The sequence below is a fragment of the Silene latifolia genome, chromosome 3, assembly GCF_048544455.1.
Source record: "Silene latifolia isolate original U9 population chromosome 3, ASM4854445v1, whole genome shotgun sequence".
In the NCBI taxonomy this organism is placed as follows: Eukaryota; Viridiplantae; Streptophyta; class Magnoliopsida; order Caryophyllales; family Caryophyllaceae; genus Silene; species Silene latifolia.
The window spans coordinates 13,812,256-13,884,344 of record NC_133528.1 but is presented as its reverse complement, the minus strand read 5'-3'; the positions used below and the strand labels follow the sequence as shown (position 1 = coordinate 13,884,344).

The following is a 72,089-nucleotide window of genomic DNA, read 5'->3' as shown; positions in this document are numbered from 1 at the left end:
ATTTCACCACTAATACGTCTATCATATATTCATAAAATAATTTTAATATATAAAAAAAATATTATTAATAGTAGAAAAAAAAGAGTTTTTATGGAGTTCAAACTTGTGTTTAGTTTGGCCTATAAAAGAGGCTACATAATATAGCCAATCCCATCTATCTAATTTCATCTAATTCCTCCGTTTTTTTACATGGATCTACTCTTTGTTTATTTGATTGATGTATATAATATATATTATGATTAGTTAATTGCTATGCTAATATTGTGTTTGTTTATTAGTTATTACGCTATATCATTTTCTTTGCTATTATTAACAGTGTAATTTGGTTCGAAACTGCAGGTATAATCGGGCGAGTCTTCTAAGCCCAAGGTTGACGACCTACAACCCTCAAGTGTGTGAATAGCTTGGTTGTTTAATTCATGGAGCAAATCTCCAAATAATTCTTGCGGCATATGACATCACGGTTTTACTACGACAAAGTATATTACTCCGTACAACACACATACTCCATTATAGTAAGGTTGTAAAAGTTGGATTTTAAAATCGAAATAATTTTGTGATAGTAATGTCGAATGGGTATCATTGAGTTTTATTCAATCTATAAAATTAGAAAATTAGAATAAGTCTCCTGAGAGATGCTAGAGTGTATATGGACATGATTCACTTGAAATACGGAGCGAAAATTGTTAGTCATGCCAACACATACACTCCCATGATGATAAAAATACGAGTTTTTTGTCTAACACCACCTTATAAAAAACGTTTTTGCGGAACACCACCTTTAATAAATTTTCTGGCATTTTTGTACCTTTAAAAAAAACAAATTGTAAGACACCACTCAATGGCCGGAAACTGGGTATTATTGTAAGAACTCCGGCAATTTCCCTCCATTTTCCCCCTTATATTCCCACCATAGTTTTTCCCTCCATTTCCTCTTCATTATCTTCTGTCTTCTCTTCCTCTCTCCTCTCTTCTCTTTGTCGCCTCACTTTTCACTTAACATACTCATTAATAATTAAATGTCGATGTGAGTATTCCAACACATTTGAAGCCATCATTAAAAGAAGCAAAATACGGGAAGAAGTTATATGCCGAATGACGGAGATGAGAAACAATGAAGAGGGAACTGAAACTTCATCTTATAACAAATACTTAATCAAGCAATTGAAAGCGCATATGCTCTCCACCGGAAAAGGAAAGTACATATGCTCAATCACCAAGCACATATCCTTAATCACTCCCAGTTTCTGGCCGGAATTAATACACATATGGAGTATTTATTTTCCAGTGGGACTTTTCACACTTAATTTCTTTGAGGATGTGTTAAATTGCTTGAATGTAAATGCATCGAAAGCACATATGCGCAAGCAGCCATAATCTAAGTTTCATTAAGAAGACTTGTTAATAAAGCATGAGCTAGATGACGAATGATGGAGATGATAGAGTGAAGAGGGAAAGAGTGCGATGAAGGAGATGAAGAAAATAAGATGGAAGAAGGGAGATTAGCAGTGTGGTGTTGAGGAAGTTTGGGTTTTGATTTAAAATTGTTACAAATGACGCCTGGGAATGTTAATAAGACAAAGTCAACGCCGGATTTTTTTCAATTTGGTCAAACTCCGTCAGTTTGGTTGTGTTTTACAATTTGTTTTTTTTTAAAGGTACCAAAATGCCAGAAAATTTATTAAAGGTGGTGTTTCGCAAAAACCTTTTTTATAAGGTGGTGTTAGACAAAAAACTCTAAAAATACCTCATAATTACTACTGTATACATACTCGGTACTTTTCTTTTTCATTCCTTTAAAGTAGTCTTAGTTGACCTGGAATGCATATAGATTTTATATGTGGTCTTTACGTTTTATTTTTTGATTAGTTTGTGGCATAAATTTAAGCTGTGTGAGAAATTTAATAAAATCAATTATGGTCATGGTTTACGCCTAATCCGCCCCCAATTAACTCATGAAGATGTTGTATAAACTAGAATGCAATAGTACGAGCATTTGAGGTGTACTAATGATATTTATTCAGCACTTTTTAGGTGAAATCATTCGTTATAAGACATTAAAATATACAACTCAACTCATAATTGGAAATTTACTCCCTCCGCCTCGGTCAATTGTTGTCCTTTGGTTTTGGCACAAAAATCAAGAAAAGGGAAGATGTCCATTTACTCAAATTCATCTTCAAATTCATTCTTAACATAGAAAGGACAACAAATGATTGAAACACCCAAAAATGGAAAAGGACAACAAATGACCGAAACAGATCGAGAGTATCTCACAATTATTATCCCTTTCTAATTTTAGTAAAGAAAAATTGTAAACCCCTACTATTGCCCTAAATAATTTAACTACCAATATCTTCATCCTAATAATAGCTAAATATTATTCTCAATCCCTTCATTCAAAAGATAAATTAGTAATTTCACCCTATTTCTTAAATCTTTTCCTTAGAAAAAGTAGGTAAGTTAAAGATAAGACAAGGATCCGAACTTTACAATTTTTTCCAATGAAATTCCCAAACGTCTAAATTTTACAGTTAATATCAACATTAAAATAAATTCTGACAACCAATACCCATTAATCTTACATCAACGGTGGCCAAAAGAAAAAAAATTCTAACTAATATACTCCAACACATAGCATAAAGTCATAAATACCATCTGAGTTTACCATAATCAATTTACAATATTTCACAACACCTAATCACACGGAGTAGGGTGATGTATTAGTTTAACTATTCAAAGAAAATATCGAATTAAATAATAAGTTGAAAATTAAATACTAAATCAACTGCTAAAACAAAGAAGAAAAAGGCATATATAATATACTAGATTTTGTGCCCGTGCGTTGCACGGGTACTAAAATTTGTTATATCTGAAAATAGTTACACATTATATGGTAGTTTAATTTGGTATGACTAAAAATAGTTGCACTACGTTGTTAATTTTTTTTTTTTTTTTTTTTTTTTGATGACGAGGAGGTTGGATCCTCCCCGAATACAGGACCCCACCCTGCTAGGCGCCTGTACCATGTGAGTTCTTTCCCGCGAGGATTATTCCCTCTCCGGGCGTCAGGTCCCCAGGAAAGTGTTCATCTAGGGAATCGAACCCAGGACCTCGCAATTCCTCCTTAGGAGGCTTTGAGGTTACCCTGGAATTCCACTAGACTCACACATCTTGGGTCACTACGTTGTTAAATTATCCTACCTATTAGAACATTGTCCATACCTACACCAAAAACTACCCCACTGGTTATAGATTATGTATATGCAAACTTAATGCATATACAAACAGTAAAGCTAACTACAAACTTAATGCATATGCAAATATATATTAAGTTTTTGAATGTGAGAAGGGTAAATTCATTTATTTTTAACTGAAGTTGTAAAATAAGTAAGTTCTTGAATGTGAGAAGGGTAAAATCGTTATCGTAAAGTAAATAATGACTTTGAAAATAAGTTTAGTATCCTGCATATACTTACATATAGTTTGAGGCATTATCAATTTCTACTATTCTAAATTCGTATTAACTTTTAAAGGCAATACAATATTTGTTCTTATCTTATCTCATTTATTACTATATTATTCTCACAATTAGTTTCTTGTAAGACTTGTAATAATGGCTGAACAAATAGTCCCTCTTAAACCGAAATATTCGCCTTAACAATAAAACGGGTTAACTTTAAAAGATAAAAGAATTCCCTAAATAGTAAAGTTATTATGTTGTAAATTATAATGAGATAACTTGATCAATAATAAAGAGAGATTTTCAAAGTGATGTGATAGTATCCGACTATTCTAAACACTACTAATCTTTAGGGTTTATCTATTTTACTTGATGTCTCACAGTATTGATGTCGTTTGAGTTGGTGACTATCACTCTAGCACGGTCGCAGGATGGTTCCACGATTTTGCAGCTCTTAATGGGGCTCCTTTTCAGCACTACGTCGCAGTACTGGTCTCCGTGATCGTAGCTCACTACGATCGTGAATTTTCCTTCCTTGTTTGTTACCGTCTCGTTTCTGAATACTATATTCGCGTGTGTTTCGTCCATGCATTTTAGCTCTACTACCGCACCTGTAATTAGTAGCCGTGTCAGGATTTGAAATTAGAAGCAACAACAAAACATAGATCATGTAAAATACTAAATTATTCATCACTGTTGCATCGTGCACAATAACTTGATCTCAATAAGCAAAAATTAGTTAGCTTAATTCACACTGTACTATAAATAATCTGTGTGTGTGAAAAGTAAATACATATTGTCAAACAATGAATAGACGATGATCGATAGATGCACAATATGATCTTAGAGTTGATGAAATTGACATATATGCACAACATTCTAATTTAGAAAAAAAAAAATATAAACCTCATGAATACAAAATTTTACGGAGGGAGTGTATCTCGATGAATGTATTTATATTTGAAAGAGGTAGCATTTGTATGAGTTTAGGATTTGTAAATAACATAACAGTATATTATAACTCTAACCATTAAATTAGATATAGTTTTATATTAGAACTCTAACCATTAAATTAGATATAGTTTTATGAATTATGATCATATCGCACAAAAGTACTCCGTAGTGTATTAGTGCATGGGAAAGTCCTATTAATATATTAGTATTAATATATTAGTGTTTGTGTTTATATAAAAAGTTTTGTTTAGGAATTGTTATACGATTGTTTTTTTTTTTAATTTCTTTTTCTATAACTATAATTATATAGCATTATTTATTAGACCGAGGTGTTTTGTCAATGTTGGAGACTCTAATGTCGCTCGAAAAAAGCTTCCTTTATTAATATAGATAGATATTGATTCAATAAAAAGCAAATAAAAACAAGGGTCATAAAACAAAACCACGAACCCGAATAACCTCACTATGAAGTTTACTTTAACCACCTCAAAATTTAGCACTAACTTAATTAAAAATATCCCTCATAGAAAATAAATTAATAAAAGGTAAACAATTGGAATTCACATCGAACTTCTTTGTAGATTGGAGTTGACATTAATAGTAGTTATTTTAATACTTGACGTTCAACGGTAGTTTAAGAGACGGAATATTACAAGTGGCCCGTGCATCGCACGGGCATTAAATCTATCTAGTCTATCTATCTATCTATCTATCTATATTATTAAAGGAAGCTTTTTTCGAGCGATTACAGAGTCTCCAATTTTTACGAACTACCTAACTATATAATAAGATAAGATTCCTAAAGAAATAGATAAATATTCCTATGTACATGTAGGTAAAATATTATATAAAAATAGCAATAAGATAATATTCCTATGTACGTAAGCCATAAGAGTTCATAATAATATCAATATCAATATATAATAATCAATCAATAAAGCACAAATAAGAGTCCCTACTAGATTTGAAGTTTTGAACAACTAAGCAATATAGGAAATACTATCATCGTGTAGGAGTATATGTTTTATGGCAGGAGGATATGCGATGAATCATATGGCAAAACAAAGACTGATCTACAAATATTGTTTTTCTAGAATATAAATATTGCTTTGTAGAAGTTCCGTCCAAGAAAAATTTATCCCAAAAATTATATAAATAGATTATTTTGCCACTTTTGTTGTATTTGAATTCACGGTTTTGTCAATAGCTTTATTTTAATTTGTTATTGTTATTGCTATGTGTTTTGTTCTTAGCCTTCACATAATAATATGTTTGTATAGTTCACCGGATAATTACTTTGATTTGTTTTTATGTTTATTTAACAAGTCATCTTTAATATGTATATGTAGGTGATTGCCGTTACAAAAAGAGTAAATTTGTGTACTCAAGTGCAATGTCCATGCAAGAATCTAATGATCATCTCCTAATCACAATTTGAGAGAAAATAATAGTTATACGGCAACAAGGTAAACAATAAACTTTTGAGGTTATACGGGACGATATATGCAATATACTCCGTATAATTGATAGCACTTAGCCGAATTTTTAAAGGCGATGTTATTGTATCATTGCAAATGAAGTGGCTAACTGATCATGTTTTGTTGTTATAGAGTTATTATGATGACCTGTTAATTAGCAATCGCAAAGATTCAAAAGTCATTTTTTTCCCATCAGAAAGGTATGAACAATAAACTGGTTTTCCTCTGACAAAAAAAAATAAACTGGTTTTCCTTTTATATTAGATATAAGATTCAATTGGTAATTTTTTTTTTTCATATTTTTTTGTATCTAGGGTACAATTTATTTTAAATATATTCATCTATACTATTAGTTATGCAGCGTAGTAGTTTATACTATTCGTATTCTAATGTTACTTTTTGCCAGTGATAACGAAAGTTATAGGCAATAGTGTACATATTAAAAAAAACTTGATTAACATAATTTATTCTTAGGTGCAAGTGTGCAACTATACTAATATTATGATTATTAATTAGTACTTCAAATATATACGCCGGACTGTCGTAGTATTAGCGTATGACATGCATGGTACGTACTCCACAATTCTTAGCATAGATCTTTTACTCTATAAGAGTTTTGATAATTTTTAGTTACACGACGAAAAATTATGCAAGATGTTACAGGTGAATTCGAAAGTGAAAATACTATAACCCCTTTCGGGAACTTCGTTGCACATCACTGAAGATATATACACATGAATTCTATATGAAATTAAATGCATATACTGAAATAATATACAAATATAGATCATGGGGCTTAGATAGTTAGATATATATACATGTATATTTCTAACAGAAACATTTGAGATCGAAGGGAGTGTATGTGTGGAAGGTTATAAGCATTTATCGATTCTGCTCATTATTATTATTATTATATTAATTAATTGTTTCCATTTACGTAATATTACACATATACTAATTTAGCATGTACCTTACTATTTATGACTACACTTGAGGAAAATCTTTGGCCTATAAGCCAACTTCTTTCTCATTTTGTTCACTTTTCATTTTGATAGAAAGACTAATGGCGTGAGAAGAGAATAATTTTAAAAAAAAATTCTATAAGACGATTTACCATTCAATATTAAGTAGTACACAAATTTCAATCCTCCTTTTTTTTTGTGATAGAATCTTTTATCTAATGTCGAACAAATTCTTTTTTTTTTCTTTTTTTTTCAGAAAGTTAAAATCTTTATATTAATATGAGAATGAATAATAATTGATCCTGAGCCATTCGACAAGAATAGCCAGTGTAGCCACCTAAGAAGCTAACCAAAGGAAAAAAAACCAACAACTGAAAACAGAACTAATCAGCTAAAAGATCAAAAGCTTCTAAATTATTTCTTGAACAAATTCTATAATAAAGAAATTAATAGAAAGAGTATTATTTATCCTATGATCTTATGTAATCATCAAGACTCCGTATTCTATGAATGTAATTTCACATTATCATATTAATTATACAGTTATTACTTGACGTTTCTTAAACATAATATGTGGGCATTAAATTGATATTAAATGAAGACCAAGCTAAAACACATAACACAACTTTAAATTATACACGGCAGAACCTTACAATTAGTCCCGGGCATCGCCCGGGCATTAAATCTAGTATATATATAAAAGAGGCTTTTTTCAGGCAATTCTAGAGTCTCCAACTATTCTAAAACACCTAAATAATTTTAAATTAAATTAATAAATTAATTATTTTAAAAGTTAAAAATAAATCTTAAAAGATAGAGAATTTGATAAGATGTCATATTTTAGTGAGATAGAATTTTACCTGAACTTAAATTGACTATATGCATAAGACTAAGGAGTCGTCCCTATTATATAAACACACATGAACATAAAACTGAGAAATCAAGCGGATATACCCTAATAGCGATGCACGGAATTATTACTGTATTAAACAATTCCTAAGAACAAAAACATATTAAACCATCTTGCATATTATTGTTGTAAACACGTATCATCACTATATTAAAGTTATAGTGGTTGTTTGTATTAAGAAACACGTATCATCACTATACTAGAATCTCTTTTTAATTGAAATCTAATAGTCGTCCCTATTAGAGTCGTCCCTAATGCATTATTTTGTTTTTTTGTGTTGATCTTATTAACTGAGTAATATAACTCTATTTGATTATGCATCGGTTTTCGTAGATTCTAAAATTGATTATCTACTCTTATGCAGGTGTAGAGATTCAAGTAGAGGTAGATTGAAGATTTGTCAAATCCTCACCCGTCTCTGTATGTTTTGCTAAAATTAAACCATCTTGCATGCGTTCATCATTTGACATTCATTTGAATTTATGATTTCTAATTACTTTGCTTTCATGTTATATCTGTAGAAAATTAATCATCGAAGAACACAAGGATTTATATAGTTGTCAATTTTAAGAAAATACGAGAGGTATTCGTTTTCTATTATTTGGGTTGTCAGTTTGTATGTTCCCTATTATTATTTCTTATTTATTTCCCGGTTGAACTAACAAGCTTTTTTTGTATTCAGATGTAATGAACTTGATGTAAGCCATGACTGCTAACAAGTATTCAAAGTTTGGTTATTATACATAAATTGAGTCTTAAACCTCTCATCAAACATTTATTATTGTGTGAGGCGGTCTCATATTATAAGACGGTTTAATAATGTAAAAAATAATTTTTTTTGTACAGAATATTACGAATGGTCTTAGTCTATAATTTTTGTTCATCTAATACAAGAATAGAGGACAAGGACGCACAAATATGGTAATACGGAAACCCGGTGTTGGAAAAATGCTAGGGGAGTTGATATCCCGCCAGTTAACTCAACACAAAAGAATCTCATAATTATTGTGGTGATGATTTTGGGTTCCTTCTTGATTTTTACTCCCATACGTAATTATGATATTTGAAGATTGATGTTTAACTCTTCTGCGTTAGTTGTTTGCATGGTATTTAGTGGGAATTAAGTTGGATACAATTTGAAGTGTACCTGAGTTTCCTTTTTTTTTTTTTTTTTTTTTTTTTTTTTTTTTTTTTATACTTTCTGACAAAGAGTTTCCTTCTTTTTTTTTTAATCGCCTTGGTTGAACTAATTGAAGTATATTAACAATGTTGGTTAACATGGTCTCAGGGAGTTGACTATTTCGGAAAGCGTGTTGGTTTTCTCAAGTTCAAAGCTGATATTCTTGATAAGGAAATTGGACGAAAGGTATCACTTCATAATCTGTTGTAACAAATTGAAAATTTAAACCTAGGGCAAAAGGTATCACTTCATAACGTTTTGTGGATAGGAACCCATTATATAAAGGGTACTATACTCTATTACATGTTGATGTAACTCTATCCCTATTAACAAATAAATAAAAGTTATTTAACCTTGTTATTTAATTATCTCTATGTTTAAATATTATCTAAACTAAAAAGTATATCTAAAAAGTATTTAATAGGTAATAGGTATTTAACAAAATTTGATACAAATTAGCTTAATGACACTTATGACAGTTCCATAGCGTACACTTAACCCATTGCTTGAATCAAAGCGTCCAACAACACCAGGTGAAATGTAAAAGCTTTTGTAATAAAAAAAAATTAGAAACATCACTTAAATATAAAATAAGAAATACATAGTATACATTATAATAACTAAAAGATTTAAGAAGGGCAAAAACAGTGTGGCAGCAACATCAGAAGCTTCAGAAGTAATCCGATGAGCAATATCGCTTCCCACAAACACGCCTGCTGAAAAAAACTCGAAACCAATCAACCCAGCAAATAACACTCCATCTTTCTTAATCGCATTAACGAAACCGCTATGGGACAAATTTTTGGACAACGAATAGACGGAGATGGAGCTGAAACCACAACCTTGGAGGATGAATTTCTACTCGGATCGAAGATAGGGTATGCATTTGTTACAAGATCTGGGTAGTAGTTTCCAAGTGAGGCAAAAACTTTATGACCCAAGCCGTCGGAAAGTAGTAAAATAAGAACAGAGATTATACAAAGTGGTGAAATAGAAACGATAATATTAAGTATTCAAAGTTTGGTTATTATATATAAATTGGGTCTTAAACGTCTCTGGTTGATGTTTGAGAAATCTGAATACACTCTTCCTTTCAACATCGTGAAGCCATCACTAGATGTCAATGATAGTGGCATCAGGTTCCTCCAATCCCTTTATTTAAAGAAAATTAATGTAAGTGGAGATATACTTGAATACGTGTTGGCACAATGTCGTTTCTTGGAACGACTGCATATCGAGAGTTCAGACACATTGGTGAGATTAAAGGTTGTAGGTTTATGTCGCAAGTTAGAGCACTTGACAATTTTATATTGCGTTAATATAGAACAAGTAGAGATTGGGGCTGTCAATCTTGTGTATCTTCATATGGGTGGTAAGGATCTTTGGTCAAAGGTCGTGTTCAAGAACATACCGAATCTTGTTGATGCAATGTTTTGGGGGCCTTGTTTTTCTGATGTTGCCCCAATCTTGGGGCAAAACTCACGGCTCGCACAAATCTCCAAGCTTTCCCTTCATATGGCGGTCAGTCGATTAATTTTTTTGGTTACACTTATATATATATATATATATATATATATATATATATATATATATATATATATATAGAGAGAGAGATATTAGATTTGGTAATTTTGGTTAACATGGTGAGTTGTGAGTTGGATGAATCTCATTTAGATTATATTAGAGATGAGTGGCCAAGATCAAATCTTACATGTCATATAAAACCATTGTCATTTACTTATTTTCTCTTTTTTTTTAATGTTACTTTTTTTTTTTACTTTAATTTTTTTTCCTCTTTTTTTTTACCTCGTGTTATTATGCTTTTTTTTACCACTTTGATTTTTGTTTTCTCTTATGTTTTTCTTTAATTTACTCATTATGTTACCTTTTTTTCTTTTTCTTTTTGTACCGGATTTTTTTTTTACTTGAAATTTTTTTTACTCTTATTTTTTTTACCTCGTGTTATTATGCTATTATTGTGCTTTTTTTTACCTGGATTTTTTTTACGACTTTGATTTTTTTCTCTCTTTTTTTTTTATTGTCTTTGTTATTGTTATTCCGTTATTGTGATGTTATTCTGCTTTACTTTGATTTTTTTACGATTTTGATTTTTTTTTTTTTTTTTTTTTACCATATGTTATTGTCTTTGTTATTGTTATTCCTTTATTATTGTGATGTTATTCTCATTTGTTATTGTGAATTTTTTACGACTTTGATTTTTTTTTTTTTTTTACCACGCGTTATTGTTACTTTATTCTCTTTGTTATTCGGTGTTATTGTGATGTTATTCCGGTGTCACTTTGATTTTTTTACTCTTTTTTAACACGTGTTATTGTCTTTGTTATTCCTGGTGTTATTCGATGTTATTAAATGTCACTTTGATTTTTAGTGCTATTTTTATGTTCTTATGTTTATCTTGTTATGTTTATCTTGTTTTCTCATTAAATTATGGGTAACAATATTTGGAGATGAACACATAAACAAAACAAGAAAACAAATATGCGGATGATATCACCTATTATTAGTTTAACCTTGAGGTAACAATATTTGGAGATGAACACATATTTTACGAGCCACAACGTATAAACGAAGTAATGAACAGATTCATCACCACTTGTTGCAACAAGATAGCTCACGATCCTATGGAAGTCGATTGAGCTGATTCTTCCACTACAACATCAATGTTATATACAATAGTGTCATCTATACAATATAAAGCGAAATCACGTGCTTTTGCTATTATATTGCAATGCACCAAAGGAGAATTAAATCATTAATCTAGCATAACTCGAGAGCGCAAGAGGTGCTCCGGTTGCGGCGAGATGTCTCAAACAAAATGCAATTGCAAATTTGCAACTCAGACTTGTACGTGAGTTGAACTAAAGGTGAGGTAACGCACACAAAACCGCTACAAACAAGATGAATCGAGCGCCGATTCACAATGTTCTGAACTTTCGATTAATCAAATACTTGAAATTGCAACAAGAAAAAACCGTAAATTCACTCAAAAAGCTAAATTACTCGAATATTATTGATTGAGAACATTGAAAATCGAAAACATATAAAATAATTGAATCGCATTCCTGCATCAACGCAATATAGTGTTTCTTCGGCAAAATCCAAATGATAATTACTTGATCCGAATTACTGCATCCAACAATTTACATCAAATTTTAAGCACAAACAAAAATCTCAATTAATTTCATCAACATAAAATTAGCAAACCTCTCGGATTCCACCAGCTCCTCGTCGCGAACTCGGAATCGAAACCAAGCCGCCATGGCTGTCCACCATCACTTCATTATACACAAATTAACAACCAAAGCAGCGATCCCGATGCGAGCTCGAATATGAAAACGAATTACAATTAGTATGGAATTGTTCTTGTGTTGATTTAGAGATTTTGATGGAGAATTTTTTTGATCCGATGCATCGAATCAAATTCGTAATAATTGGAATTTATATTGATTTAATTGATAATTAATAAATAATAATGTTGTTAAGAAATTGAAAGGTAAGATTTGATGAGAGTAATTTGTGGATGGAGAGAGGTTGACGAGATGTGTTTAATAAGTGCGTGAGTTGGTTGTGTTTCATACGGAGTATAAGTTTGATCTTAGCGCTCAGTTTCCCATGATCCAATGGTCCAGATTTTCCCAACTCACAACTCACCATAAGACCCCAACTCACGAGATCCCGCCTCTATATATATATATATATATATATATATATATATATATATATATAATAAAATAATGTTATAGTGTTTGGGTTGGTTTCAATTATACATTATTTATATTTATTTTGAGTTTTTTACTCACTAAAACCCATATTAAGTATTTGCATTTTTTTAAAGTAAAATCATTAATATTAACCAACAAGACAATCGGCTATCTCGGGCAACAACTACTATTGGTAAAATATTATATGGATGTTAATTAATATTTATAATTGTGAACACCGCTTAAAATGGTAAAAAAGTTCCACATCAATTAAAAGAGAATCAAATTTGAAACCCGTGCAACGCACGGGCACAAAATCTAGTAAATATATATAATAATAATAATAATGTATAAATATATATAAATGTGGGGTGTGAGTGAGTAGGTGTATGAGTGTTGTTGAATTTTGATTGGTCGAGATTAAGGATAGTTTTACATATGAAAATGTGACGGTCTATAGCTAGACGGAAATTAAGACGGAATTTATTATTATTACTGTCACTATTATTATCTGACCAAAAATACGTATACATATATTATTATATGAATCATGCCTTAAAGATATAATTTAATCGTACGTATTTTTATATAAACGAGCTTTTATATAATACGTTCATAAAAATTGTGTTTGACATAAAATTAATTAAATTGAATAATTCAAAAATATGAAATAAAGTAATCGAACAGTTTAATAAATTTAAAATGTCAAAATGGAAAATTCGCGGGTGTTACAATCACCCCACCTTTTAAAAAGTTTCGCCCTCGAAACTTGAAAGTGGAAATGAAAGGTTATTTACAATAAAACTGGAACTGGACTCAGTAACCGAAACATTTAAAAGGTTACTTATCGTAAGAATTAAAATTCTTTCAAAAGTTTCAGCTAAAATTTTCCGATAGAACCAAGTCGAAAGGTAAATCATTTGTATAAATCAAAATCAAAACACTTTCAAAAACATTAACGGAGAGTTTTCAAAAGTGGAACGAAATTGCTCTTGTCGTGCACACAAGAACGCTTACTTTCCAAGGCAAGGACAAATTTAAAACAAAAATCATTCGCCAACAAGCGTAGAACAAGTTATTAAACGTCTCCAACAACGAGTTCTAACATCCGATCAACGTCAACATCATAAGAAAAGGCAATTCACTCAAACTTTCCTTTGCAAAAGCCAAAATGGAAATAAACGTTTTACTTCAAACTCGAAACGGAGTCAAATTCTTGAAAATATAGTATTAAACTTTGACAAAGGAATCATAAATAGATCAAAGTTAACAGAAATTGGTTAAAAATTTAAAGAAATATCAGGTTTAGCAATTAAATTCATGATAAATAAGTTTATATTCAAAGAACAAATAGAAAACTGAATCAAATTTTCATTTTCAAATCCTTAAGATAGGTAAGGTTTTTCAAAAGTAACATCAACTTTTAACAACGAATCAAAACTGGTAGCTTGAGATGTTTAGAAATTGAACAAAAGTAAGGTAACTTAGATAGCATAAAAAAACAAGGTACGTTAAGAGAGTTCAAACTTAACCAACAAGGAGTGCTATGATGAACTTCATAGGGTAAAAATTGAAGTCAAAACAATAATAATTTCAAGGGTAGAGTTTTTATAGGCCACTAGCATCAAACTTAAGGGAGGAGCAAGATGAAGCAAGGAAAAGAGGTATGAACAGTAACGCTTATGATCAAAGAAGAAGGGAACTGGACAACAAGGAAACGCCAAGTACTCAAACCTCAAACAACAACATCATTCTAAGCTGTTCCGAAAACTTCCTAACAACAAAACTTATAATCACAACATTCCCAAGAATTTCCTCAAATCACTTATGTTACTTCATCCTAAGCAATTCCATGAAACAAGGTACTCCACTATAAGTGTGGTTTCATCACTCCAAATCCTCAAACATCCACAAACAACTTCCACAAGATCAAAGTCAAGGTTTCCGACAAAGCTATACCCATATCCAACTAGTGTCAACCACGGGTTTCTCAAAATGGTAAAATCCCCAATCAAAGATCCGAATACTAAGCCCTAAATTCCAGAAAAGGTTCCTCAAATATTCCACAAGGTTCTCATTTCAATACAAGGTAGTAACATGTCAACCTAAAGTCTGAAAAATCAATAGGATTTCAAGTCCTTCTATCCTTTTACTTATTAGGGATTCCCAAGACACGTCTCACTACACTTACCAAGCCTTACAAACCACAAACATAAACCACAAAGCCAAGGTCTATAACCTTAGTAACAAATGCAACTCACACTTGACACACAAAATCCACCAATCAAATATACTCACTTTATTAAGGATCTAGTTATAAGAACCACCAAGTGTGTCTCATCCACTACCTAAGTATTTCTAACATCACAACCTCTCAAAACCAGGGTTAAGACTCAAACACCACAAACTCCACAAAAGTTCAATTTTCCAACCAAGGTCAACATTACTCCAAAGAAGGAGTAATCTCCAATAGGCGTTAAGGGAGGATAAGCAAGGAACAAAGGACAAGTTAGGAAATACAAGAGTGACTTACAAGGAATAAGAAAAGAGGATTTAGAAAAAGGAATAAGCATTAAGAGATAGGGAATAAGGCAAGATACACAAAGACTGAGAAACATCTTCGAGGAAGTAGAAGCATTCTTCAAAGGTTGAACAATTCTTCAATCCTAAGCAATAGGCATCAAATCCTGATCTTCATGTAGGTAAGCTTACGGTCATGATCCAAGGGCACAACAATTATTAAATGACGATCAACAAACACGTTAGAACCTAACAAAGAGCAAACACACTACAGACTACCACCTTAGGTCCTTAAGTCTACCCATCTCTCATTCATTATTCAAGGTCAAGTTCAAATTTACTTTTGGGGTACACGTGTGTGCGTCGGGAGCAACAAAGGCTCTGATACCAATTGTGACACCCCGCGATAAAGCGGAAAATATAACTAATAAATTAAAGCGGAAATTGTGAGATTTTAAAAACTTTTGAATTACTAGTTAAAGATTAACACGCGGGTGCCAAAAAGAAATGAAATAAATACTACAATAGACAAATTTAGGTTATTACAACCCAAATATAGAAAGCGTGGAAAAGATATCCCACGAATAAACAAATAAAGGATTACTAAACTAGCAAACTAAGGTCCAAGGGTTTAGTTCTCGCTAGCCCACACGTCTTCCCCACGTAAGCATCTTCACAAAACATGAACGCCACAGTCAGTGGGGAGTAACTCAAGGTTCTCCCAGCCACAATATGTCGAAACACAGATAAACAAGAACATATTAGAACATCATAAATATAATTAATTGATGCAAATACTGAGACATGAGACTAACATTCAAACATGCGTAGTAAATCATAGATAAGACATATGATACATCCAACTTTGAAAACAAAACAACATACAATACATGAAATGAGACTACTAACATCACATAATAAGCAGAGCATCCGGCTCAGAGGCTACCTTTAAAGCATGTCCAAGACACAAGTCCTTAAGTACCTTGGCTCAGCGGTTACCTTTAAAACATGTCCAAGGCACGACCTCTAAAGTATCTGGCTCAGCGGTTACCTTTAAAACATGTCCGAATACTACAAACAAGTGCCCGACTCAGAGGTTACCTTTAAAACATGTCCGAGGCACAACACATAAAGTATCCGGCTCGGATTTACCTTTAAAACATGTCCAAATACTACAAACAAGTACCCGACTCAGAGGTTACCTTTAAAACATGTCCGAGGTATAACAAACAAGTATCTGGCTCAGCGGTTACCTTTAAAACATGGCCAAATACAACAAACAAGTGTCCGACTCAGAGGTTACCTTTAAAACATGTCCGAGACACAACAATCAAGTATCTGGCTCAGCGGTTACCTTTAAAACATGGCCAAATACAACAAACAAGTATAACAAACAAGCACAACAAACAAGCACATAGAACGGGATTATTAATGTCACATTTATACTTATGGTTTGCATCTCACCATAAGTACGGATGGGAACATCAATCCCGACGAATCATATCGTAACTAGAGGGCCTCTGGCTCACCTCTAGTATCCGATAGGACCGTGACTCAGGGCCGAGATGATTAATGTCACATTCATACTTATGGCCTGCATCACCATAAGTACAGATGGGAACATCACTCCCGACGTTCATACCGCAATTAGAGGGCCTCAGGCTCACCCCTAGTATTCCGGTAGAACCAAGACTCTCACAACCGAACAATACTAGACATTATCTAGAGTACGACTCACTACAAGTAACTACTTATAATAAATATCTCATACTTGTATTATATCAATAAATATTCCATTTCATAATTTAACATGCTGGTTAAATAAAATATAACAAGTGATAATGAATAATTTACGTTATATGAAATATACGGGATGAAATGTGACCAAGTCCAAGTGACTCATTTATGAGCCCAATAAACAAATTATAAGGAGTCCAACAATTAAATCACATTAAGCCCAACAAACAAGATATGTTAGACCCAACTTAATACTCGTGTAAAATTCAAACATATAATCATGTGAGACCCAACAATTTGATCATGTAAGACCCAAATAAATTGTCATCTGAAGTCCAATAATTAAATCATGTGAAATTCAATGAATGGACTAGGATAAGCCTAATTAAATAAACATGTAAAGCCCAATAAATAAGATGTGTGAAAGAGCGATAATTAACGGATTACTTATATAAAACACGAGACGGGAAATAAATAATATTTTAATTAAACTAAACTAGCGCCCAACAATTTATAACCATGACTCACGAGCTATTATGGCAACCTCAACTCAACCTCACAACAAACCACACGCGGCCTCAACCCGTAACTAGATAGGCCACTGCCAGGCCACTGCCAAGCTATTTTCAGGCCATAGCAGGCCACTACTAAGCTGTTGCTAGGCCACTGCCAAGCTGTTGCTAGGTCACTGCCAAGCTGTTGCTAGGCCTCAGCTAGGCCACAGCCAACACAAGTAGCCAACCACAAAATCGTGTAACAACAATCATAACGAGATCAGCTTAAGACGGATATCGTATACACTAATTATACCACACATATTACCCATTCTATACCCCAAACAACCAACTGAACCGTGGCCACCCTAGTCATCAAAGGCAGCCCAACTCGGTCCGCCCAAACACCCTCACACGGCCACTACACAACCTGCAAAACAGAGCCCCAAAGCAGACCACCCGACCCGCCAAAACAGACCAAAATACAGGTTATTACCGGTTACCCAACAAACACCATCTCGGCCACCCCAAACAGAGCCTAAACAGTCCCCTTTTTTGGTTGCAAACAGAGACTCACAACTATCTATTCGACCCGAATTTATGACGAAAATGAAAGCAAGGTCGAGACGGAAATAAACACGACCAAATGCGTGAATGACCACCAAGACCCATCACCATCATTCTCGACCAAAAACCTGAATGAGGAGCTACATACACCCACCCTTTGGGACAGAAACTCAGCTAAAAACCATTAAAACGAACCTAACCCAAGCCGTGACAGGACTTACGCAACCACTATTCAACAATTCATAATCAGAGGACGATGCCATTGATTTCCAGCATTCATTCGAGACTAATTACCACACCAAAGATAAACAAAGGTAAAGAATTAAAGTTTATTAAACAAGTGTAAGAATACCACAAGTAGGACGAAAATCTCGACATGGTTGTCGAGTAACCTATCACCGTTACCTGTTTATGAGCTCTTAAACGTCCAAGGAACCGTCCAAGGATGACCCTAAACCCTGAATGGAAGAAATTAGCTCTGAAACCGCATCCCTTGTAAGGCGGTCGAACTGAAACAGAGCAAAAGCTTGGCTCTTTCTTACCTACAAAGAAGGAGGACGAGAAGAGAAATCTATTGGTATAAAAATGGTGAAGTTTGGTTGAGAAATGGAGGAGAAAATGGAGGTTGAAGGTGGCGGCTAAAATGGCGTACGGTCACAATGTCATTGTTGTTGCTTCTTTTGTTTGAACGAAGAAGAAGAAAGAAATGAGGGATAAAGGGGTGTGGGGTTTTGCGGGTAAACATCAACAACCACACAACCAAAATATCTAATAAAAATAATATATAATAAATATATATAATAATAATAATAATAATAATAATAATAATAATGTATAATTATATATAAATGTGGAGTGTGGGTGAGTAGGTGTATGAGTGTTGTTGAATTTTGATTGGTCGAGATTAAAGATAGTTTTACATATGAAAATGTGACGGTCTATAGCTAGACGGAATTTATTATTATTACTGTCACTATTATTATCTGACCAAAAATACGTATACATATATTATTATATGAATCATGCCTTAAAGATATAATTTAATCGTACGTATTTTTATATAAACGAGCTTTTATATAATACGTTCATAAAAATTGTGTTTGACATAAAATTAATTAAATTGAATAATTCAAAAATATGAAATAAAGTAATCGAACAGTTTAATAAATTTAAAATGTCAAAATGGAAAATTCGCGGGTGTTACAACTACGCTGAAATATTGGTAACCCGAGGAACAAGATTATACTGATTGATAGTCTCTAAGCCCTGCTGTTATTTTTAGCAACAGTACAAATGGTAATTGTTACATACTTGACTAATTCGACTTGAAAGAAACGTAAACTTAAGCTAAATGGCCCCCAAGAAAATTAGAACGATAGAATATTTATCATACGATCCCCTTGATGATGGTAAATCATGATTGTTAACTTTCAATGTAGAAACCGTTTATCAACTTGATTTCTAATAAAATTGGATGTTTTGGGATGAGAGAGAGGATAATCCTACTTTCGCTTTTTAACCTACATATTGAGTATTTATTTTACTTTCCTTTGCTATGTCCTATTTCTGTTAGTTTAGATGATGTTGACCTATCAAATGATTTTCTAGAATGATAATCTATGTTTGTTGTGCCGAAATCAAATTTTAATGGTAAAATGAAAGTTGGTGTACAGTTTCAAGTTCTTGTAACAATGGCCTCAATTTTCTTGTGTGGTTTTTCTTTTCTCCTTCTATGTTTGCGAGGAAACAAACTTTGTTAGCATTGCTTTTACAGTGAAAAATTGTTTGACTTATGAAACACTTGAGTAGTATTTGATTCTCAAGGATAGTATCTTGATCATGTTATTTACCTATGAAAAAAATGAATGACCTGCATTGTTAGGAGGTACGAGTTTATCTTTAAAATTCCTTCACATCTGTACATGTCTACTATGTAGAAGTGGTTGATTGCCATGTAATGTAACAACAACAACAACTGAAATGGATGACCGCCGGAAGTAATGGTACGGAACATACAACATAAACGGGAAGGAATGACAACACTCTTGATCGGTTCGTGTGACGGAATACGAACATTTTCGGATGGCAAATTCAAGATCGGATTGGGAGTTGAAGGAGGAATTGGGGATCTAAAATAAGATGTGGTTATGTTGTGGGTGTACCGTGTAACAAAACAAAATAAATTGAATAGTTCAAATAATTTATTTTCAATAACATTTCAAATAAAATAATAAACTAATACCGGCATGAAATCGTAGACACTATTCCAATATTACCCGAACAAGATATAGTGCAACTTCTAAAAAACCGTATCATATATACATTAAACCATTTCCAATAAACGGGAAACAATTGACAACCAACCGTGTCTCCTATCGTACCCATACAAAAACACAATATCAAAGTTTTTTGCTCAACCATAGCAAAATCAAACTAAAATTGCCCGTCCAAATTAGACCAACACTATCGCACTTCTCATTTACTCAATTGACTACTCCAATTTCTTTGGCCCGGACAAAGGGAAAATAAAATCGATGAGAACATCTACTATTGTGTGAAATGGTATTATGTGATGCAGAACCGAAAACTACAAATATATTAAACTATATTGGAATAGAGAAATAACAAAACAACCTATACGAGAAAGTTAAATAGCACTCCACTAACGACTCAATACAAGACAAACAGAAGACGAACCCAAACACGAAACTAAAAACAAAGAAACCCGTGATTTTCACGGGTCCCAAAACTAGTTGAGCTTTAAAAAGCTTTTTCACGCAGATGCAATGGTGAGAGGAATCATCAACAAAATCTTATATGCTGTCATTGCATTAGGAAAACAATCACCAACTTTTTTCACTAAGTTAAGAAAACACTTAAATAATTCAAGTTGGCCACAAGAACGACATTCAAGGTTTTAAGCTTTTGGACTCAACTAAATCAACCAGTTTTTGCACAAATTAAGAAAAATATGATCTTAATCAGTGCATAAAAAAACAATTAAGTATTTGAAATAGGGAAATTAAACAAAAAAAATTCACACGCAAAACTTTAATCATATAAATATAAAATGCAATAATCCAACAATAAAACAATTTTAAAGATTAAAAAAAAAAATACGACAAAAAAATACTTCATATACGAAAATTAGTCTCCAAGTTCTTATGCGAAAATTAGTCTCCAAGTTAAGATACTGAGATCAAATTGATTGTTTTTCTATAGAATTGTAAATAGGAGTAATTATTTTAAATAGAGTAAGGATCTTATAAGAGAGATTTAGGGGAAGTAAAACGTTTTTTTTTATTTTTGGGAAGTGTCTAGATAACAGGAATAAATTGAGAATATGAATGATTTTAACTCTTTAATTAGCGTAAGTTATCTTATACTCCTAAATTACGCGCTTGTTTACTCCGCTTGATTATTATTCCGAGTTTTTTTTTTTTACTTTACAATAGCATAGCTTGTTGGATTGGGCCCTAGATTTTTGGGGGCCTTGTGCGGCTGCACGGGTTGCACACCCACAGAGCCGGCCCTGATCTATTCTAACAATATCTGAAAAATATGGCATAATGGGATTCTCAGGCAGATGTTGTCGTGATGAACTTATAAGAATGGGTATATTAAGACAAGACCTTACCGCGAACTACTATAGTAGTATATTGATCGGACTTAAAACTGGCTTAATTTAATAGAAACCAAAAATTAGGCATGTCTAAAATTGATGTTATTGCCAACTGGCCAAGTGACATGGTACATTGTGCTCTACTTATGACTTCCTACACCATAACCAAATACCAAACAATTTTTAAGAATCCAACTTATTCTCATACAAGTATTACATTATGGTTGGTATTTCAAAGACTTGCATTTTTTATGTATAACATTAAGTTTTTCTGATTTAAGCCGAATAGGAGTATAAAAGCAGTAAACTCGCACTTATATTAGTTTTAACAATGCTGCTTGTTTGCATTATCACATTTTGAACTCAATATCTGATTAAGCTAAAAAAACTCTTTATTAGTTGATCTAAGTGTCCACGAGTCAACGTGAAACAACCTTGATCCCTATGTCGAAAACACGGGGACCTTATTTGATCCATACCACCATGGCAAAAGTTTAATAAAAAATTATGTAAGTAACATTAATTAAAATAACCGTTGAAACAAAGTGAGTATATATGACATTTAAATATCACTACCTGATAATTCCTGTGTAACTTTCAAACTTAAATGAATAAAATAGTGGAAATAGTATTTCAATTAAACTAGTTTTGTGACCCGTGAAATTCACGGGTTGTTCTATTTCTAGTGTAATACTTTAGTGATTTAATACAATAACATATTACGATCAATTCAATTTACGGTTTTTATGTTTTAAGGGTTGTATAAATTCAATTAGTCTTTTATACAACATTTTATCAGAAATTAAAATTTCATACATTAGATATACTAAGATACCCCTATCAAAACTAAAGTAACTCAATGCAAGCTAAAATGAATTAATAATATAAGTATTCATATAATCAAATTAAACAAAACTATATTATCAAACAAAGATCCCCAAAGATAGAGCACCCTCACAAATTAGATATCAAAATTTCATCAACAATTCTGAAAATAACATAAAACACACAATTAGAAATGTTATGACAAAACTAACATTTCATACCCCCGTAAAATTGAAGCTAATACAATAATAAATTGCGGAACTAAAAATTTTAAAGCAGCAACAACTTGAACAACAATTGGATCATTATTGCAGAATACTTCACCTACTAAACAATATTATACAAAAAATGCTATGTCATCCCTTCAAATTTTCCACCTTTTAGCCATATATTTCAACAGTAGGTCTCATGAGAGACCGTCTCCCACTAATTTAGTGGAAGACATAATAGGGAAAAAAAGAAATTCAGTAGGTCCCTCACCCCATCATATGGGAGATATCTCAATAACGCTATTAAGAGACCGTCTCTCCGGAGTTTTTGTGATATTTCAAAATATATATAATAAATGCTCAAAAAATTATTAATCATCCACGATTCCACGATGTCACCAATCTTTAGTTAGTACGTAAAATATAGTTGTTTAACCAATCTTAGTATCTATACAATATTATTAAAAGGCTACTTGAAACATCAATTTTAATGCCACATAGACAATGCCACGTAGACACCGATAAATGCCACCTAACTTTTTCATAATGTCCACATCATCTCCTACACATATTGATATACTCTACGCTCTATATTTATGATTGATTATTTTGTTATTTTAGACCTTTTGTTTTTCATTTATATTCCTTGTGAGAGTATTTAAATTAATGTAAAAAAAAAATAGTTGGGACGCAGTGAGTATATAAATCTATGTAATATAGTTAAAAAGCTACTTAAAGCATCAAATTTTATTATATATATACCTATACAATATAGTTAAAAGGCTACCTACTAAAGCATCAAATTTTATTCCATGTGTTATTTTTCCAACTAAACCTGTGGACAGCGGGCCGCCCACGGGGGCGCTTGGTGAAGGTCGAAACAAGCGTTTGCATTTTTGTATGGAGTCGCCACCAATTTTTATGGGAAATTGGAACCGTTCGAATACCTCGTGTCATGTCAAGACACAAAGTAGAGACATGAACACTAAGCAATCGTTACCCTTAGCATTCTATGTCTAGAATGACTCTCGTGGATGCCAATGAACACGGGTGCTCACGGAGATCTGGAGTAAGGGGTGAGGGTACGTATTAGGAAGCTCTTTTGATCGAACACCTAATCCCGCCCGCCTCGATAGCGGCCTCTACTAATGATTAGGGAAGTTATTCGTACTAGATATATCGTCGGCTATATGCATGCAATGCAACATCCAAGTTTTAATCCTAACATGTGAGAATTTAACTAAGTCGGTTGACACGTAATTAGCATACAATTGGGTCGAAGTAGGATTTAATGCTCATTTATATGTGAAAGCATACAAGCAATAAAAGAAATACAATGATTATAAATTACAAGAATGAAAATTACATTAATTACAACGGAATAGGCGATTTATGTCGAAAATACCTTTAAAACGGATAATTTGAGAAAAAGGAATAAAGGAATAGAAGAATGAAGTTAAATAAATTAACGAACACAACAGAAAGTGATATTACTGATAATAGTTAATTAATACGTAGACTAATTATGCTATGTCAAGGCAGAAACGGAGTTCAGGGACAGAAATCATCCTGGAACAAAGCAGTAGCAAGCGAGATCGCCCTGCGGAAGAGGCGCAGATTCTTCTTTGCGTCTGTTCCAAGGGTGAGTTCTGGCTGTGAAGCCGGAACTGCAAATCGTTAATTTGAATTGATGAATTTAATGATGGATCAGAATATTTACTCGGATGAAAGTGATTAATAGATTAATTACATGTGAATGATGGTCATAAAAGCGATAAACATGGATGGGACGAATCGGAAACGGATTAATCATATGAAATAATGACGAAAATATTAATGAGTCCTCTATTGAAATAAGTCAATTAGGCTAAATACTACGGATATACAACGAATATGCGACGAACATGCGAATAAACAGATGAAAACTATATCAATGACGAATTCCAGAAACTCAATATGAACAAATTGAATCTCTAAAATCCGGGTTTGAATTTAATGACGAAAACCCGCAAATATTGGATTATTTAGGATTTAAGTCGGATTTAATGAATTAAAATATGCTAACGATGAACGATTATAATACATGTGGATTATATGATATTGAGACGAAGAATTAACAGACGAAACAAACAAAGGAAAGAATTTGAATACGAATTACAGAGAACAAACGAAGAAGAAAAGAAGCAGGAACTGCGGCAGCCTCACGAAGAGGCGCAGCAGGAACTGCGCTCCTTCGAAGAGGCGCAGCAGTTGCTGCGTCTTTTCTCGACGGGTATCTACTGGAAATCCGCAAAAACAGGTTTTAACAAAGGGTTTTAGAAATCGGTTTTAATGGTATTTTCGACGTAAACCTTACAATTGATGATGCGAAATAAATAAATACAATAAATAAAAGAGAATTATACACCCTCAGACTTACATGTTGACGAAACGAGATGAACTAAGATATCGATTAGTGAATGCTCGACGCGAATGCAAAGAGAGTGCCCTCGTAAGAGGAAAACGATTGATTAATTAAATTGATTGAGTGTAGTTGGTCAAATTGGTCGGTCATGCAACGGAGAGGCTGGTACCCGGAAAGATCCGAGCTTACGTGGTCGAAAGTTCAAGCACGTAGGCGCCAGTAAGTAAGAACAAAGTCTAGAATGTAAAGGGAGAAGAGAAGGGCGGACACTCGCGTGAGAAATATGAGGAGCGAAGGCTCTTATTTATACTAATCACGTGAAGGAATTAGGGTTTCGGAGACTCTTTGGAAGTGAATCTCGGAAAGATATGAAAAAGAAGATACGTAAAACATGCGAGAAAGGGCACTGGGAAGAGGCGCGGCCCACTGCGTCTCTTGGAAGAGGCGCGGCGCTGCTGCGTCCATTCCCGGGAGGTTTCCTCTGCTTTGAAGAAAGATTTCCGCGTTTGAGTTATGGTAGGACGGAAATAATTCGAATATCTTATGAATATTACGGGATATTATTTGCCAAAAGATAAAATTCATGAAATATGGAATAGAAATATTCGAACATTCCAAACATTCGACTCGGGATTTAACGGTTATCAGAAAATGGAGACGGTTTTTGACCCGGACTCCGAATGTACTCTAATTACTGCCAAAACGACCGTATCGGTGCGTAGATGACATCTAAGAGGTAGACATTGATATTTGAGCAATCACTTGATGATAATCTTACGAATTGTCACAAATCGTTCCGCGTATCAAACATGCGGCCCAATCATCACCGGGTGGTTTGCGGGAGGTGCAGAAACGAGGTATCTACAGAGCCCCCACTTTGACTGAGGCTTGGACAAGGCGAAAGTCAAAGTATAGCCATCAGGTCAATCGAAGATTACAACCTGACGACTATGGCGACGCGAGGCGGCTCAAGGGGTCTGAGCCAAGGACCTGTCGTCGGGAACATTTTAGAGTTTGTCGACCATCGGGGAGGGTCGTTTAAAGTCCATTAGACTACGTAAGGAGGCTCGCCAGCCATAAGAAGAGACCATACCTGAGACTTCTTCTCGAGATGCTTCCGGAGTTGCGTAGGAGCTAAGGTTGAGCATGGGAGCTAAGGGTAAGACCTAAAGGATACATGAGGATTGTGCTAGTGTATGGGGCCCTAAAGGAAAGCATTGACGGGAAGGAGGCCTAACAATAAGGTCAACTTATGGGTAGCTAAGGTTTGGGTATAGGAACTTCTGGAGAACGACACCCTGTCGAACTCCGCGGGGAAACACAAAATATAGTGAGGGTAGCAGGACGTCGGTAGAAACTGCTGGGGCATCCGCTTGCGTCGGTCTCAAGCGAACTCTGGCAAAACTTGAGGTTGAATCGGCTTGCGTCGGTCTCAAGCGAACTCTCGTTGGGGAATATATTGACGATTAGGAACATCTTGATCGCCATGGAAGAAATCTTGAGTGAGCAATCTTTGCAAAATATCGTTGCTACTGGGACAAATATTTTGACGACTAGGAACATCTTGATCGTCATGGAAGAAATCTTGAGTGAGCAATACTGCTGCGCTGGGGACAAATGCGAGTGGCAGGACGCGGCTGGGAACTGCTAGAGGGAAAAATCTGCTTAGGTAGATGTCAATCCTCACGTCTTGAGAGAGACAGCGCGTACGCTTACTCTCGCTTGAGACATAATGAAGGTGTGTCAAATTTTTGTAAGTAAGTAAATGCTCGTTGCGACAAGCAAAATGAGCGTTGGAAGGAATGACAATCCGCTACTGGCTTGGAAATGCGAGCCGGAACGAAAGAAAATCGTCGAACGGACCAAAAGAGTAAAATAGCATCGAGGAAGAGGCGCACCAAAGATGGGCCCACAAATAACGAACTTATAACGAATTTTTGAAAATCCATGTGGAGGGAAAAGAAGGAAGAGGCGCAGCAAGAACTGCATCTCTTGGAAGAGGCGCAGCGCCTGCTGCGTCTTTTCCCCAATTTGGCTTTCCTGCGTAAAAACGCGAAAATCAGAGGCATTGTTTCATTATTTCGAAACACAATTCACACGATTTCTCTCTCAAATCTTCACCATTTCCGCCAAGTTTTGGTTCAAAAGCTTGCTTTAAACATGACTAATCGAGGTATGTGTCTTGATCTTGCATTAATCTTCTACATTTGTTGAATTTTGAGCCGCGAAAATTAGGGTTTTCGACCCTTTTGATCGAAAATTTGGGGCTTTTCCCCCAAATGGATTTGCTTTGCCAAATGGACATTAGAAATGGATAGGAGGTAGTGTTAGGAACACAGCCATGCATTCGCTTCGAATTTTCGTCAAGTTTTGAGCCTTTGAGTGAATTTTTGAGACGGTTTTACAGCTGAACCGTAAATTGCTTCGAAAATAGCCTTAGGATTGCCCATTGGCGATGAAATTTGATATTTGGGATCCTTGAATGATGGGTAAACTTCCTACCATCTCGGAATTTTGGTTTGTGACAACTTTTTCAGGACACCTTTCTAGGGCATAATCACCGTTATAGCGAAATGCTGCCGAATTTCCGACTCGAACCCAGAACTAGGCTTCGAATTGGACTTGACTTGACCCAATTTATCGCATGAGCGACCGGGTTGATGGGAACGTGGCCAATGATGGCACGGGAGGAGTAGTTTCAGGGCTTTGAAGGCTTGAAAACCCCTTAACAAAGGCTTGTCGTCGTATGACGCGGCCTGAATTTGCTTTGCAGGTGATGAGGCTTCTACTTCTGGGAGAGCTCCCATGGAGATAGACGCCACTGTTGTTGAGGAGGCTTTAGAGCAGGCCTTCACCGCTGCGGTGATGGCTGCTGGAGACGAGGCTCACGAGGAGGAGGCCGTCGAGGAGGAGGAGGCCCCGAGACGGGCCAACGTCGGGCGAGGAGGTCGTCGGCGAGAGGAGCTCTGCGTGGGCCGAGACACAGGGAGAGTAGACACCTCGTGTGGGCTGCAGAGGGTCACCTGTCCTACAGGACGGTGAAGAGCTTGGTAAATAAGAATTCACTACTCATTATTCATCCTCTTTCATTCTTTTTGTCCAAATTTCTTTCAAATTTCATTCAAAACTAAAGATAGCTTTGTTTCAAATCATAATAGGAGGCCGGGAACATCGGTCGTTCTCGGGTTACACGACAAATGATGGAGCACTACGAGCAGCTGTCGGCGGAGGAGAGGGCCATGATCGAGCGTGGAGCGTTCGGTCCTCCGGTTCAGTCCGGAGGGATATCATGAAGAGGAAGTTGCGGGCTAACCTTAGCCTGGTTCGTGCTTTCTTGGACCGATTCTGGGACACGACTTCCACGTTTCACCTACCTTTTGGTGAGGTGGGAGTCACTCGGAGGATTACGACATGATTTCAGTCCGCCGTGTGGGGCCGAGGAGATGGTGTGGCCGAGACGCCATGAGGGCGGACTCGGCCGAGGCAAGGAGATTGATCGGTGGAACTTGTCGCCGAAGGTCATTGCGATCTTGGGGTTTAGTACCCAGATGCTTACATTCGAGACTACTTTGCGGGAAGACCCCGGCGCCGTGACGATTGATGGGAGGGAGACGGCTCCTCCTCCTGTCTGGTGACCGAGCGGAGGGCTCGCTTTGTGGCTTTGGTGGTTTATGTCTTCGATTTACCTCGGAGATAAGGGCGAGAGGTCATCGACGAAGCTCCTTCCCTTCCTTTCGACCCGAGTTCCCTAGGGCGTTGGGACCGGGTCACTTTCTTGGTTTTGCGGTCCTCATCCGCTTCATGAGGGCCATGGTTCGTTCAGAGTTGATGGAGAAGGGGACTTCTCCGGGCGCTGTCGGGCCTGGGCTACTGTTGGAGGTATGAACCTTCCTTTAGACCAAAGTAAATTCCTTTCTTTATCAAATCACGAAAGATCGTCATTGATTATTCTGTTTTATAGGCGTGGGTGTATTCCTACTTTCCGGGCCTCGCGCCTAAGAGGACGGAGCCGTTGGAGAGGGCCTATCCCGTGGTGAGGGATTGGGTCATGTGCCGGACGAAGAGCAAGCGTTCTTCTCACAATGTCTACCGGCGGGACGTGAACGCTCTTCAAATGAGCGCGTGAGTATCCCATTTGTATTCATTTATTCTTCTTATACTTTGCTTTTAATTGATCATAGGAATGATCTGTGCCTTATCTTGTTACAGTGGGTGCCCAGACCTTGGGCGGAGTACGCTGGAGCACCTCCTTTCGTCGCTGAGGTCCTTCGACCTAGGAGCCCGAGTCGACTGCTGTCGAGGACGTCGATGGGTCCTGTGTGGTACTTGGGCGAGCGGTTGGCTCGTCAGTGCTCTCGGGACGTGTTGACGGTTCCGTCGATCCTCCCAGACGATGTTTAGGAGCCTTCGAGGCCGAGAGGGAGGCGGACTTGGGCGGTGCCGATGGCAACGACCTTCTTCGCGTCAGGCGAGGACTACTCGGCGTTCCTTTACGGGAGGTTGGCGTCGGCGGTAGTGGTGAGTATCTTTCATTTTTTCTTGATTTGATTCCGAGAATTACGACGAAGGATCATCGATTAATGAGAGCTGTTTGTCTTTGCAGGAGGTTGAGGCGGCGGGCATCGAGCCCCCAGAGTACCCCGAGACCCTCGAGTACACTGACGCGATCGGGAGGACGACGATCTCCGAGTTGCGTGACTTTGACGTAGCTGTGACGGATCTTGGCTTAGATGATCGGCAAGATCGATTCGGAGGGTAAGCCTCCAACTTGTATGACTTTTGTGTAAGAACACATTTGATTGAGTTTGCTCAATTTGCTTAGAATTTCTTTTGATAATGCAGGTCGCGCCGTCCCGGTTCGTGGCGCTATGGAGGGTGGCCAACCGGCTGCGAGCTACTGCCATCGAGGCACTCGTCGGTGGTCGAGGTCGTCAGATATGAACCTTATTTGACTTTTGATTTTGATTGATTTTTTTGATTTCCAATTTTGCTTGAATCGATTGACATGAGCCAATTTGTTGCTGTTTACAGGGTGACCGCGAGCTGGAGCGAGAGTTGACCCAGTCTCGGGAGGAGACGGCTCGCTTGCTGAGGGAGCTCGAGGTTCGGGACGCCGAGATCGCCGTTCTGGTGGCGAGAGTTGCCGAGTTGGAGGGCGCCCAGCAGTAGTCTTGTGTAGTTTTGTAGACTTGTACATTTGGACATTTGATTCTGAAACATTTTTGAACTCTGTTTGGGGTGCAAGCCACCAATTTGCTTGTGCTTTTGGACTTCGTTCGGGGCGCAAGCCCCCAGTTTGCTTGTACATTTGCTTTGTTTGGTGTATATACGATGGTCTAAGTTCCTTTGTTGCTGGGTTGTGTTGCTTGTACCTGCAGGTTAGTTCTTGAACAGGTTTGGTAGATAACGGTTTACGCCGTTATGCTGCCGAAATTTACATAGAAGTCACGCAAAACATACATTTTATATACATAAGGCCTTTAATCAGCGCAAAATGAGACGCAAAAGAACACGAGGAAAAGCAAAAAATTTGCCGGAAATGACCGGACGGTAGGGAGGGTTGCCCCCTAAAAAAGAAAAGAAAAAGAAATCTGTAAGTTAGAAATGTGGAAATGAAATTAAGAAAATAAATAGAAAAAATATATACGTGTCGAAATTTGGTAAAATAAATGAATTATGATGGAAATTATGTCCTAAAATGACGAATTGGAATTATTTCTAAAAATGAAAATGAAACGTATTTCCTAAAATGAAAATGAAATGTATTTTCTAAAATGAAAACGTGCACATGTGGTAAAATGGCGAACTGTCGATGTCGTCTCGAAATGCGTGCCCGCGAAATTAGGAAACCTGGAACATGGTAAACTTCTCGTATTTACCAAAATAAAATCCCGTAGGAATAGGAAATTATTCGTTATAGAATTAGGAAAGATCCAAACGCGAAATCACGAAGTGAGTGCTGGGAAGAGGCGCGACATGAGCCGCGTCCCTCGAAGGGCGCGCGCGCGTCTTTGCGCCTGTTCCCAAGCAGGTCCGTTCTGACGGATTTTTGGAAACAGCAATTAGTATAAATAGAAGCGTCGATGGAGCTTTAATTCACACAATTCTTCCGTCTCCTCCCCGTCTATTCACATAAAACTCTCAAAATAAATCTTCAAGAGAAAATTGTCATTATGAATACTTTGGAGATCCGCTTGAAGGAATGGACCAACGAGTTTTCGAATATGGAGAAGCACGACATGGGTGCTTATAACCTTGGGTCTTTGTTGAGTTTGAAACTCATTAAGGTAGTAAAACCGTTCTTGGATGCTTGCCTTGACTATTGGGACCCGAATTATCATGTTTTCGCGTTCCCAGGAGGTGACATTTGCCCATTTCCTGAAGAAATTGCTGCTATTGGTGGGTGGGATCCCGAACATTTACCTGCCATCCCTTCTACTTCACAAGGGTACAAGAGCAAATTCAGAGACTTGCTTGGGCTGACTAGACTTGAGGTGGATCGTCTAGTTACCCCGAAAGGCGTGAGAATGTTGGACTTTATAGACCGATTCATCAACAGGGCCGACCCTACCGTTTCTCATGTTGCTAGGAGGAGGGCATTTGGCTTTTGTTTGCTGCACGTGTACGTCTTCCAGGGACACGTTGACGAAGACTTGAGAAGTGATCCCCGTCTTTTGAGCCTTATTGAGCAAATGGAGTGCGCAGAGCCCGACTTGCTTATGCTTAGGAGAGATCATTTTGGGTTTGGATAATAGGAAATCCAACCGCGATCTGCCGTTCTTGGGGAGTCCCGTCATTTTGCAGGTAAAAGACATCATCTTTATTTTTTTTTTTTTTTTTTTTTTTTTTTTTTTTTTTTTTTTTTTTTTTTTTTTTGTTTTTTGTTTTTCGTTTTTTTTTTTTTCGATGTCTAATACCTGCTCTTGGTAGGTTTGGCTTATGGAACGGCTCCGATTGATCGAGCCCCCAGTTCATGCACTTTCCTATCATGCCCGTTCGATTGCGATGAGGACGCGGTTGTACATGGTGGACTTCACCCGGGTCTGCGATTATTGGAAGAACAAGTCAAGAATGACGATGGTCCGTTGATTAGGTGGGTTGTACCGTGGTGGCACCTCAAGTCTCGTCACTGGAGTGTCTTCTTTGGATCCCACTAGGTCCGTGCGCATTCCTGGATTGGAGTTTATGGTATGCATCTTCCCGGAAAGATTGATGAGGCAAGTTGGGTTGAAACAGACGATCCCTAGGCTTGACACCGTCCCGCAGACTGCTATGGCGCTTACTACCGAGAGCCGGAGGGAGTGGGCCATTAAATGGGCCCAAAGAAACATGTGGTTCTTGAGCTTCTCCGCCAATGCTTTGTGGGTGTCGGACTCTTATCTGAGGTGGAGAAAGGCTGCAACTTCGGAAGAGCGCGAGAGACTGAGGAAACGCGAGCCTGTTGACTACAAGGTGCGCGAGGGAGAGAAAGAGAAGGAGAAGCATCTGACAGAGGGAGAAGAAGAAGCCGGGTTTCAAGTCATTCATCCTTCAAAGAAATCAAAGACTACTCCTGTCGCAGAGGTGGTGGTTGGCAAGAACGGAAGAGTCAAGCCACGAGAAAGACCGTTGGTGATTAGGTCTGAAGTGGTGCAAGAGCGCCCAGCTCGAGGTCGTGACGGGAAATATGACAAGAATGATAAGGGCAAGGGGAAAATGGAGGAATAGCCCAAGTCTCTTTATTATTATTTTATTATTATTATTATTGTTGTAATAAAAAGGAGGGATTTTTAGAATCCTAGCCTATTCTATTTTTATTATTTGTCGTACTATTATTATTAGAAAGTGAATGAAATAAAAAAAGGTTAAATGGTTATGAAACCGTTGTGATTTTCCACTTATTATTCTTGTCGAATTTCAAATGCAATGCAAATGTCCTTCTATTTACATTTTAGATATAATGGGTTGAATCCCGTGAAGGATTGCCTACGTATTCACTTAAAAAGCGAAATCAAACCCTTGCGCGTAGTTCGAGTAAATGTAAAAGAATAATTGTTCGAAGCAAGAGCTTGTAATGAACATAGAAAAATAAGCATGAGCTTTTGCTTACTCTGGAGGTGCGAATTTAGTTTATTTGATGATATGAGGATGACAAATTTGTCAAAATGCAAGAGCACAGTGACATTTAGCTTATTTCAGCTTGGCCAGGGGCCGTTTATTTAGTGCCGCAAGAGCGACACATGGGTTTACGCGAGGCGCGTGTTTGTCCTAATCTAGGCATAGTACCGTTTCAATTGGTCAAGGTTTGTGGGGTTTGAAAATTCATTCCCATCTAGGTCTGTAATTCTAACCGCACCCCCTGGGAGTATGGATTTGACTAGAAATGGTCCGGCCCAGTTAGGTTTGAATTTTCCCCGTGGGTCGACAGGTAAAAGAGCTCTAACCGATTTGAGTACTAAGTCTCCTTCTTTGATGTTTCTTGGCCTAACCCTTTTGTTGAAAGCTCGTTTGATACGTGCTTGGTATGTTTGGACATTATGCAAGGCCCGTAGCCTACGTTCATCCAGGAGGATGAGTTCTTCATACCTATCCCTCTTCCAATCGGCCTCTGGGATTTGACTTTCTAGTAGAATACGCAAGGATGGTATCTCTAGCTCGACTGGTTGTACAGCTTCCATTCCGTAGGTCAAATAGAAAGGAGTAGCCCCAGTGGGCGTCCTAACAGATGTACGGTACCCCCATAAGGCGAAAGGTATCTTGCTTGGCCAATCTCTATAGTTGTCAATCATTTTCTTGAGAATTGTGACAACATTCTTGTTTGCTGCCTCTACCGCGCCGTTAGTCTGTGGTCTATAGGGCGAAGAGTGGTGATGCTTAATCCTGTATTTGGCTAGCAATTGCTCGGTTTCAGCTTGGAAGTGTGGCCCATTATCGCTTATGATCTCATGTGGGCAACCATATCGACAAATGATGTTATTTTGTATGAATTTGGCAACATTTTTGGCCGTAAGACCAGTACAGGAAGCCGCTTCTACCCATTTGGTGAAATAGTCAATCGCCACTAGAATGAAACAGTGACCTCCTGTTCCGGCTGGGGTTATTTTCCCGATTATGTCAATTCCCCATGCAGAGAATGGCCAAGGAGATGTCATCGTGTAGAGCAACGAAGGAGGGACATGTTGTACATTCCCGAAGATTTGACAATTGTGGCAATGTCTTACGTATTTGATGCAATCGGATTCCATTGTGGTCCAATAATATCCCAAACGTGTGATTTTCTTTGCCATCATGGGCCCACTCATGTGAGGACCGCATTCTCCGTCGTGGATTTCTTCCATCACCTTTCGTGCCTGTGAATGATCAAGGCATCGTAGGACTACACCAAGAGGTGTTCTTTTGTATAACTCTCCTTGCATCAGAATGTATTGGGAAGCTAGTAGGCGTATAGCGCGTTGTCCCCTCTTGTCCATATCTGGTGGATAGGTACCATTAAGCTTGAAATTCAGGATTTCTTGGAACCAGGGTTCCTGTGCGATTTCTTCTTCATCGGTGATTTGATGGACATAAGCCGGCTCTGACCGTCGTTCGATACACAAAGGCATTTCTATCATGTGATCTGGCATATTTATCAGAGATGCAAGTTTCGCAAGAGCGTCTGCAAATTGATTTTCCTCCCGAGGTAGGTGTAGGTATGTTACATGATCAAAGAATTGAGCGACTTGGTCTATCCTAGCCTGATAGGGTGCGAGGCTTTCGCTTCGGATTTTCCAAGATCCTGTAACTTGGTTGATGATCAGTGATGAGTCCCCATGTACTCGGAGGTTTTTGATGCCTAAGCTTACTGCCGCTTGTAGTCCAATGAGACAAGCTTCGTATTCTGCAGCGTTGTTTGTCACCTCGAAGTCGAGTTTGACAGCAATCGGTGTATGCTCTCCTTCAGGAGAAATGAGCAACACTCCTATTCCAAACCCTCTTAAGTTTGATGCTCCATCAAAGTATAGGTCCCAGGAGTCTACATCAGTTTGGAGTATGTCCTCGTCGGGAAATGACCAAGTATCTATGGTTTGTGCGTCATCGATAGGATTTTCTGCGAAGAATTCGGCGACGGCGCGACCTTTTATAACTTTCAGTGGCACATATTTGAGGTCAAATTCCGAGAGCATCAGAGTCCATCTTGCCAGACGTCCGTTGAGGACGGTTTTCTCGAAGAGGTATTTGACGGGGTCCATTTTGGAGTATATCTTGACGGAGTAGCTAAGCATATAATGACGTAGCTTCTTCGTTGCCCACACAAGAGCGAGGCATGTCTTTTCGAGTTGTGAGTATTTGCATTCGTACTCCAAGAACTTCTTGCTAAGATAGTAGATAGCTCTCTCTTCACTTCCTACGGTTTGAGCTAGCATGGCACCCATGGCGGTTTCGGTCACTGTGAGATATAAACCAAGAGAATGATCTCGTTGCGGTGGCATGAGCACTGGTGGTTTAGCCAATATCTCCTTAATTCGGTCAAACGCCTTTTGACAATCATCATCCCACATGGTATGGTCTGTTTTCTTGAGTTTCTTGAAGATAGGCTCACAAATCATCGTAAGTTTCGATATGAATCGACTTATGTATTGTACTTTTCCCAGGAATCCTCTGACTTCTTTTTCTGTTTGAGGTTGTGCATTTCAATCAGAGCTTTGATTTTGGAAGGATCTATTTCTATACCCCGTTGGCTAACAACGTATCCTAGGAGTTTGCCAGATGTTACCCCAAATGTACATTTCTGAGGATTGAGTCTCATGTTGTACTTTCGTAGTCTTGCGAAGAACTTGCGAAGGTTCGCAATATGTCCCTTTCTTTCCTTGGATTTGACGATCATGTCATCTACGTATACCTCAACTTCTTTGTGCATCATGTCATGTAGGAGTGTAGTTGCGGTGCGTTGGTATGTAGCTCCGGCGTTGATCAATCCGAACGACATTACCGTATAGCAATAGGTTCCCCATTGGGTGACGAACGCGGTCTTATGCATATCTTCCATGGCCATCTTGATTTGGTTATAACCCGCGTACCCATCCATGAAGGATAGTAATGCGTGGTCTGCAGTATTATCTACCAATATGTCAATGTGAGGTAGAGGGAAGTCATCTTTTGGACTTGTTTTGTTCAAGTCCCTAAAGTCAACACAAACACGGATTCTCCCATCCTTTTTGGGCACAGGTACTATGTTAGCTACCCAGTCAGAATACTCGGAAACTTTGATGAACCCGGCTTTGAATTGCTTGTCAACTTCTTCCTTAATCTTTAGAGCCCATTCTGTTCTCATTCGTCGAAGCTTCATTTTACTGAGTTTTTGAAACCCGGCTTGATCGGAATCCTATGTTCGGCGATATCCCTGTCGATCCCTGGCATGTCTTTGTAGGACCAAGCGAAAACGTCTTTGAATTCATTTAGGAGGTCTATGAAATCGGCCCTTTCGGTAGAGCTCAAGGTAGTCCCTATCCTAAGTTCTTTGGGTTCTAGTTCGGTTCCAACATTGATGGGTTCGGTGTCCTCTATTACTGGTCCCCCTTCCCCTTCCTGTAGTATTTCTTTGGCTACGTAGGGAGGTATTTCGGTCAAGTCTGGGTCTTGGTCATCCTCAGTATCATCGTAAACAGAATTGCACTCAAGATAACGCAAAGAGTAAGCAGAACCTGATTTATTCATATTAAGATTTGAGTAAAGTTGAAACAAAGAAGCCAACTGATCCATGGTCAGTGGCGGCAAAGGGACAGTAATTGGGGCATTTCCCGAACTACTGTGACTACTCGAGGCTAAGCTAGGAGAAACGAAGGGAGTGGGGATGACAACAGGAGTAGATTCTCTAATGACTTCTCTAGACTCCGACTCTGACTCCGACTCCGACTCCGACTCGAACTCGTCGTCTTCTGGTTCTCCTTTGAACATCTCTCCTTCTCCAGTGGTGAGCTTGAAGAGTCTTCCTTGATTGTTGGTCCATTTGATTGATTTTCTCCATCCTTTCTGCTGCTTTGTGTCGGTTTCTGTGATCAACGCGGTGGGGTTGAAGCGATCGTCTTGAAGTATCATAGTAATGATCTCATCCTGCGCGGCCCTAATGAATCGATCTTCTCCAAACAATAGGCTAACAGCTTTTTCGTCTAAGCAAGGTGCTTGACGGGTTTTGACGGTAGGAACCGTTTCTGGAGGAATGAAGTAGCAATCGTGAAAGATCTCGATTCCGGCTAATTTCCTCTCAAGATAATGCCAAGGTTCGGGAAATCCATGAAATAGTTCTGAACTTCCTTCTTGGACAAAGTATCCATTTAAAGTAGGGAGATAGGGCCTCATTTGGACTCCTACGTGCTTGCGATTTTGGACTTGGGCAAGCATTTCGTGAACTTCTTCTTTCGTGGGTTTGTACCCTAGTCCAAGTGGTATCCTTGTTGAGTTGCCTTCCTTGTATGGTGCGAAGGTATTCTTCCGAATTGGGTTCAAAGGCATTCCAGGGAAGTATCCCTGGGATTTGAGTATGTGGTTGACCACCAAGTTGGAGTAGGGATTATAGTATAAGGGTGCCAATTCGCTTTCTATGACACTTACACTTTGGAAGCCCCCAAGTTCATATACGGGATCCGCAAGGACTTGATTGTTTGATTGCTTTTCGATTATTGCTTTGATGGGTGACGAAGTGATCGTCACTACTTTGCCATTTAGTGGGATCTTGATCTTTTGATGAAGGGTGGATGTTACCGCTTTGGAAGCGTGAATCCAAGGCCTTCCCAGAAGTATGTTGAATGAAGCTTCAATGTCCACTATTTGGAAGTTAACCTCCGTTCGATCGGCCCCGTGGCTATGGTTAGGCTAGCAAGTCCAACCACTTTTCGTCGTGTACCATCATATGCACACACACCTTGATTGGTAGGGGTCCAATCTGACTCTTTCATGCCTAGTTTGTATGCCGTTTTGAGGGGTATGACGTTGACCGCGGAGCCATCATCTACCAAGGTCATTGGCACATTTTTCTTTAGACAGATGACAGTGATGTATAGAGCAAGGTTGTGACTAGCGCCAAAGGGTGGCAAATCTTCATCCGAGAAAGTAATAGGATTACTTAGCTTAGGTGATTCTTGGAAGACCAAGTTGACTACATCTTTAGGAGTGGAGTTATGTGCTACATTCAATTTGGCCAAAGCTTGCAGTAAAGCTTGGCGATGTGGAAATGAGCTTGCCACTAGTTGCCAGACTGAAAGATCAGCCTTGGTCTTCTGTAATTGCTTGAGCAAATGATCAGTGGGGTCATCTTCGTTGTCATTTGGTGTGATGACGTTGGTTGGACCGTTTTGAGTAGTGTTTTGATATGGGCGACCCGAACGAGTTAGGTGATCCACATCTTGGTATTCACCATTTTGGACTATTTCTTTGACTAGGGAGTTTTCAATGAGATATTCGTCCTCATCATCATCGGCCCAAACCTCATTAACTGCAGCTAGTTCCCTCATTCTCGTGATATCACCTTCTAGTCGTATGATTTGATCGACTAGTTTATCAACCACGGTGACTACTTCTTGCATAGTGGCATTTTGAGAGAAGATTAATGGTACACGTTCTTTAGGTATTGCGTTGGGATTGCGCAAGGTCGTTACCATGCTTTCTAGTTCCCACACTTGTCTATCTACACTCCTTGCCCACGCGATGAAGTCGGAAATGGTAGGGGAGATAGTAGAGTAGAGCCTTTCTTTCTCAATTGCATGAATTTCATTTTCGGTGGGAGAAATGAGGTGTGAGCAATCTAAGATAGATTCGTCACTTGTAATCACTAGAACTCCAAGAGGATTATGAGTGTTGTTGGGCTTACCTCCTGGTGGAATTGGAAGTCGACCATCTTCAATCATATCTTGAAGCACGTGTTTCAACTTGTAGCATTTTTCTGTGTCATGCCCTTTGCCCCTATGGTATTCACAGTATGAATTTTCATCCCAAAACTTGGACTTCCTTTCGGGTTCGGGAGTAGGTCCAATGGGTTGGAGTTTACCTTGCTTCATTAACCTTTTTAGAGCGTTGGAGTACGTATCCCCAAGGTTCGTGAATTTTCTTGGTGGAGTAGTTTTCTTAGATGGCTCGAGAAGGTTAACTTCGTCGGTCTTGCTAGTAGAGCCGTATGAACGACTTGTGGACCCTTGATATCCTCGACCTACCGTTTTGGACAAGAGTCCTTTACGGATGTCATCTTCAATTCGTGTCCCTAGTACGGTTAAGTCCTTGAAAGTCTTGATGTTTTGATATCTCAAATGGTTGGCATATATGGGCTTGAGACTATCCACAAACTTTTCCACAAGAGTAGCCTCATCCGGGCATTCAACTAGTTGAGTGCTAGTCTTCCTCCACCTACTTAGAAAGTCGGTGAATCCTTCTTTGTCATTTTGGGTAAGAACCTCTAGAGTACGCATGTTGACTTGGATCTCGGCATTATCCGCATATTGTTTAGAGAACTCGATTGCGGCGTCTTCCCAAGTAGCGACTTTCTTGTGATCTAAAGTGTAGAACCATTGCTTCGGGATGGTGTCAAGAGATGAAGGAAAGATCCTTAAGAACATCTCGGGTTTGATGCCTTTGATAGACATGTAATCCTTGAAGGCACGGATGTGATTCAAAGGGTTCTCATGCCCCTTGAACTTAGGGATATCCGTCATGTTAAAGTTAGTTGGCAATTTGGAATTGACGGCCTCATACTTGCGATTGTTTTCCCTATAAATGTCATCCCCCTTAAGGTACATCAATTGCTCCTCTAGGTATTGGAGTCTTTTCTCAGCTGCAGTCATCCCCATGAGAGGATTCTCATCCCTAGACTCGTCATCGGAATTACGTAGCACTTCACTTTTAAGGGGAGGCAACCTTCCCTCTACGTCATAGATACGGCTTTCGATGTGCTCAAGGCGGTCGTAGGTTTGCTCTTGGGTAACTTGCATTTGGGCTAGCGCGACTAGGATTCGATCATTACTATCTTGAATTTGCTGGAGATTCGTTTCATCACTTGATCCGGGCATCTTGGAAACTGGATAAGATATCGGCGACGAATCAAAACACGATCGACCATTCTATCACACTTGCTAAAAGAGGAAATGTTTTGACTCGTGAAGTGGGTGTGTGCCACTTGTGTTGAGTGAGTTTTGAAGAAAGACAAGGTCTTTGAAAATGTGCGTCCTAGTCAACTGTAGTGTAGTTGTAGGAGTGGGCTTGAAGTGAGGTTTTGAAATGGGCTTGTGCCCCGAATTTTGACACGACAAACGGACAGAGTTTTGACCGGATTTTTGCGCTAATTGAAGGCCTTTTTTCGAAATTTTGTTTTTGAAATTGGGTTTTGATTTTTGAAAATTCGTCATGATTTTGTTTAGAAATGGTGATCATGTAAGGTTTACACATTTATACAAGCATTATAACGGGATGCTGAGTGCATTTAGAAGGGTTTTGGTTTAAAGGGTGGGTTGCCATACCGAACCATCAAACCCGAAGTCTGTGGAGAGGCTCGTGCCAAACAAGAGTAAGGCCGATTCCTAGTCCATTTCCTCAAGTAGTGAAGGCCCTTGATACAAACAAGAGTAAGCATCATGGTATGGATGACGTCAATCGCTATCCATCCTTAGGCCCAAATAAGAATTAGGACCGTTTAGACGGGACGATTGGTCGAATGGGTTGGGTTGGGCCTAGGAAGGCCGAATCAAACGGTCTAGGAAGACCGAGTTATGAAAACCGACAATTGTCTTGTACAAACTATTCCCTAACCTTGTTCAAGTTTCACCCTTAGCTACACGTAAGTGTATATCCCCAGCGGAGTCGCCAAACTGTGGACAGCGGGCCGCCCACGGGGGCGCTTGGTGAAGGTCAAAACAAGCGTTTGCATTTTTGTATGGAGTCGCCACCAATTTTTATGGGAAATTGGAACCGTTCGAATACCTCGTGTCATGTCAAGACACAAAGTAGAGACATGAACACTAAGCAATCGTTACCCTTAGCATTCTATGTCTAGAATGACTCTCGTGGATGCCAATGAACACGGGTGCTCACGGAGATCTGGAGTAAGGGGTGAGGGTACGTATTAGGAAGCTCTTTTGATCGAACACCTAATCCCGCCCGCCTCGATAGCGGCCTCTACTAATGATTAGGGAAGTTATTCGTACTTGATATATCGTCGGCTATATGCATGCAATGCAACATCCAAGTTTTAATCCTAACATGTGAGAATTTAACTAAGTCGGTTGACACGTAATTAGCATACAATTGGGTCGAAGTAGGATTTAATGCTCATTTATATGTGAAAGCATACAAGCAATAAAAGAAATACAATGATTATAAATTACAAGAATGAAAATTACATTAATTACAACGGAATAGGCGATTTATGTAGAAAATACCTTTAAAACGGATAATTTGAGAAAAAGGAATAAAGGAATAGAAGAATGAAGTTAAATAAATTAACGAACACAACAGAAAGTGATATTACGGATAATAGTTAATTAATACGTAGACTAATTATGCTATGTCAAGGCAGAAACGGAGTTCAGGGACAGAAATCATCCTGGAACAGGCGCAGCAGGACTGCGCCCTCTGGAAGAGGCGCAGCAGTTGCTGCGTCTGTTCCAAGGGTGAGTTCTGGCTGTGAAGCCGGAACTGCAAATCGTTAATTTGAATTGATGAATTTAATGATGGATCAGAATATTTACTCGGATGAATGTGATTAATAGATTAATTACATGTGAATGATGGTCATAAAAGCGATAAACATGGATGGGACGAATCGGAAACGGATTAATCATATGAAATAATGATGAAAATATTAATGAGTCCTCTATTGAAATAAGTCAATTAGGCTAAATACGACGGATATACAACGAATATGCGACGAACATGCGAATAAACAGATGAAAACTATATCAATGACGAATTCCAGAAACTCAATATGAACAAATTGAATCTCTAAAATCCGGGTTTGAATTTAATGACGAAAACCCGCAAATATTGGATTATTTAGGATTTAAGTCGGATTTAATGAATTAAAATATGCTAACGATGAACGATTATAATACATGTGGATTATATGATATTGAGACGAAGAATTAACAGACGAAACAAACAAAGGAAAGAATTTGAATACGAATTACAAAGGACAAACGAAGAAGAAAAGAAGCGAGAATCTGGCGGCCTCACGAAGAGGCGCGGCAGAACTGCGCTCCTTCAAGAGGCGCGGCGATTCTTTGCGTCTTTTCTCGACGGGTATCTACTGGAAATCCGCAAAAACAGGTTTTAACAAAGGGTTTTAGAAATCGGTTTTAATGGTATTTTCGACGTAAACCTTACAATTGATGATGCGAAATAAATAAATACAATAAATAAAAGAGAATTATACACCCTCAGACTTACATGTTGACGAAACGAGATGAACTAAGATATCGATTAGTGAATGCTCGACGCGAATGCAAAGAGAGTGCCCTCGTAAGAGGAAAACGATTGATTAATTAAATTGATTGAGTGTAGTTGGTCAAATTGGTCGGTCATGCAACGGAGAGGCTGGTACCCGGAAAGATCCGAGCTTACGTGGTCGAAAGTTCAAGCACGTAGGCGCCAGTAAGTAAGAACAAAGTCTAGAATGCAAAGGGAGAAGAGAAGGGCGGACACTCGCGTGAGAAATATGAGGAGCGAAGGCTCTTATTTATACTAATCACGTGAAGGAATTAGGGTTTCGGAGACTCTTTGGAAGTGAATCTCGGAAAGATATGAAAAAGATACGTAAAACATGCGAGAAAGGGCCTGGGAAGAGGCGCGGCAGCCCATGCGTCTCTTGGAAGAGGCGCGGCGCTGTCTTTGCGTCCATTCCCAGGAGGTTTCCTCCTGCTGAAGAAAGATTTCCGCGTTTGAGTTATGGTAGGATGGAAATAATTCGAATATCTTATGAATATTACGGGATATTATTTGCCAAAAGATAAAATTCATGAAATATGGAATAGAAATATTCGGAACATTCCAGAACATTCTGACTCGGGATTTAACGGTTATCAGAAAATGGAGACGGTTTTGACCGGACTCAATGTACTCTAATTACTGCCAAAACGACCGTATCGGTGCGTAGATGACATCTAAGAGGTAGACATTGATATTTGAGCAATCACTTGACGATAATCTTACGAATTGTCACAAATCGTTCCGCGTATCAAACATGCGGCCCAATCATCACCGGGTGGTTTGCGGGAGGTGCAGAAACGAGGTATCTACAAAACCTTATAATGAGTTTTAATAAATTTATTAAAGTAGCCTTATATTAACAATATAAATTAATAGAATTTAATTATGATAATCCTACATGGCAAAAAATTAAATGTATTAAGTAGCCTTTTAACTATATAGTTAAAATATGACATATTGATGATGATAGATATTTTGGTTTTCCTTTTAATTATATTTATAAATTTGTAGATATTAGTAGCTTTGTAATCCAAATTATTAGATTTTTTATTTACTATATAAGACCTTTTAGCTACTATATTTATGGTTAAGGAGGAGTTAGATGACAAATTGAATGATTTAAATGATGAGACTAAATTCTTAATTTATTTTTATAATTTAAATCATGATCTTATGGTTTCCACGCAAAAAAATATTACAAAACCTTATAATGAATTTTGATAAATTTATTAAAGTAGCCTAAATATTAACAATATAAATTAATAGAATTTAATTATGATAATCCTACATGGCAAAAAATTAAATGTATTAAGTTGCCTTTTAACTATATAGTATAGATAGATTATATAGATTTATAGATGTGGCATTCGTAATGCACGCGTGGCTTTTTCTTCGCCAATGTGGCTTTCTCTACGTGGCCTTTTAAGGTTACCCTTTTAATATAGTTTTATAGATATATACTTATATTTTGGTCAATTTGTGTGATAATTTTTACCCTACAAAGAACAGCATGGTGTTGATCGTTCTTTTGGGTAGACCATTTTGCATAATTTTGGCGTTGGATATGTGAAAGATGATCTGACATTAAAAACTTTTGTTGATACTCATTTAACATTATTTTGATTGATTTTAATCGACCCGTCCTAAAACCGCACGTTACGAATAAAAATAGTTTAAAATCGCAAGTAACAACTTATGACGTGTAAATTTTATTATTAACTTTACTACGAATAAGATAAAGGAGCAATTGTCAAAGACGTTTTAGAGGAGCAACAGTGAGATGTAAATTTCAATATTAACTTCACTAATCCCAATCCATCTTAACCGTTATTCGATAAATGACCTTGTCCTAAATGATTCTTTACCAATTTAATTCTTTTAACCAAACATAAATAGAGAATAAGTCGAGTATAATTATTTTCAAATAAGTCTTATACCAATCCGACTCTATATACCGTCTTGTACCAATTTCGTCCATATTACTCATGTACAGTATCCCCAATTCCCCATTGTATCAGGTTTAGCGAGCGAGTTGCATAATTTGTTAGGTGCATAAAGTTTTCTTGTTACCTCCATTTTAACTTCATTCACTTCATAACTCCATCCGTCCCATTTTATCTTGTTGTTAATATCCACTTGGTTATCTTAACTTAATTATTCCATTTCTGAATTTAGTAAGAAAAAAAGAGTGAAATATCTGAATTTTTTTCTAAAATGGGCTTTTTTAACAAAGTAATAAACAAAATGGGTGCGTTTTCAAAGTTATTGTCGAAAATGGGTCCACGTAGGCTCGGGTTTTGCGAAGCTGGAGAAAAGGTCAAGTCGCTCACCGGGAGAGCGACTTAACTCTTTCCCTATATCGCACATCTCTTTCCTTCCCTTTACCGTATTCATAATCGAAAAAAAAAAAATTACCAAATCAAAACCCTAAATCGCACATCTCTTCGATTTTTCCTCCAAAATCTACTCTAAATCAGTCAATTGGTTTGATTAAAACACAATTTACTACTCTCTAAGCCATATCAAGCAAATATTTGGGTATTTCTTGGGCAAATTCGAAACATATTGAAGGTATTAGTTTACTTATTTTCTTAATTAGTACTTGATTAGAGTAGCTATTTACTCTAGTTTTTGATTATTATTCCATATATTTCATGTTTGTGTTGAATTTGGGTGGTTGTTAGTGTTGTAGTTCGATTTTTTTTAGTTATAGCTATGGAGAGGAGTCATTTTCCCTTATTGTGTTATTGGAATGGTGAAATAGTTGAAGGAGATGGGTGTGTTAGCTATGTAGGTGGAAATGAGTCTTTTATTTTTGCTAATAGTAATATGAGCTTCAATGATCTACACAATGAGGTATACACAACCATTGGTGTTGATAGTAGTAAGTATAAATTAGTGTTGAAAATGAAGTTTCCTAGTCTTGGATGTTTTAAGGTTGTTTCTCTCAACAATGACCGTTCTTTACAAGCGATGTGGGCTAGTATATGTCATTCAAAGGCGGGATCTATGGACATTTATGTTGAGTTGATACCAATTCAACAACCTCAAGTGAGTAATGTAAATGTAGTACCCGATGTGTCTTTTACTAGGATGTTAAATAATTTTATGTCACCAACGCATAATGTACAAGGTATAGAGAGTGATGATCGGTATGTGTCATTGTTAACAAATAATATTGGAGTAGAGGTAGGGGACGGTAATATTGAAGGGGATGAAGTTGAGGTTGATGTTGATTTAAGACTAGAGAATGCTAGTGATGAGGATGATGAGGACATTGATCATGTGTCTTCCACTTTGCTCCAAATCCGAATTCAATAGTATTTCTAAATTTGATGAAATACAAGGGAATAATTGGGCTAATTGGAAAAATATTGTCCCATTTGATGTTAGGGGAGAGTTTTGTGTTGGTCAAACATTTCCTAATAAGAGTTCTTTGACGGAAGCAATTACATCGTATAATTTGAGGGTGAATCAAAGTTTCAAAGTTCATGAGTCAAAGCCTCACACTGTGACATACAAATGTGGGAGGAGACCTACATCATGTAGTTGGACATTAAGAGCCACCCAAAAAAATTGGTTTCCGATGCATTTACTATTGTGAGATACAATGGTGGTCATGAGACATCATGTGTAGGAGACATCATGCCTATAGACCACCGAAACTTGCGAAGAACTTTTATTAGTAATGCCATTAGGAATATTGTGGAGGCAGATCGGGGTTGACGGTAAATGCAATTATTGAAATAATAATTGATAAATATAACTACAAGATCACTTATATGAAGGCATGGAAAGCTAAACAAAAAGCTCTTGCCGACATATTTGGTGATTGGGAGTTATCATACCAGTTGCTTCCTCGATTTTTTGAAGCTCTGAAGGAAGCTAATCCCGGTACTGTTGTTCAATTTGTAAATTATCCAACCGATGATCCAAATGTTGTGATATTTGGCCGGGTATTTTGGGCTTTTGGAGCATCAATCAAGGGATTCCCTCATTGTCGCCCTATAATTACAATTGATGGGACTCATTTGTATGGCAAATACAAAGGGGTGCTTATGATTGCCATGGGAGTTGATGCCAATGATCAACTATATCCTCTTGCATTTGCTATAGTTGAAAAGGAGACTACCGATACATGGTCATGGTTTTTGGCATGTATTAGATGTTTGGTTACACAACGTACTGGGCTTTGTGTAATATCTGATAGGCATAAGGGCATCATGAAAGCCATGAATGAAAATGGGACTGGGTGGGAGGAACCATTTGCATATCATAGGTTTTGTATAAGACACCATGCATCCAACATCAATTCAAAGTTCAAAAATAGGGCGTTGAAAGACTTGTTTAGTTAGACAGCTTTTCAGCATCAATCCATCAAGTTTAATACTGGTTTAGCAAAGATCAATGAACTGAATGTACAAGCAAGGGCAGACTTAGATACATTACCTTTATCAAAGTGGTCAATGTGTCATGGTGGTGCCCTTAGATATGGAATCAAGACAACCAATTTGGCTGAGGTTTTTAATAATGTGCTAAAGGGAGCTCGTTTCTTGCCTATCACTGCTCTTGTCAAAGTCACATTCTTTAGAGTAAATTCTTACTTTGTCCAAAGGCGTGAATTTGCTAAGGCTAGAATAATGGAGGGTTTGAAGTTTTCACCCGTAGTCACCAAGTATGTTGAAAACAATTTTGAAAAAGCAGCCCATCATAAGGTTGAACCCTTTAATTCAGAGACCGGAGTCTACCAAGTTAAAACTGGGAGAGGTCAAAGGACAGCAGGAAAGGGTGGACATAGACATACTGTTAACTTGTCTAAAAGAACTTGTACTTGCAACAAGTTTCGATCTACCATTTCCCATGTTCTCATGTTGTTTAGCTGCGATTTGTAGAACCTACAATCTAACGACGGACCAATTTATTGACCCGTATTTTACTTGTGGGGAATATTTGGGTTCTTACAAGCCAAACTTTCATCCGGTTCCTGATGAACGTCATTGGCCTAATTGGGTTGGGGAGCATGTATTACCAGACATGTCATTGAAGAGGGGACATGGTCGGCCAAAGTCCAAAAGGATTCGTAATGAGATGGACGAGGGTCAAACGAAAACAAAAAATACATGCACCCTATGTCGTAAAAAAGGACACAACAAGCGTGGATGTCCTCTTAAAAATCGTGAAATTGTTGGTTCTTCCGGGTAAATTATTTATTCTTTTTATTTATTAATTAATTATTTGTTGCTTATTAAATCATGATAGACTTACCTTTATTTGTGTTGCAGGTCTCATGGATCCGGGTCCACTTAACCCCGAACTTCTTACATTACAAGCGGGCCACCGAAGTGAATCTATATGGAATGGGGTGGTAAGTTACTTTTTTTATATGTTTTTACTAATTATTTTATTCTTTTTAAATTATAAAAGTGACACTTTAAATTATTTTATTCTTTTTATATGTTTTTACTAATTATTTTATTTCTTACCTTACTATGTCTATTGCAGGATCATGGTCCGTTGAAATGTAGGGTACACTTGAAAGCAAAAGATGAGTTTTATGTTCATCCTAGGGTTCGAGCTTTTATCAAAGATACTCAATTTTACGGAGTTCATCGGTTTTGTTTTTTGTATGTTGATCCGGATTTGATTACCGCATTGGTTGAGAGGTGGAGGGAGGAGACTCACACTTTTCACTTTCCTATTGGTGAAGCAACCGTGACTTTACAAGATGTGAATGTTTTATTTGGTTTACGGGTAAGTGGTAAGGCGGTGACCGGTAGGAGTGATCACCATTGGCCCGCTTTGTGTGAGGAACTATTGGGATTAAGGCCATCATCAACTGAGTTAAAAGGCTTGGGTTTGAAATTGACATGGTTAAGTGGTAATTTCTCCGGTTTACCACAAGATGCTGACGATGATAGGCTCTATAAGCATGTTCGTGCCTATATTCTCTATTTGATCGGGACAATCATCTTTCCCGATAAAAGCGGTAATGAGGTTTGTATCCTTTTCTTACCTTTGTTGGCTAATTTAGATGAAATTGATGAGTATAGTTGGGGCTCTGCTGCACTATCTTGTTTATATAGAAACTTGTGTGGTGCTTCTAAAAGAGGGAAGAGTGAAATATCTGGGCCAATTGTTCTCCTTCAGTTATGGGCTTGGGAACGTGTTGTTGTAGGTCGTCCCCAAATTGTTAGGTCACATTTTGTAGAGAATGAGGGAGAAGTCTATCCTCTAGGCTCCCAAATGGTAGCGGGAAAGGATCCCTTAGGGTGTAAATGGTTGAGGGTGGATCGTAAGTATAAAGATCATAGGCTTGGTCTTGTGACATATAGGGATATGTTTGATAAATTGACGGAAACACAATTCACTTGGCAACCTTATACACAAGAGACCTTACAATATCTTCCCGATATTTGCCATGAGGATGAGGAGGAGTGGGTTGTTGAAGCCCCTTTGATATGCTTCGAGATTATTGAGATGCACATACCTAATAGGGTTGTTAGGCAATTTGGATGGCATCAAACAATACCTCCCAATTGTAACACCGAGCCTTTACTTCATAAAACTGATAAACGAGGCAAGACAAGGGACTATGCAACTGAGTACTCCATTTATGTGAATGAGTGGGATAATAGGAAGGAAAAAATGTTGGGTGGAGGAATTCCTTATAGTGGTTTCATGTCACACCATGATCCATACATGGTATGGTATCGGGAGCACACTCGTCGGATTGTTAGTCCTCAAAATCGGATCTTGACTGACAAATACCTCCATGAGCATCACTACACTCCTAGTGCAGCTGACTTGGACACTCTTGCGGGTGGTCATTCATATATCTACCATCAAGTGACCGACTACATGAACAATACATCTCTTCATGCAATGGATGCTAGCTATAGAAATTTGCTACTTGACATGCAAAATACATCTCTTCATTGTTTGGAAAGTGCACATTTTGGACATCTCATCCAACCACAAAACATTCCTCACCCAAGTCCACCTCATGCTACAACACAAGTGGAGCAAATTACTCATCTAACTCCAATCCAAGAAGACGAAAATGAAGAAGGATCATCGTCTCAACCAAGGAGATCAAAGAGGAGTCGCCGCCAAGTTAGAAGATAGTAGTGTAGTTTCATGTTTCTAGTTAAGCAAAACACTTTGGTTTGTATAATATTTAAGCTCCTTTTGTTTGTATCAAATGTTAAAACAATTTAGTTTGTGTAATGTTTAAGCTACTTTCGTTTGTATCAAATGTTAAAACAATTTGGTTTGGGTGTAATATTTAAGTTATTTTCAAAACTTTCCTTTGGTCTTGTTTTGTGCATTATTGTTCTTGATGAGGATAATTTCCTTGGTTGTCAAAGAATGAGAACAAGAATATGGAGAACAATTCCGGGCAAGAACGTTTGTTTCTTTGCTTGTTATGTAAATAGCTTCAAGTCGCTCAGTGGGGTGACGACTATAGGGCAAAACGCTCGTTCCCAAAGCGACTTTTGTCTGAGGAGAAGATCAAAATAGCTGCCAAAAAAAACATCATTCGGGACTGTGCAAAGTCGCTATGGGGAAGACGACTTGAGCTCAAGTCGCCCGCTCACTGAGCGACTTTACTCTGGGTGAGAAGAAAAATTTTGGCCAAAAAAACTTGCTACTGGACTACAAAGTCGCTTTGGGGGAAGGCGACTTGAAGTCAAGTCGCTCACCGGGAGAGCGACTTACCTTAAAATGACTTCCTCAGGTTTGGTTAGCATAAATTGTCACTTTGTATAAGGTCGCTTTCCGCCGGAGCGACTTGAATACGAAGCTAGGTTCGGGATGACGTGGACCCATTTTGGGTAATAACTTTGAAAAGCTACCTATTTTGTTGATTACTTTGCGAGAAAACCCCATTTTGGCAAATCGTTCGAAATATCTAATATTTACTTTTACTTTACTAAGAGCTGGTAATCATGAACTTAACATGTAAGATACTGACTAATTTGAACTTAACTTATATAAAACGTAAAGGAAACTGATTTTAAGAGTTTCAGTGCAAAAGAATAGGGAGATTGTCATCTATTACAACAAAAATTAGTCTCTAGCTATCTAATAAAGTTACTACCACATGTATTATGTATATGTAGTTATCTTCCTCATTGAACATAATATTTTAAGTTAGGACGGTGAGCGAAAATATAGATTGGAAAATGAGCAGATTAATATATAAATGCAGATTGATTTAGTTAAAAAAAAAGTCGTAACAGTTAGTACTATAATTTTGTTAGAAGTTTAATACCTAAATAAACTTTTACAATTGCCTATAGAGTTCAATTTCCGGCCAGAATCCAACGTTTATATACTATATATAAAAATAAACAGTTGGTGTTAGTACAAATTTGAAGGTAAAACAATTTCTTATCTTATTATTATATTTATTTAATTATTAAGTAAAAAAGTAAGATTCTCTAATATTGTTTTAAAGTTCATTTGTATAAGTAAAACTCTCTGAATAGCTCGAACATGGCCAACATGTGCAATTCCTAACACTACTATTTTAATGGAATTTTAATATAAAAAGTATATCGAAAGTCTTGTTATTCTATAAGACTATTTCCAAAACTCGTGTATCATTACTACTTTTAAACGTGTTATGCTAACTTAGATCTTCTAATTTTGCAAACTAGCTACTATTTCATATGCAAATTTTTGTAATAAACATGTTAAAATCATACCTATTAAAAAAAAGTAACACAATAATAGTGGAATTTGTTTTATGCAATATTATCGTTATTAACTTAGTTTCATCTTTAGTAATGAAAAAAAGAGGGAATGATAATCAAATCGTAGAGATGTAAGTATATTAACCTTGGAAGAGCTTAACACAATAAATAATCTTGATAACACCTAAATGAGAAAAAAACAAACACATACGCGAAATTGAAAATGTGATGAACACTTCATAACCCAATGAAACTTCCAATAAAAAAATAAAAAAAAATAGTTAATAATATCGGTGACACATACCATTCTACTAACGATAGAGATAAGAATTTTTTTGCTTACATATTTTGCCTTCCATAAAAAATATGTAAACAATTGAGGATGTGTTTTATGGCTATTAAATATTATTTTTTCATTATTATCAAATTTAATATAGGTATAAATAAAGATCAAGTCCATGATTTTTGAGCATCCATTTTTCATTATTATGAAGTTTCATATAAACATAAATATGGGAAAATGAGAAATGGTATGTAAAAGTTTGCATTATTATTATTATTATTATTATTATTATTATTATTATTATTATTATTATTATTATTATTATTATTATTATTATTATTATTATTATTTTATTTTTTTTTGCAAGAAAGTTATTTCTCATATATATCAGGGTAAATATACATGAGTTTTCCTTACAAACAATATCCACTAAAAAGCAAGTTTCATACACTACTAATGGCTAATTAGCCCAGACATCATGGTTTCCTCATCCACCCGAGCCCGATGCAGGAGAATCAGACCTACCAGGTAATGAATTTCCCGAACAAGGAGCTCCATACTCCTCTCCTGGCCAGCAAAAACACGAGCATTCCTTTCTTTCCAGAGGCAGTATACGGCAGTAGCAATGCTACACCCAATCCACCTATTCTTCCAGTATTTCCTTGGCTTTCGCCTATGAGCCCACACTAGAAGACTATGCAAATCACCAGTTGGAATAGGCATCTGGACACGTTCCAGTACCAAAGACAGAACCTGATATGAATATGCACATTTGAAAAAAAGATGTCTTGTGCTTTCAGTTTTGCATTTACACAAGGGACATCTACTGACCAAGTGCACACCTCTCTGAATGAGCATATCAGTGGTTGCAAGCTTCCTCTGAACTGCCAACTGGAGGATGACCTTATAACGGGGTAAGAGCAGACAGCATTGGACAGCCCTATAGCAGATTTGAGTAGGAAGCCTTGGCCGTATCAAATCATAGGCCTTTCCTACAGAGAACTTACCATGATCAAGGCAACCATGTAAAGCACTCTTGGCTTCCTGCACCCCCCCCCCCCCCCCCAAACGTTGGATAATCATGTCTTTGGTAAGGATGACCCCTCTAAGACTTTCAGAGTAATACTCCTGAACAGTAAGATCCCAAATAGAACATTGAACAAGATAGTACTTAGACACCCAGGAAGACCACACAGAGCCAGTCCCTCTGTCCAGATGCCAAAGCCATTTAAGCATATTTGCCTGATTCCAGGCCATGATAGCTTTCAGTTGGAAACCCCCCCTCAACCCAAGGGAAGCAAATACTCTGCCAGTTCTTGAAAATGACTCTCCTATTTCCCTCAGAGTAACCCCAAAACAGCTGCCTACAGTAAGTGGTGATAGCATTGCATATTGCCTTAGGAAGAACTAAGCTGCCACACCAAAAATTGCAGAGGCCAAAAACCACTGAGTTCAGCACCTGAAGCTTTCCAGCATAGGATAGAAATTTTGAAGCACAACTTTGGACCAGATTTTGGATCCTCATGACCAGACCCTCATACATGCTACTAGTAAGCCGAGCAGGATTTAAGGGAAGGCCCAAGTATCTAAAAGGAAAGTGGCCCTCAGCTAAACCAATGTCAGACAATATCTGCTGCTTCAACAAGGCATTGACTCCTCCAAAATACACCTCAGTTTTGTCAAAATTAGCCTGAAGTCCAGACCAGCTAGAGAATAGTTTAAGAATATCAGTAACCTTCTTAATGGAAGGCCTATCCCCCCTGGTAAAGACCATCTGATCATCCGCAAAAATAAGATGGGTAAGCTTCAATTTGGCACACTTTGGGTGGTAGGAGACCTGCTTATCATTACACATAACCCTAAGAGCTCGAGACAAGATTTCCATACCTAAGACAAAAAGGAGAGGAGATAGGGGGTCTCCCTGCCTAACACCACTTCTGCCCTTAAAGAAACCACAGTGATCACCATTAATTTTAAGAGTAAACCAAGACCCTGTTACACACCCCATAATCCATCTGATAAAGAGGTCAGGGAACTGCAAAGCATGTAACATGTTCCTGATGAAGACCCATTGCATGGAATCAAAAGCTTTGCTGATATCAACTTTGAGTAAACATCTAGGTGTTAGATTCTTCCTAGAATAACCTTTAATCAGGCTTTGTGTGAGCATAACATTCTCATGTAAACTTCTTCCAGGAACAAAAGCAGCTTGCTCAATGCCCACCAGCTTAGCCATGACAGTCTTCAGTCTTTTAGTCACAATCTTACTTATAGTCTTGTAAATAATGGAGCAATAAGAGATAGGGCAAAAATCCTTCACTGTTTGGACATACTTCTTCTTGGGAATTAAAGAAATGACAGTGACATTTGCCTGCTTAGGCATAAACCCAGTCCTGAAGAAGTCTTCCACAGCTACACAAAAATCATCCTCAATAATGTCCCATACAGACTTAAAGAACCCAGCAGAAAACCCATCAATGTCAGGGCTCTTATTGGACTTAATTGAAAAAAGAGCAAGTTTAATTTCAGTCCTGGTGACAGGAGCCATAAGAGCAGCTTGATCAATGGAATCCAAGCAAGGGCCATTAGCAATAATAACAGGATCCAGGTCAAGTACAGGAGCATCAGTGCCTAACAATTGCTTGTAGTAGTCAACAAAGGCTTCTCCCACAGGCTGCAATCCACTATAAGTATTCCCAAGAGTATCTTGGATCTCATGAATGAATTGACTCTGTTGTCTTTCCTTGATTTTAGCAAAGAAATAGGAAGAACCAACATCATTGTATTTAATATCATGCAGCTTAGCCCTCTGCATAAGAATCTGAGCTTCAGCTTCCTTGAGGCTCCAAAACTCCTTAGAAACACACTTTTCTCTATTAATAAGAGTCTCAGAAAGTGGATCCTTTCTCAAGTCATCAAAACAACCACTAAGTTCAGATCTCTTCTCCTCCAACCTTTGTTCAATACCAGAGAAGTGAGCAAAGTGCAAATCCCTTAAAGCATTCTTAACATTCTTGAGTTTAGCCATTAGCATATGCATTGAATTCCCAACCACCTTTTGAGACCAAGCAACAGAGACCCTATTTTTATAATCAGGGTGATCAATCCAGCAGTTAAGGAACTTAAACTGCTTTTTAGGAGGAGGATCCCCAGAGAAATACAACAAGGCAGGACTGTGATCAGAAACAGTGGGAGCAGGGAAACTAGCATAGGTCTGGGTAAAGGATAGAAGCCAGTCAGCATTTGTGAGGACTCTATCCAGCTTGGAGTAGACTCTAGTAGGCAACTCATGCTTATTAAACCAGGTGAACTCACATCCATTACCAGGCAAATCATCAAGACCACACCTCTCAAGACAAGAATTAAACTCAGTAATGTCATTCAAGTCAGGTGGAGTGTTGCTAATTTTCTCCTGAGCATCTCTAATGATATTGAAATCCCCCATGGAGACCCAAGCCCCTACAAAGAGCGCAGATGCTTAACCATAGAATCCCAAAATTTTCTCCTATGGACAGCACTATTACTACCATAGACCACAGACAAGTGGAATTTCCTTCCAGAAACCAAATGATGGACAAAGCAATGCACAACCTGTGACTCAGCCTGGATAATAGACAAATGCACAGTGGAAGGGTTCCAAAGAAGCCATATCCTACCATTGTGATGACAACTGTAGTTACAGTAGTGATGATAACCACCAAATTTATTATGCAAGATCCTAGTAGACTTATTATGCTTAACCCTAGTTTCAAGCAACCCAAGGACATCTATTTTTGTGTTTTTCAGAAACTTGACCACCTCTAAATGCTTTGTCATTTTATTGAACCCACGAATATTCCAAGTAGATAAAATCATTGAGGGGGTAAATCAGGAGGATCCTCCACTAGTTGGGTATCAGCCATATGAGTCACCAAAACAGAATACTTGTTAGGGGAGACAAGGTCCTCAGCAGGGAGGACATGCCTATCCTGGACAGCAACACTACCATTCTTAGGGCTGTGCCTTCCCTGACAAGGAGTAAACCCTAGCACATGGCTTCCTGAGTGCATTACAGCTTTCCTAGGAGAAGGAGACTTAGACTTTCCCAGGTCAGGAGAACCTAGCCTCAGGTATTCTGAGTCCACCTGACCAGACAAAGCTAAGGACTCTTCACCAGAGGATGCTATGGTACCACCTAGCTCATGGAATTCTGAGGTAACTACCTTATCAGGGGGAGCAACCCTAGGAGCAGCAGCTGGGATAGGCCTATAAACCTGCTTACTCCCTTTAGCTGGGGCCACCTTAGGGGTAGCAACAGGTTCAGGAGCCTGAGTGACCTTATCCTTCTCCACAACAGGCCTATTCAACTTACAAGAAGCTTCTAAGTGACCCAATTTGTGACAAGTTTTGCAGTAATAAGGGAGCCATTCATAAACAATCCTCTGAGTGGACTGCCCAATAAAAGGAGCATTGATAACCACCTGATCAGGTAACTCTTTGGACACATCTGCCTCAACTAGGACCCTGGCAAAGGACAACCTAGCATGGCATGTAGTCAGCAAATAAAGGTTTCCCAACTTTGCTAGCCATTTTGCTTAAGACAGAATCAGTCCAAAGGTAAGGATCAAGATCAGGGAATAAGATCCATATGGGAACAATGGCCACACTCTCCATGATACATGAGAAATATGGAGTCCATTGCTTCAAAACTATAGAATTAGACCCTAATTTCCAAGGACCCTTGTTCAAAACAGCATTCATGGCTTCCTCACTATCAAACTTGAAGCTGAACCAGCCTTTTTTGAAATATTGCACAAGGGGAAGGGACCCATGAGTCCAATGTTTTTGGACAAAATCAGTAACCTGTTTCACAGTAGGTTTAGCACCCAAGATATTTCCCATTAAGGTATACTTCCATTTGACCAGCTCATCTTTTACTTCTTCCAAGCGTATGTCAATTTCAGAGGATTTAGCACTTTCTTCATCAAAGAAGAGACTCATCCCCTTGCTAGCCTTACCCTTAGTCACATCCGCCCAATTTTTCCCAGAAGAGAAAGTAGTTGCTACTTTATCGCCATTAACGACACCAGTAACCGTAGGAACAGGGTTGACAATAGGGTCCACACTCACGTCCCCTACCTTAGGAACCTCCACAACAGGAGAAGTAATCACAGGAGAAGCCATGGCTTCCCCTGTTTTAGGAGCACAAGACACATTTGGTCCAGTAGTATTAATACGCGAAATCGAAGAATTAGACACAATTGGAGACGAAGAAGAAGAAACGGGAACAATAGAAGGAGAATTAGGAGTAGGAAGGGAACGAACAATCACCTCATTCACTGTGCGATGACTGCGCGAAGAACGACCTACCGAAGAAGTGGTGCAAACAGGGGAGAGAACAGTACCAGGAGAATCGCGATCATGAGAGGAGTCTAAAGGTAACCTTGATTTTGGGGGCCGACCCTTCCCCCTAGCCATGGTGAAGGAAGAAGACGCAACAATGACGACGCTTTCTTGGGAGAAAAATCTCTCTATACCGGCTTAGAGAGAGAAAGTCTTGTTATCATTATTATCATTTATTATTATTATTATTATTATTAAATGATGAGACTAAATTCTTAATTTATTTTTATAATTTAAATCATGATCTTATGGTTTCCACACTAAAATAAATATTACTAAATCTTATAATGAGTTTTAATAAATTTATTAAAGTAGCCTTAATATTAACAATATAAATTAATAGAATTTAATTATGATAATCCTACATGGCAAAAAAATTTAATTGTATTAAGTTGCCTTTTAACTATATAGATAAAATATGACATATTGATGATGATAGATATTTTGGTTTTCCTTTTAATTATATTTATAAATTTGTAGATATTAGTATCTTTATAATCCAAATTATTAGATTTTTTATTTACTATATAAGACCTTTTAGCTACTGTATTTATGGTTAAGGAGGAGTTAGATGAACAAATTGAATGATTTAAATAATGAGACTAAATTCTTAATTTATTTTTATAATTTAAATCACGATCTTATGGTTTTCACATACAAAAATATTACTAAACTTTATAATGAATTTTAATAAATTTATTAAATTATCCTTAATATTAACAATATAAATTAATAGAATTTAATTATGATAATCCTACATGGCCAAAAAATTAAATGTATTAAGTTGCCTTTTAACTATATAGTATAGATTATATAGATTTATAGATGTGGCATTCGTAATGCACGCGTGGCTTTTTCTTCGCCTATGTAGCTTTGTCTAAGTGGCCTTTTAAGGTTACCCTTTTAATATAGTTTTATAGCTTAGTAATGCGTGTAATCAAATTAATAAATATCTAGAATAATAATATCTAAAATATATGGGTGGCATAAGCCATGATTCTCATAACATCATATCTCAAAACATAATTAAGCAAGGTAGATTCTAGGCAATTTGATTAGTGGATTCACATCTTCTTTATTTGGAGATTTATGTCTTGTATTTGACCTTGAACACTCTCATGCATTATCACTAGGGCTGAGTAAAATCGGATATCCGATCCATATTTCAAAACCGGATCGGATATACAGTTTTAAAATTATGAATTTTAGTGATCCAGATCTAGTCCGAATAATTCGGATATCCGGAATCCGAAAATCTGGATAATCAGATTTTGAAAACCGGATCCGATCCGATTTTTTTAATGTACCTCAATCTAATTTTGTCTGTCTCAAAAAGATAATTCATTTCATTTCTGCTATAATTAACAAGTCTTAAAACCGCAAAGTTTACATGATAAGCATTAATTTACAATAGCTTAAAGTTAGATTTAAAAAAATACATCATACTATTAAGCAAATGAAATCATCTCGACAGAAAATTTAAATTGGATATCCGATCCGGTTTTTAAAATGATTTTTTTTTAAAATTGGATACCGAATCGGAAAAACGAGGGAAAAAATTGGATCGGAGGACAAGGGAAAAAACCGGATCTGATATCCATTTTTAAAAAAATACATCATATCGGATTTTTTTACTCAGTCCTAATTATCGGTTGTAGTTAGTCTAATTCTAAGGTTCCCTTATCGATCATTATTTTCTCTGCTAGTGAGAATGAAATTGTTGATAATTTCCCGACATAAACAAACAAGAATTCTCTTGAATAAAAAAATCAAAAGATTTGTTGCCAAGAAAACTTTTCGGTCGATATCCCGACATATCTCAACATACAACAAATTATTGGCATTAAATACTGGATAGCACATATAACTGATAATTAGCGTGTATACTTAAATGAATGATAGTACATATAAATAAGCTACCTCTTCTGTGTGAGCGCCTGCTTATGCAACTCTGTTTCAGTTGATGATGTTGCGTTGGCCACCTGGAACGTGTTCCTTTGTCCTCGGCCTCCACGTCCGTATCCACGACGTCCTCGATGTCCGCGACCTCGGCCTATATTAGGAAATTTCTCGGGATATTTCTCCCAACAATTCTCTTCCGTATGATAGTACTTGGTGCAGTACGTGCAACGTATCGGATCAGTTTCCCTCATTCCTTGCTCGAGCCAATTTCGCGTACTCTATCTTCTCCACTGGTCGTTCGAGCCACCATGGTTGCATCATTAATTTCCTCTTTGGTCTTTATCACGGCTCTATGCCTTTCTTCTCTCAGTAAAAGCGCATAAGCTCTGCTAAGGGACGCTATATCATCTTCCATTAACAAATAATTTGTACGAAGGTGTCCTAAAAGGCTCGTGTCGAGTCCAATAAAAAACTGATGGACTTTCTCCTCCTCTCGTTTCTTATCCAAAGCCGCAGCCACACCACAGGTGGTGCATTGAGGGACATGGCTAGCTATAGATTCCTAACTCATCCCATATGGCCTTCCGTCGAGTGTACGCAGTACTCAACGATCGATTGATTCTTGCTTTGTTTGCATTCATTCGACTCGTTTTTCAACTGATATAAACGAGGTGCATTACCAGCTGAGAAATGTCCTTTAGTTCTTTCCAAATCTCTGTCACCGTTCCTTGAATGGGGATGCATGGACGGCGTCTGGGCTCGATGACATTCCTTAACCATGCTTTTACCATGGCATTATACTGACTCCCATGCGACCGTTTTAAAGACTCTCCTCTTCTCCTTCATTGACAACCGACTTTTTCACAATTTCCTCGACGAACCCCAATTTATTTTTGGCGTTGAGACCGTTCTGGACTGCATCTGTCCAAAGCTCATAATCTTCGTTATTGAAAATCATTTGAGTTAACGTTAAACTCAGACTATCTGATGGATGTAGTGATAAGAATGATTGAAAGGGGAAGTCTGTTTATTTCATTAGCATAAGCAACCTATTTATACAAGGGATGACAAGGCAAATGCAATGAATACAATGAATGGACTTCTTGTAAATTGTCCAAAGACTACTTGGAAATATGCCAAATACTTCTTGTAAATCTAAAGGACTTCTTGTAATCCTAACACCTCCCCCCCCTCCCCCCCCCTCCCCAAGCTGGAGCATGAAGGTCGAGAATGCCCAGCTTGCGGAGTACATAAGAGAATTCAGGGACACCTAACGCCTTGGTAAAACGATCGGCAAGTTGCTCGGAAGACAAGACATGGACGGGAGTAATTAAGCCTTCCGTTATAGCATCACTAACAAAATGACAATCAATTTCAATGTGTTTGGTGCGCTCGAGAAAGACCGGGTTCCAGGCAAGATGTATGGCGGATTGATTATCACAAAAAAGATTCATAGGCAAAGGAAAATGAACACCCAAAAAGACCAGAAGACCTTTCAACCATTTTAATTCACAGATAACGACGGCCATGGACCGATATTCAGCTTCAGCGGAGGAAAGAGACACATTAGTCTATTTTTTAGCTTTCCAAGAGATAGGCGAACCTCCAAGAAACACAAACCAACCAGTAGTAGATCAACGTGTCATAGGACAACCCGCGCGTAGTCCGAGTCACACCAACCTGTGATCGAGAAGTCCCCATCAGAACGCAACAGAATTCCTTGGCCCGGACTGCCCTTTATATATCGTACCACGCAGAGAGCGGCATCAAGGTGCTCTTATCGCGGTTGACTCAGAAAACGAGAGAGAATATGTACCGCATATGACAAATCGGGTCGGGTAATCGCGAGGTAAACAAGGTGACCGACAAGACGACTATATGAGTCAATATTCTCCAAGATAGGACCAGTAGCTAAGCTGAGCTTATGGTTTTGCTCAATAGGTGTGACGGCAGGTTTGACTCCGAGCAAACCGGTCTCAGAAATAATGTTAAGAGCATATTTTCGTTGGCTAAGATATATCCCTTCGGTACTACGAGCAACTTCAAGCCCAAGAAAATATTTTAGAGGACCTAAATCCTTCACATGAAAACAGTTGCCCAAATATGACTTGAAAGCAGAAATGGCAGAGGAATTATTACCGGCAATGACGAGGTCATCAACATAAATGAGAACAAACAGACGCACGACATGTTGTGAAAAAGAAAATAGGGAATAGTCGGAGTAAGACTGACGAAAGCCATATTCCCGGAGTGCAGCGACAAGTTTAGCAAACCAACACCGAGGTGCTTGACGGAGACCATACAAGGATTTGGTGCAATTCCCATTTGTTCATAGCAGCGACGGTCAAGAAAGCACGAATAGTGAACATTTTGGCCACGGGAGCAAAAGTTTCCCCATAATCAAGATCTTCGACTTGATGATTATCAAAGACAACGAGATGGGATTTATATCGTTCAATGGTGCTGTCAGCTTTGTATTTAATGCTGTACACCCAATGGCACCAAACAACTTTTTATCAGAAGGAAGTTCGGTCAATTCCCATGTGTCATTTCGTTCAAGGGCATCAATTTCAGCATCCATAACGGCACACCATTTTTTTTTTATCTCGGATAGCCTCTTTGAAAGAGGGAGGCTCGTCGTTCCCTGAAATTGCTGGAAGAAAATCCCGATGTTTTGAAGAAAAAGAATGTGAATCAATGTAATTGGCTAAGGAATAAGGAGTACCTGAGGGCGACGAATCTGGACTAGGTGAGCCCGAGGAGGAAGGAGATTGTGCGGTGCCAAGAACATATACACGAAGATGCGAATTAGGAAACTTTTGTCGTCGACCCCAGCCGAGGTCAGCCGTACTGTCATCTTACAAGACAAGATCCTCATCAGAAGTACGCCCCCACTCAATAAGGGCAGACCCGGTGGTGTCAGTGTTTTCGGGGGAGACACCTCCGAGTGCTCGACGAAAGAAGGATGACCCGTAGAAGTCGTCATATTGGTGGTAGGGGTCCCATTGAAAGGAGTATCTAAAGCAAGCTCGGGTTCAGGGGCGGAGGGTGTGGAAGTGGCAAAAGGAAAAACCGTTTCATGGAACACAACATCACGGGAAACGAAATAGGATTCCCGCTCAATATCATATAATTTCCAACCTTTTTTGTTATGTGGATATCCGACAAAAATGCACTTCCGACCCCTATTTTCAAACCTGTCGCCACACGTATTTTGGTTGTGTGCAAAGCACAAACAACCAAAAACACGCAAATTTGCATAGGACGGGGAAACACCATAAAGACATTCATAGGGGATTTTGTAGTGAAGAATAGCGGTGGGAGTACGAATTATTAAATAAGCGGCAGTGAGAACACATTTCCCCCAAAAGGACTTAGGCAAATCAGCCTGAAACGGCAGAGCACGGGCAACATTTAAAATGTGACGGTGCTTGCGTTCAACACGGCCGTTTTGTTGAGGCGTGCCAACACAAGAAGTTTGAAAATGAATTCCGTGGTGGAAAAAATAGTCAGCCATATTGTTGAACTCATTACCATTGTCACTTTGAACAAATTGGACAGACTTGTAAAACTGCTTGTCAACCATGGATAAAAAACTCATAAGCATATTGGTGACTTCAGTCTTATCAAGCAATAAAGAAATCCAGATGGCCCGTAAAAAATCGTCCACTATGGTAAGAAAATATTTTGCACCAGAGGATCCGAAGAGACAATACGATAAGGTCCCCAAATATCATAGTGAATCAATTCAAATATGTCGGAAGCACGTTTATTATTTAAAGTAAATTGAGCTCGATGTTGTTTTGCATAATGACATGTCTCACAAACAGAGAATTTATTAAAATTAAGACTATGAGCAAAAGAAATAGCTTTGAAAGCTTTATTAGACGGATGACCTAGTCGCCGATGCTAGAGAGCAATGGAGGTTCTATCACATACGGAATGCACCACAAGTTCTTTAACACCAGCACAAATCCAATAGAAACCATCCTGCAGCTCACCTACTCCAATCGTCGTCCTCGTAGAATGGGCCTGTATAATACAAGAATTTTTAGCAAACTCGAAAAAATAATTATCCGAAGCGGTAAGTTGCGAGACGGAGAGCAGGTTTCAAGTTAAGCTAGGAACATATAAAACATCATGAAGAATAAGCGATTTATTTATGAACATCGAACCCATAATGGTAGAAACGACTCGCTGCCCATTAGGAAGACCAACTGTTCGTGAAGGAATCTTACGTGGTGGATCCAAATACGTCAAATTGCCCGTGACATGATTGGAAGCACCTGTGTCGATGATCCAAGAAGACATACCACTTAAGCGATCAGACACATTAATAGTGTTTGTAGAAACATTTGTTGTCACCAAGTTTGCTTGCACCGAAGGAGCATATCATCAGGAGCACCCTTACGACCAAGGGCAGCGCTCGAACCTGCCCCCCCGAACCAGGTCCAAAACCATGGGAAAGAGCATCACGAGCACGGCAGAGTTCAACTAAGGTACGAGGCCGATCACCCCACCAATCCGGAAAGCGTTGACTCTTAATATAGCAAGTATTTTGTTCATGACCACGAGTATCACAGTAAGAGCAGAAAATTTGTCGCCTCTCTCCACGCTCTGTCACGCAAAGAGTACCAATCAACCGAAGACCGAGAATCTCCCGGTATAGCAAAAGCCATCACCTCTGAGGCATCAACACGAGTGGCGGCAGGAGCACGAAGGCGCTCCTCTTGCAAAATAACTTGGTAAGCCCGATTGAGAGACGGAAGAGGATCGAGTTGGAATTGTTGAGAACGAACATTGGCATATAAAATGGGATCATGTCCCATAAAAAATTGATGTAGTCGCTCATTATCGAGCCTTTGAATTGCAGCCTGATTAATGGTACATTCACATTTTCCGCATTTGTAATCAAACGGCGGTTCGTGCACCACAATTGAATCCCATAGAGATTTAAGTTTGCCAAAATATGTGGAAACATCCATACCTTTTGTTTGTTTGCATTCATGTAACTGAGTTTTTAAGTTGTGTATCTTGGTCCCGTCAACAACCGAGAAAGTATTTGCCAATTCGGCCCAATAAACCGAGGCCACCTCGGCGTAGGAGATGCTGTCCAACAGTGAAGGATCGATAGTGTTCATAATCCATTGACAAAGGGTGCAATTAACCACCACCCAATTGTCAAGTCCGAATTGATCGGTGGGTTTGGTGATAGACCCATCGATAAAACCGAATTTGCGACGAGATTTCAAGGATCGCGTCATTGAGTTTTTCCAGGAATCGTAATTATCACGACGGAGTACGACATTGGTGATTTTAAGATTAGGAGTATCATTGGAGCCAAGGAAGTAAGGGTTAAAGAAATCGAGCTTCGGTGGCTCGGGTAGGTCATCGCCAGCCATACGAACAGTGTTGAGGATCTTCGTGTTTGGATGAGTTTGGTTGTATATTTTTTTTTTTTTTGGTTTTAGGTAACCTGGAAACCTGATACCATGATAATAATGATTGAAAGGGGAAGTTTGTTTATTTCATTAGCATAAGCAACCTATTTATACAAGGGATGACAAGCCAAATGCAATGAATACAATGAATGGACTTCTAGTAAATTGTCCAAAGTCTACCTGGAGATATGCCAAAGACTTCTTGTAAATCTAAAGACTTCTTGTAATCTTAACATGTAGATATACAATGGCGACGACAGGGCAATTTGTTTGATTCCCTTGCCTCCGTTGCTCTTCTTTCAATCGCCACCTACTCCAACCATGACTTGACGTTTTTGAGAAAGAAAACGGTTTTGATTTTTTGGAAAATTTGCCCAGGATCGAATTACTCTGATGCCAAGAAGAACTAGAAAAAATGAAACAAACATGGAGAAGTTTTGTGTATTATTGATGATTTGCATAATAATTAAAACATATTTATGCAAAGCACACCCTACAATATTTATCTAATAATATCACACAATTATGGCAATTAGAAGATATATACAATAATTAGCTAAAATACGATATTATGTAGATATTGTATAATATTATTCGCGTATAATATTGTTCTATCCATTATTAATTTAAGTTTGTCCTAAAAATCTAATAAAATGTTCACATATTCAGAAGAGAGACGGTCTCTCATTAATGTTAGTGAGAGACCTCTCTCATAATAGGTAGTTATCATTTTTATTTTATTTTATTTTTATCTTTTTTATTTTTAACTTGTTTTTATTATAGTTATTGCTTGTCCCTCATTAATGTAGTGATAGACGCTCTCTCGAAAAACTTACTTATGTAAAGTATTTAATTCGATAACATTTCTTGATCACTTAGCCATTGTTACTAATCTAACTTACATTCTCGTGTTAAAAGAGGTATTATGTCCGTCTTATTTATCTAGTCACGTTTTTGGTTTTTTTTTTTTTTTTGACAGTAGTAAAGATAGATTGTTTACATACAAATAGTACGACTCCCAGACTCGAAGTCGTAGATTCGTACAACATTATTAAAAATAAAATTACAACTTCCTATTAAACAAGTACGATAGATGAGATGTCGAGATGGGTATTTTTACCAGAAATAAAATGAACGATTAACGCAAATTGAGTATATATAACAGTTAAAAGTCTCCAAATAACCGCAGCGTGTACCTTTCAAACTTAAATTAATGATCGTCTGGAAATAATATGTCAATTAAAATAGCCATGCGTATAATCAAATTAGGAAATATCTATTCTAACAATATCTAAAAACACAAATATGGAGGGCCTACTGTGTTAGCAAACAGTGAAAAAGTGTCAGGTTGATAGGGGTGGCCTCGTTTAAAACAAGAACGAAACAGGAGTTGAATCATTAAGACCCAAGTAAGGACGTGTAATGGTGGGTGCCTTGATGGTGTTGTTGAGACGTGAGTTAAACAACATGTTGGTGTTGGTCTATGTTTGGGACATTAATGGAGGGGTAGGATAACTCTGTCGTATGGGTTAATATTAATAAGCCACCGTGTAGGTGATTGTGAAGTGAGGGCACGGGATCAAAATGCTTGGTTGTAGGCGGCTAACATCTAACCTCAATTATATCTCTTATTTCTCATAATTAAGACCATCATCTTTTGAAATTAATTTCAATTCTAATAAATTCAGTTTAGTTCAGTTTATATTAGTTTATTTCGACATTAATATTATTATTCTTATTTTATATTCTTATTAATATCATTATTATTATATTAATTTATTTACTATTCTTCTTCTTCTTCTTATTATTATTATTATTATTTTATTATTTATTATATTACTATTATATTTATTTATAATTAATTCGTATTGTTTATATTATTATATTTATTATTTTATTAATATATTTAATATTATTAATATTATTCATAACATTATTATTACTATTATTATTATTAAATTATTTATTTTTTATTTATTAGTATTAATAAATTATATTATTATTAATAATGTTATCTTTTATATTACTAATATATTATTATTATATTACTATTTTATATTTTATACATCTTATTAGATTACTATTATTAGATTATATTAATATATTATTATTAATGAATAATATTACTATAATATTTATTATTTGTATTGGTATTATTGTTATTATAATATTTATTATTATTATTATTATTATTATTATTATTATTATTAGTATTGATGTTATTATTAGTATTAGTATAATCTTTTTATTATTATTTCAGTTGAGATAAGTTCAGTTCAGTCCAGTTCAGTTCAGCTCCATTAAGTCTAGTTCAATTCAGTTCAGTTCGGTTCAGTTCAGTTCAGACAATTTCAGTCAAAAAGAACAGGGCCTAAGTATTATTTTTAAGGAAACGAAAAATCGCAGAAAGACAAAAAACCCCAAAATTAAAAACCCCCCAAATATAACCTAATCTGATCCACCACATCCAACCACCACCGCCCGGCACTTGCGCTCCTCTATACGATCGGTCGTCCGCCGGAGATGAGGCGGTTTCTTTCCTCATCTCCGGTGGAATGATTCCCCTCCCTTTGTTTTATTCCACTCCCCATCAGCGGTTCACCTTTGTTCCCCAAGAGCGGTACAACCCTGTCTCACCTTTAATGTCGCTGTTGTGGCTCAAGCTCAGTCTCATTTGCACTACCAGATTCAACTACTTCATGTCTTCAACCTTTTTCTTTAACTGCAGCCAACCCGTACGTTTGTTGATTCCGATCACTAGAACGGTAACCGCACTTATAATCCTTATGTAATTGTTGTTGTTGGCGCCGTCAGTTTTGTGACACCCCCACATACCAAGGTGCCTTACCAGGACCACCCTCACATGACAGACCATCACCATCTCGTTTGCCCGAGGTTAGTATATCAAAGTTAACAATCCAAACACAATTATTAAAGTATAAAAGATTAAAGTTTACATACTCTCAAAAATCCAAAACCAATGTACACTTATGAAAGTTTGACAACTAGCAATGAAAGCTAAGTCTCTTGACGACGGAAGCTAGACTCGAGTGATGACTCCCTATGACTGCCCCATAGCTAGTGAACTTCATCACGTGTCACAATCTGCTCACCATCCCCGAATGGATCACCACAGATTTTACAAAACAACAACGGGGTCAGTTACTGTATAATCAAAGTAAGACAAGTACAAAAAGGCAACCAGCTGATCATCATCCACCTCCAAACTCTCGATCTCATATAGTAACCGACAACACACCGAAGTGTGTAGCCCTGCCAGATTAACCATCGCAACGGGTAATCCTCGCCACCAGTGGGGGACCGCAACCAATCCCCATCTAAGCCTCGCTCATCAACGAGCGATAACCCTGTTCATTAATGTGCACATCCTCTTCTATGGCGAGTTCCACAGAGGGCGAAACTAAAGCGTGAAGCCACTCCCGGAAGTGACTCCACTCAACAACCATCACAACAACCACACCAATACCAACATAATCTTAAATCAATTAACGGTAACACAGTAGGGAAACCCTACTTTAGCGTAACTGCAAAGAGACATAAGCAAAGCAATCTAGAATGGCTCCTCTACGAATTCATCACCTAACAACAATCACATAAACTCCAGTTACCATATGCAACACCCTTTTTCACCCAATTCATAAATCAAGGCAAACCCTAAAAGATAATCAAAGAACTAACAACGAAATCAAGGACTTACCGACACCGGCGATACAATAAAAGATGAAGAAACTTGCTAGCAATCACGCACTAGGGAGGGATTTAGAGAGGAATAGAGCTTCGTTGAAATTTTTAGTCTTTGTAAAAAGTGATTAGAAACTGATTAACGCGTCTTATATAACTCTAATCATCTCTAAATCAAACCGCGAAAATAACACCCGTCAGACCGGATACTCAGTCGAGTATAGAGTATACTCGGCCGAGTACCCTCTACTCGGTCGAGTATTCCACATACTCAGCCGAGTATTCCTGGGCAGTAAACTGTCCAGAATACACGACACCCCATACTCGGCCGACCAGGCCATACTCGGCCGAGTACAAGCTTAGGAAATACGTAGTATTACAGTCTTCCCTCCTTAAAAAGAACTTCGTCCCCAAGGTTCACACTATACACACAAAACAAGACCAATAAAACTCCCAACACAACCAACCAGACGACCCAAACATAGCTAAACTAACACAAAACATCACAGAACATCGTTAAACCGACCCAGACTAACTCAAAAACAAACATGTGGCTATCTTTTACCCCTTAAAAAGACAACAGTTACGTCCCCATAACCAAACATACCAGCTCAAAAAGGGTGCGAAAACGCTCTCGCATAGCCTCCTCGGGTTCCCATGTGGACTCTTCCAAATTATTATTAGACGAAAGCACTTTGAGTAAGACGGTCTCACCATTCCTTGTCTTGCGTACTTTGCGGTCTAAGATCTCTTTAGGAACCTCGGTATTAGATAAGGACTCATCAAGTTCGATGATCTCAACTTCAAGCATATGCGACATAAGGGGCTCCCAACACACATACACCAGGTTCATTTTAATTTGACACCCTACATTCGTTTGATTCATTGGTTCAGGTTCCAAAATCGTCGCTCTGATACCACTTTGTAACACCTCCATACACCAAGTAAGGTGCCTTACCAATGACCACCCTAGTGTATAAACGTGCTTCTATCTCGGTTATCCGAGGTAGTATATCAAATAACAATAGCAGAACGTATATTAAATAGTTTTATATTTTACATCGTTAAACAGCGTGATAAAGATACAACACAGACAACCACAAGAACTACTAAATGTGAGACACGGCGACATCTACTTCGGTAGCGTGATGACTTGATTTCCTTCCAAGCCTCGCAACCATCAAGACTAGCTATACCTGCTAAACCAACTGCTCACCATCCCCGAATGGATCAGCATAGTTTTTAAAAGACAACATGGAGTCAGTTTACTGTGTAAACAAGATAAGACAAAGTACGATAGGATAAAATACTGATCACAATCCACCTCCAACTCCAAATCACATCTCATAACTAACTACACACTAAAGTGTGTAGTCCTACCAGTGGGAGACTGCAACCGTACCCACCTAAGCCCCGCTCATCAACGAGCGATAACCCTGTTCATTAATTTGCACATCCCCTCTTGTGGCAGGTTCCATAGAGGGTGAAACTAGGGCGTGAAGCAACTCCCGCAAGTGACTCCACTCAGCCGAGGATGCACCTCGCGAACATCACCAACACCAACACCATACTCCAATCCACCAACAACAATCAATCACAATATCAATCGTACAAGCAATTACAACACGTATCTTAAATCAATTAAACAGTAAACCGAGTAGGGAAACCCTACCTTATCGCTAATCCGTACAAGTGCATCCAACAACTAGCCAGACAAGACTTCAAGGCGAATCCTACAAGTAGTAACCATATCCTATTACTAGACTATCTCAAAGACCTATTGAAGGACAGCAACGAAACGACGACTTACCTTACGACGCGGACTGAAGTAGGAAATGATGACATCCCGACTCGAAGACTCCAAGCATGGACCATTTCCCCTTCTTGGGTTAGTGTCTAGGCTAGATGAGAAAGTGTAGAGAGGTGTGTGATAGGTAGGAGAGAGAGAGGTTAGGGTTAGAAAGATAAGGGAACCATCGAAAATGAAATAAGGTTTACGATTTCGCGTTTTATGATAACGCATTAACAGACGTAGTACTCAATCGAGTATCTTTATACTCGGCCGAGTGACCCATACTCGGTCGAGTATTACCACAACTCGGCCGAGTATCCCCTACTAGGTCGAGTTAGTCTCATATCCTCTCTCATATCCATTGCTACGGGTCTCCTCTGATCAAACGGTCGGTCAATGGGCCCTTAAACAGGGCGAGTATTACAGTGTTAGGTGCCAACGATGTAGTAACATATAAAGAAGACAAGAGATGAAGCAACAACCTATGCTCTTTTGTGAGATATTTGATGTATGGGGGATTGATTTCATGGGCCCCTTCCCAAATTCAAATGGGTTTCTTTATATCTTATTAGCCGTAGATTATGTGTCCAGGTGGATAGCAATTACCACATGGAATGATGATGAAAAAACCGCCTCCACTTTCGTTCAAGAGCACATTTTCTCAAGATTTGGGTATCCAAGGGCTATTAAAAGTGTCCGGGACACCCATATTTGCAACCAAGTTATTCAAGGTCTCCTTAAGAAATATGGAGTTGTAAACAAGATCTCCACCGCTTACCATCCCCAAACTAATGGTCAAGTGGAGGTTTCAAACCGAGAAATCAAGGGTGTGCCTGAGAGGATCGTAAACCCAGACCGCAAAGATTGGAGCCACCGATTGAATGATGATCTTTGGGCTTATAGGACCGCTTATAAAACCCCCATTGGCATGTCCTCATATCAACTAATATATGGAAGGGCATGTCATATACCGGTGGAGGTGGAACACAAGGCCTATTGGGCTGTTAAAGCCTTTAATCTAAGCACTGATAAAGCGGGCTTGCATAAGAAGTTGCAACTTCAAGAGATTGAAGAGATTCGGCTAGATTCCTATGACAATTTCGTTATTTACATAGAGAAAGTAAGGGTTTTGCATGATAAAATGGTAAGTAGATAGGAGTTAGAAGAAGGCAAAAAGGTTCTCGTGTTTCAAAACCGGCTCAAACTATTTTCACGAAAGTTGAGATCTCGTTGGATCAGGCCATATATAGTGAGAAACGTTTATTCCCATGGAGTGGCGGAAGTGGAGAATCTAAGCTCGGGAAATACAATCAAAATGAATGAGCAAAGAATCAAGGTATATCATGAAGGCATTCAAATACATGGAGAAGAAGAGCTCACATTGGACCGACCTGATTTACCAAGATTGAGGCCTAAGAGACACTTTGTCAAGCCATCAACATTAAATATACGGCAAAACTTTATATATACTCTATCCCTTTGAATAATACTTACATGCATTCATAGAATAGTTTAATTCCGCAAGTTACCGTTTTTTTTGGCTAGAGTGTGTGCCTTAAAAAAATGTGTATCAATTGTGGAGCCTTTTGACGGTTTGTTGAAGTGTAGTATCTTGGAAAAGTGTTCTTGGAAGGCGTGCTATGAAGAAATAAAGGGTGACTTGACCCGGGACATCACCTATGAAGGTCAAGAAAGAGAAGAGAAGAAAAAGAAAAAAGAAAAATCAACTAAGGCAAGATCATAGGATTGGGATGTAGTCACCCATTCCAGCGGGAAGCGCAGCCTCCGCAATTATCTGCCGTGAATTAAGCTTAAGCCTTCAAAGCACGGGATTCTTATCCTCTCATCCTCATTATTTTGACATACCCATCTCTTAAAAACACTTCTCCTTCACCAAGAACACCAACCACACCAACCACACCCCTCAAATCACCAACAAACTTCAATAAACCTCTAACTATATCATCAAATCCATCTCCCAACATCACTCCATCACCAACTTCATCAAAACTTGCACCAAAAATTTGATTTTCCCCCGATTTCCTCCAAAACCCTAACTTTCCAAGGTATTGATTTCAAGCAATTCAAGTGGTTTATTTGGGTATTGAAGCACTCAAGAAGGGTTTATTGGTATTCTACATCAATCAAGAAGCAATTTAAGTGGAATCGGGGAGGTATAAAAAAACTTTCTCAACTTTTTCATTTCTTGCTTTGTGAATTCCGAAATTAGTATCATTTTGACTTAGATTTTGGATTATGCTTGTTCATTGTGGTGTATAATTGCTGGAATAAACTTATTTTCTGAGTGAGGACTTATTTTCTGAGTGAGGACAAAGGGATTCATCAAACATCACCTAATTAATCACATTTAAAGTAGTTCATAGAAGGAGTTTGTTGAATTGCCCCCAAAGAGTAAAAAA

General features: G+C 37.8%; 3 protein-coding genes across 4 annotated transcripts; 2 read left to right on the top strand and 1 right to left on the bottom strand.

The window, feature by feature from the left end:
- The first annotated feature begins 44,868 nt into the window (after window positions 1-44,868).
- Window positions 44,869-49,871, top strand: LOC141647253 (serine/threonine-protein phosphatase 7 long form homolog). 2 transcript variants are annotated; one of them, XM_074455376.1, is made up of 3 exons: window positions 44,869-45,039; window positions 47,751-47,833; window positions 47,971-49,871. In XM_074455376.1, the coding sequence occupies exons 2-3, from the start codon at window positions 47,756-47,758 to the stop codon at window positions 49,591-49,593; spliced, it is 1,701 nt and encodes a 566-aa protein (XP_074311477.1). In that variant the 5' UTR covers window positions 44,869-45,039; window positions 47,751-47,755; the 3' UTR covers window positions 49,594-49,871. The 2 variants fall into 2 exon arrangements, with proteins under 2 accessions (XP_074311477.1, XP_074311476.1); XM_074455375.1 differs by lacking the exon at window positions 44,869-45,039 and adding an exon at window positions 47,365-47,666.
- On the top strand, window positions 46,251-47,360 carry LOC141648705 (uncharacterized). The gene is made up of 2 exons (XM_074457426.1): window positions 46,251-46,752; window positions 46,867-47,360. Exons 1-2 carry the CDS (start codon window positions 46,251-46,253, stop codon window positions 47,358-47,360), a joined length of 996 nt encoding a protein of 331 aa, XP_074313527.1.
- A 9,683-nt stretch (window positions 49,872-59,554) lies between the features above and the next one.
- LOC141648704 (uncharacterized) lies at window positions 59,555-63,998 on the bottom strand. The gene is made up of 8 exons (XM_074457425.1): window positions 63,370-63,998; window positions 62,872-63,049; window positions 62,674-62,766; window positions 62,109-62,305; window positions 61,008-61,218; window positions 60,551-60,811; window positions 60,415-60,469; window positions 59,555-59,673 (listed from the first exon to the last, which is right to left on the bottom strand). Exons 1-8 carry the CDS (start codon window positions 63,996-63,998, stop codon window positions 59,555-59,557), a joined length of 1,743 nt encoding a protein of 580 aa, XP_074313526.1.
- Between the last annotated feature and the right edge of the window lie 8,091 nt (window positions 63,999-72,089).

Bases quoted from the DNA above. Each gene is read 5' to 3' on its own strand.
- LOC141648705 (XM_074457426.1), top strand. From the start codon at position 46,251: ATGAAGGCATGGAAAGCTAAACAAAAAGCTCTTGCCGACATATTTGGT. The intron at 46,753-46,866 runs GTATAAGACACC...ATACTGGTTTAG, and splicing joins ATTTGCATATCATAGGTTTT to CAAAGATCAATGAACTGAAT.
- LOC141647253 (XM_074455375.1), top strand. From the start codon at position 47,522: ATGGTCGGCCAAAGTCCAAAAGGATTCGTAATGAGATGGACGAGGGTC. The intron at 47,667-47,750 runs GTAAATTATTTA...TTTGTGTTGCAG, and splicing joins GAAATTGTTGGTTCTTCCGG to GTCTCATGGATCCGGGTCCA. The intron at 47,834-47,970 runs GTAAGTTACTTT...TGTCTATTGCAG, and splicing joins AATCTATATGGAATGGGGTG to GATCATGGTCCGTTGAAATG.
- LOC141648704 (XM_074457425.1), bottom strand. From the start codon at position 63,998: ATGACGCGATCCTTGAAATCTCGTCGCAAATTCGGTTTTATCGATGGG. The intron at 62,306-62,673 runs GTATGTGATAGA...GTTGACAAGCAG, and splicing joins AAGAACTTGTGGTGCATTCC to TTTTACAAGTCTGTCCAATT. The intron at 59,674-60,414 runs GTTGGTGTGACT...TCAATAACGAAG, and splicing joins TGGGGACTTCTCGATCACAG to ATTATGAGCTTTGGACAGAT.